General features: G+C 40.7%; 1 protein-coding gene and 1 long non-coding RNA gene across 2 annotated transcripts; one reads left to right on the top strand and one right to left on the bottom strand.

Moving 5' to 3' along the window:
- The first annotated feature begins 14,492 nt into the window (after window positions 1-14,492).
- LOC130455630 (uncharacterized) lies at window positions 14,493-33,112 on the top strand. The gene is made up of 2 exons (XR_008913715.1): window positions 14,493-27,281; window positions 32,165-33,112. It is a non-coding gene; the product is annotated as an uncharacterized LOC130455630 (long non-coding RNA).
- Window positions 33,036-61,634, bottom strand: LOC130455629 (G-protein coupled receptor family C group 5 member B-like). Its single transcript, XM_056806565.1, has 4 exons — window positions 61,165-61,634; window positions 43,645-44,658; window positions 38,070-38,182; window positions 33,036-36,523 (listed from the first exon to the last, which is right to left on the bottom strand). Exons 2-4 carry the CDS (start codon window positions 44,648-44,650, stop codon window positions 36,479-36,481), a joined length of 1,164 nt encoding a protein of 387 aa, XP_056662543.1. The 5' UTR covers window positions 44,651-44,658; window positions 61,165-61,634; the 3' UTR covers window positions 33,036-36,478.
- Between the last annotated feature and the right edge of the window lie 10,372 nt (window positions 61,635-72,006).

Here is a 72,006-nt window from a genome sequence, read left to right as displayed (position 1 = left end):
TAATTGCATTGATCAGAGTTCTTAAGTCTTTCAAAGTTGTTTGTCTTTACAATGTTGTTATACCACAAATTGTTCTCCTGGTTCACCCCTTTGATCCATTTATATTGGTGATACCATAACTTAGACTAAAGGTTTAAACTTCATTCCATTACTCAAAGAAAAATCCACCCTAAATATTACTCTTCACCAGAAATGCAGAGATCATTTGTAAAAGAGCAATTGCCCCATTCTTGATGCAACTGATATTACATGGAGTTTCCATATTATTAAGTTACTTATAAATGTTTTGTAGATAAGCCCAATCAGGACTGGATCTTAGTCTGCCAAAAAGAATTGAGATTATTGTATGCATTGTCTGGCGTGTTCACCAATACCTAATCTTCTTAGAATGGTGGTAGAATTTTTAAAGTCAGAAGGGGTTTTCCCACAGTGAGATTGGGGGCGGGGGGTTAGGGTTAGGGAAGGGAAATCACGTGTTTCTTTAAGTCTTTCCATTTGAAGAAGCCATTCCATTTAATTGGCATGTGTTCTGCCCATGAGCACTAAGCCAACATTGCTGCTCCATTAAATTCACCACCCCGATCTATATTTAGAGCATGAGTTCCCTGTGCTTTCTGCCAGTTTTCAAATTTGACTCTTTCTAGACTAGAAATGGAGAGACAGAAAACTAGTGCTTTAAAACTGAGCAGCTTTAATTTGGGTTTGCTGGAAGGACATTTTCAAGGCCCTTTCCCCAAAGTTTGTGGAGGCTGAAATGTCTTATTGGGTTTTTCATTGCTTCCATTTTCAAAGAAATTATTTTTATTTTCTTCCCTGGGTGATAAGGAATCCTCAGATCTCTAGGGCAGCTTGTGTATGTTAACCTCTCTGAGGTGGGCAGTTAGGTGGAATGCTACTTCTCGCCTGTGGAATTATTGCTTATTTTGATTTATCTGATTTTGACTTGAAGAACGAAAGGTTTAATCAGCTCTCTGTTGAGTGTTTACTTTGGGAGAGTTTTTCAATTCCTAATTTTAATGATATCAAAAATGTTTTTTATAGATCAAAAACGTATCAACCTTTACCCCTGATCTGGTGGTTATCTAATTAAAACCCTGATATTGTCACCCTGGAGTATCCCATTAGTCACCAAGTGAAGCTAAAATTAGTAACCTTATGTTAAGCTCCAATGGGCAGCAGTTAAGGGAAAAGTACAGGGATAGAAGTTAATCGAAATGTGCTATACAGACATTCAGTGTCTTCCCAATAACCCCAAAATTAGAATTAGAAATATTCTAGTATGGTTGTTCTTCATATTGTTAAACATTCAGTTTATTTATCTTTTGATTAAGCCTGACTTGTTTGGTGATCTTCTTATAAATGATGGGTCAGATAATGCTTTAAGTATGTCATCCATTTTTCATTCTTATTTGCTGTCACATGGATGCTTAAGGAGAAATGTCAGAATGAATAGGTTATTTGGATAAGATTAGGTAAAGTGAAGAAATCCATGCAGACAAAACTTCAGGTAATAAAGTGTCCCTGATCCAAATCTGTGTATAGAACTATAAGTAGATATTAATTTTGCTGTAATGGAACCATCACTCGAATCAAAATCTTGAGTGTAAACTCCTGAATGTGATATGCGACACCATAACTACCCAACCTGAGTCTTTCAAGACTTATCTCATGAAACCTCTCCTGAAGTTCTCACCATTGCCTGAATAACATACTTTGCAAACTCTGGGCCTTTTTTCATTCTATTCTACGTATAAAGCTCTTTACCTCCAACTTTGCTCCTGACATCCTGTCTGTTCTTTAAGACCTGACTTAAATGACACTTCTCACATGAAGCCAGAAGTCATTCTCTCTCCATCTGAAAATTTTTCCCTTAAACCCTCACCTTTTGTCTTGGAATTGACTCTAGGGATCAGTTCCAAGGCAAAAAGAGTGGTAAGGGCAATCTGACTTATGTGACTTGGCCAGGGTCCCACAGCTATGGTGTGTCTGTGGCTAAATTTGAACTTGGAACCTCTTGTTTCCAGGACTGACTCTCTATCCACTGAGCCACCTGGCTGCCCCTTCTCTATCTGAATTTTAAAAGTATTTTGTCTGTGTTTTTTGTATACACTCAGGTGTTTTTTTATATTTTATATATACATATAGTTTCTTTATAGTTAATTTTTTTTCACATCTTGTCTACTACTAAATTGTAAGCTCCTTTAGGCCAGGAAACCTAGTTCTAGTCATGCCCACAGTCTTGCCCACAGTCACACAACTAGTACCAGAGATAGGATTTGAACTTACATTTTTTGTAACTAAGTTCATTAATCTCTCCACCACACTTTGTTGATATAGTAGGTGATCACTAAGTATTTGTTGAACCATTTAAGATGTAAGTGTGAGAATACAACATCTTTTTAATAAATAACTAGGTGTAAGTTATTTATGATAGTTACTACAAATATGCTTTTAGAAAACATTTGCTTTTTAGATCTTTCAACTAATTTAAGATGATTCATGTCAGAGGTGGGTTAAGTATGGGTATCACTAATGTGATCATAGGCTACATGGATCAAGAACTAATCCCAAACTAAGGATTAAAATTTTTTTTATTCAAAGATATTTTATTTTCTCAATTACATGTAATAATAATTTTCAATGCACATTTTCCAAAATTATGAGATCCAAACTCTCTCTCTCTCTTTCCTCCCCCTCCTCCACTTGGAGATGGTAAGCAATTTGATCTGGTCTCTACATGTATTATCATGCAAAACACAATTCCAAATTGGTCATTATTGTAAGAACACACTTGTACGAAACCAAAATCCCAAAATAAAACTGTAAATACACTGATGTGAAAGATAGTATGGTTTGATCTGCTGCATCCATCAGACTCCAACAGTTCTTCCTTTGGAGGTAGATAGCATTCCCGGTCATAAGTCTTTCAGGATTGTCCCAGATCATTGCATTGCTGAGTAACTAAGTTTTCACATTTGGTCATTGTACAATATTGCTGTTACTGTGCACAGTGTTCTCCTGGTTTTGCTTATTTAGCTCTGCATCAGTTCACATAGATCTTTCCAACTTTCTCTAAAATCATTTTGCTTATTATTTCATATAGCACAATAGTGTTCCATCACCAAAATATACTACAATATGTTCAGCCATTCCCCAATTGATGGACGACCCTGCATCAATTTCCAATTCTTTGCCACCAAAAAAAGGGTGCCATAAATATTTTTGTACAAGTAGGTCCAAACTGAGGATTTTTGCTATTGGTACAAACATTTATTCTGAGACTTTCCTTAATTTTGTATGGCACATATTTGTATCTGAAATGATTTTGCCCTGATTTCTTCTGATTAACACATTTGATGGCAGGATATTGATAAGATGGATGGCATCTATAGAGGACAACCTCAAAATCATGCAACATGCAGATTAGTTGAAAGAATTGGGGAGGTTTGGCATAGAAAATAGGAGACTTTAACAGATAGAAATATCTCCAGATCTCTAACAGAATATATTATAGAATGAAAGAGAGAAAGGGAGGAAGGAAGACAGAAAGAAAGGGAAGAAAGAAAAGAAGGAAGGAAGAAAAAAAGAAGATAGATGATGGAAAAAAAAGGAAGAGCATTTATTAAACTCTTCCTATGTGCAGATGCTATGTTAAGCAGTGAGGATACCAAAGCAGAAGTGAGACAGACCCTACCTCCAAGGAGCTTATATTCTAAAAGAAGGAGACAATAGATATAGGGAATGGGTGAGTGAAGTTGATCGATATGGTCTTTCCAATAGCAAAGGTAATACTGATTTAATTATAATTCCCAGAGCAAGTGATAAAGGGTGGTGGTGGTACGAATATATTAGAACCCATTTGGGATTCTAAAACCTTAAATTTGATTTCTATAGAGATCTGAGTTTATACAGGTTTTAATAACTATAATACTAAGAGTCATAACTAGAATAAAACAATGAGAGCTTTACTTTGTAAAGGGTGGAATTATGGCTGAGACTAAATGTATAATTCATTTAGGTCGCCATGGGTTTTATTTATAAAAATCCTAATAAAAGCCTAAATAATAAAATACCCAAGTCAGCTGCCAAATTTTATGGTGACTTAATTGATATAGTAGAGAAGATTAAGAAGAAGAAAGAAGGAGTAGGTTTTTTCTCTCCCTCTCCCTCCTCCCCTCCCCCCCCCATCAGGCAGGGAGATCAGGAGATAAGGGAGTAAGAATTTGGAGTATGAAGGAGGAAGGAATCAGCCTTACTTCCAAAGGGGCTCAGCTAAGATGCCCGAACCTGAAATCAGCTCCAGGGCAAAACTCACCACCAACACTCCAAGATGTCAGAACACTTAGCACGCTGCCAGCCACAGTCGTCTCTCCGGGGAAAGAGAAAGAGGCAGGAAGTGATGTGCCTATATGGATGTTTTTACATTACTTTTCTGCGTCTCATCTGTACCAATGAGGACTTAGCTTGATTTAGGACAGCCCAGAAGTTTGTCCTTTTTTTGGCACATGTCTGTTGAAGGCCATCTCCTCAGATAATTAAATCTTGAGTTTGATGTAGACCTTCAAAATCTTGTTAAACTGAGTAGGGTGGAGAATGTAGAGTTTCCAAGACCTGATTCTGTTATTCCAAGTATCTCCATTATTACTGATCAGGAAATAGCTAAATCACATCTTCTAAAGAATGGTCTGATTAGGGTGGAATAGTTTTAAAATTCACAACTTCAGGGTACTGAAATTTGTAAAGTATAGATAATAATTTATGCTAGCACATAGAAACAACCTAATAGGTCAGGAAAGTAGTCAATAGCCAAGGGAATGCTTTCTTTTCCCCTTCTAGCAGGGTCTTGGGCCTATGGCCTTGGTGCCTCAACATCATCAGTGGGGACATGGTATCTTTGTATAAAGTTAAGCAGTGTGTCATAGTAGATATAAGCTGACCTCAAAACCAGGAAGACCTATGTTCAAGTCTTTCCTTTAATACATACTGGCTGAATGACCGTGGGCACGTCACTTAACAGTGCTCTACTAAGTTATTGATGTAGAGCAAGGTGCCTAGTTGCATTGGTAGAGGGAGTTTCCTCACTTGAGAAATTCCTTATACTAAATTAGTAATAGGTCTAGTCCCTGTTCCTATATCAAGTTTTAATGGGTGGTTTTGAGGTTTCCAGAAGAAAACTATGGTAAGGACTTAATGCTGACCATGACAGCAGAAGAGGCTCCTCTGAAAATGTTATTTTTTCCCCCTTTAGTTTCTGTGTCAGTCTACAGTATCTCAATTCACCTGAGGTAGTTCTGATTGAGACAGGTTTAAAATGTGTCATAGGAACTGCTAATTGAAAGTAACTCTGTGGCTGAATCCTCTGGAATTTGAATAGCACAACAACCCCCCCCCCAATTTAACCCCAATTATAAATCTGTGATTTTCATAAATTGAAGCTTCTCTCTACTGTTTTGATTCAGTAATTTTAGTGACCACTCAATGATGCATCAATTTTTAAGTGCATATTTTAAAATGATTTTTAAATATTTATTAAAGTCAAAAGAAGCAATCTAAAAAAACCCAGAATGTTTCGTTTTAACTGTGTATTGTAAGGGCTAGGTAATGGAAGTTAAGTGACTTGCCTAGGTCACACTGCTGAGAAATATCTAAGGCCAGATTTGAATCCAGGACCTCCCTTTTCTAGGCCTGACTTTCCATACACTTGAGCCACTTAGCTGTCTCCAATTTTTATTTTCCTTAAAGTCAACATTTAAATACAACTATGTGTGGACCTCGGAGGATTAGGACTAGAGATAGATGGGGAAATGACTTTTTTGTCTTTGCAGATTATAGCTTTGAATAGACAAGCAAAAGGTGATTAACTTACTCATCTCTAATATTTGGAGTATTGATATTTCTACTACTTACTGTATATTTGTGAGTAAAAAGGTTTATAAACTATATAGTGGCATGAAAGTATTAGCTATCACAATTGAAAACATGTATAGATGACAGGTTGAACTCAGTCTTAAAGATATTTAAGTATATAATTAGGGATATAGACTCTAAGCGATGATCACCCTAGTGCAAATATTAATAGTATGGAAATAGGTCTTGATCAATGACACCTGTTAAATCCAGTGGAACTATGCGTCAGATACAGGGGTAGGGAGGGAGAGGAGGGAAGGGAAAGAGCATGAGTCCATGATTACAAAATCATGGGAAAATATTTTAAATCATCTAATTAAATAAAATTTTCAAAAAAATAAAGTCAACAGCCCCAATCATAAAAAAGACATTTTAAATTTAATTTCATTAATTTCATCAATTTTTAAAATTATTCCAACTGAAGAGTTTTAGAACTATTTCTAAGTTTTTCTTTTTTCTAAGCAGAGAGGAAAGAGGAATTAGTTTTCTACTGTGCCTGCCCCATTTCCCAATCTTTTTGCCTTCAGACGTCATGTCTTTTTTCTTAATGGTAATAATGGCATAATTACCAGAATTATAGAAAATTTAGCTGGTTTATGCACTCGTGTGTCCTGTTTTCATCTTACAGCTTTATCTAGTGCAGATTGCAGTCTTGGATAAATATTAAAGTCACAGCACTATAATCTTCTAAATCCTTTCAAAGGGAACAGTCTCTTGAGTAAATACAAGATAATATAGTACAAACTAAAACTGAGAAAACACAAAGTGGAGGGGACAAGTCAGAGTGGATTGATACTAGTCAGGCTTTTTACAAAATGAGATACCTCTATACTGGTAAGCAGATTGTTTTTTTGTAACAGAACAAACTGAACTCCAACAGTGAATGAGGGCTAGAGTTTGTGAATTATTGTGGCATTTAACAAATTCAAATTGAGTAAACATTTATCAAATATCTACTGTCTGCCAAGAACAGTGGTGGGCACTGGCAGAGATTTAGCCTTTAATTGTTGGCCCCTAGCTTTCTGGAACTTTTAGCCTAGTAGAGGAATATTATTTATAGGGATGATTAAAAACAATATGTGATAACAAAACAAAGTACAAAATGGGTTCTAAAGAGGGAAAATTGGGGAAAACTAGGTGGTTCAGTAGATTGAGAACCAGGCTCAGATATGGGAAGTCCTGGGTTCAAATGTGGCCTCAGGCTCTTCCTAGCTGTGTGACCCTGGGCAAGTCCCTTAATCCCCACTCCCTAGGCCTTACTGCTCTTCAGCCTAGGACCCAATAAACAATATTGATTTCAAGACAAAAGGTAAGGATTGTTTAAAAAAAAAAGAATAAAGAGGGAAAGATGATTATTAACTAAGGAGTTCAGAAAGATTTTTTGAAAGAGATGACATTTGAGTTAGGCTTTAAGGATGGGTAATTATTTGTCAGATTGGAGACTTGGATTGGATAAACATGCCTGATATAGGGATCAGCATGAGGAGAGTCATAGACATGGTAAAGGATGATGTAGTAAGAGGGAAAAGAATAGTTTAATTTAGCAGGAAGGCATGAAAGGGAGTGAGTAATAATGATAACATTATTGGAGAAATCTTGGTTTTGAGGATCTCCTCTTTAGCAAAGTTTGTTAGAAGAACTGAAAATCAGGCAAAAATTGCATTTATGGCATACTCATACAGATCTCTGATATCATTAGTTTGGGAGTTTCCTTCACTGACATAGATAACAACTCGATGCCTATTCATCCTGGATCATCTTTGACCTTGTTCTCCCAAAAGTTCATCCATTGTGACTGAAGCCTTTTTTTCTTTCCCCCTCTATACTAGACTCCCAGTGTCACACTCTATCTACCTGCCATCATGTCCTCTCAAAAATAACAATGACCAAAAAAACCAAACCAATATGTGACTAGTTGTGTGATCCTGGGCAAGTCACATCACCCCATTTGTCTAGTCCTCCCCCTTCTGTCTTAGAGTTTTAACTAGGACAGAAAATACGAGTTTGGGAAAAAAAAATACAAAGCCATTGCCAATCAGAATTGGATGTGAACTGTTTACTTCCAGCGAATTCAAAATGCTTCGGCTGTTTTGAGGGTTTAATCTTGGCAGCACAACAGCTGAGAATGTAGTGATGAATAAAAGTCATAAGACACTCGAGATGTGATTCTGCGGGATTCATTCACACCCATGACTCACAGGTCTTTTGAAGGCATGGAACTTTTAAATGTTGCCAATGACTGGCACACATCCTATGGGATTGTTTAACACAGGTGTGAATCCTCAGTCTTGATACTGCTCGTAATCGGGCTGTGAGGTTAATCAAGTGAATGGATCCCTCCTAATAGTATGGAATGCCTTCCAAAGCCCGGATGGGAAGACCCAGGTTCAGAGACCCAGCTCAGGAGCTCGCTAATCTCATGACCTTGGGCAAGTGGTGGCCTCTGCGACTCCCAGTTTGTGTTTAGAATGAAAAGGTTGTAGTCAATGCTAAGATCCTTTCTCAGGGTTCCATTATTCTAGGACTCTTGTGACTCTTCCAGCAATGTTTCCAGCACTGGTTTCTATCTATAATGTGGCCTAAAGGGATGTTTCTTGATGAGTTTACTTTAGTAACAGTGTCTGGAAATGGATAAAACATGGCAACTGTTACTAAATAGTCAGGACAAAAATTTCCCCAGGAGCTAAGTAAGGCTTTTAATATGGAGGCATGGTTGAATTGACTAAGAGATAGAAGTCTTGGTGTGTTTTATTATTTCACTGAAGTATATATTAATTTCTTTTTTTATTTTAATTTTTCAAGTTAATTAATTATTTTGCTTTTAAACATTAGTTTATTTGGTCAGTTTCAAACATTATTCATTGGAAACAGAGATCATTTTCATTTCCTCCCCCGTTCCCGCCACCCCTCCCATAGCCAACGCTCGATTCCACATGTGCCCTTGCTCTGAATCCATTTCCATGTTGTTGGTATTTGCATTAGGGTGCTCATTTAGCGTCTCTCCTCAATCATATACCATCCACCCCTGTAGTCAAGCAGTTGCCTTTCCTCGGTGTTTTTACTCCCACAGTTTGTCCTCTGCTTGAGGATGGTGTTTTTTCTCCTAGATCCCTGTAGATTGTTCAGGGACATTGCATTGCCACTAATGGGGAAGTCCATTACGTTCAATTATACCACAGTGTCTCAGTCTCTGTGTACAATGTTCTCCTGGCTCTGCTCCTTTCACTCTGCATCACTTCCTGGAGGTTGTTCCAGTCTCCATAGAATTCCTCCACTTTATTATTCCTTTTAGCACAATAGTATTCCATCACCAACATATACCACAATTTGTTCAGCCATTCCCCAATTGAAGGGCATTTTCCATTTTTTTGCCACCACAAAGAGCACAGCTATGAATATTCTTGCACAAGTCTTTTTCCTTATTATTTCTTTGGGGTACAAACCCAGCAGTGCTATGGCTGGATCAAAGGGCAGACAGTCTTTTATCGCCCTTTGGGCATATTTCCAAATTGCCCTCCAGAATGGTTGGATCAATTCACAACTCCACCATCAATGAATTAATGTCCCAACTTTGCCACATCCACTCCAGCATTCATTACTTTCCTTTGCTGTCATGTTAGCCAATCTGCTAGGTGTGAGGTCATACCTCAGAGTTGTTTTGATTTACATCTCTCTGATTATAAGAGATTTAGAACACTTTTTCATGTGCTTATTAATAGTTTTGATTTCTTTAACTGAAAACTGCCTATTCATGTCCCTTGCCCATTTTTCAATTGGAGAATGGCTTGATTTTTTGTACAACTGGTTTAGTTCTTTATAAATTTGAGTAATTAGACCTTTGTCAGAGTTTTTGTTATGAAGATTGTTTCCCAATTTGTTGCTTCCCTTCTAATTTTAGTTACATTGGTTTTGTTTGTACAAACCCTTTTTAATTTGATGTAATCAAAATTATTGATTTTACATTTTGTGACTCTTTGTAAGTCTTGCTTGGTTTTAAAATCTTTCCCTTCCCAAAGGTCTGACATGTATACTATTCTGTGTTCACCTAATTTACTTATAGTTTCCTTCTTTATATTCAAGTCATTCACCCATTCTGAGTTTATCTTGGTGTAGGGTGTGAGGTGTTGATCCAAACCTAATCTCTCCCACACTGTCTTCCAATTTTCCCAGCAGTTTTTAACAAATAGTGGATTTTTGTCCCCAAAACTAGAATCTTTGGGCTTATCATAGACTGCCTTGCTGAGGTCATTTACCCCAAGTCTATTCCACTGATCCTCCTTTCTGTCTCTTAGCCAGTACCAAATTGTTTTGATGACCACTGCTTTGTAATATAGTTTGAGATCTGGGACTGCAAGGCCACCTTCCTTTGCATTTTTTTTTCATTATTTCCCTGGATATCCTTGATCCTTTGTTCTTCCAAATGAACTTTGTTATGGTTTTTCTAATTCAATAAAAAAAGTTTTTTGGAAGTTCATTGGGTATGGCACTAAATAGATAGATAAGTTTGGGTAGGATGGTCATTTTTATTATGTTAGCTTGTTCCACCCATGAGCAATCAATATTTTTCCAATTGTTTAGATCTAGTTTTATTTGTGTGGAGAGTGTTTTGTAGTTGTGTTCATATAGTTCCTGTGTTTGTCTCAGCAGATAGATTCCTAAGTATTTTATATTGTCTAGGGTAACTTTAAATGGAATTTCTCTTTCTAATTATTGCTGCTGAAATGGGTTGGAGATATATAGAAATACTAATAACTTATGCAGGTTTATTTTGTATCCTGCAACTTTGCTAAAGTCGTTGATTATTTCCACTAGCTTTTTGGTTGATTCCCTAGGATTCTTTAAGTAAATCATCATATCATCTGCAAAGAGTGACAACTTATTCTCCTCACTTCCAATTTTAATACCTTCAATTTCTTTTTCTTCTTTAATTGCTACTGCTAGTGTTTCTAGTACAATGTTAAATAATAAAGGTGATAATGGGCATCATTGTTTCACTCTTGATCTTATTCGGAATGCATCTAGTTTATCCTCATTGCAGATGATGTTTGCTGATGGTTTTAGATATATACTGTTTATTATTTTTAGGAAAGGTCCTTCTATTCCTATACTTTCTAGTGTTTTCAATAGGAATGGGTGTTGCATTTTATCAAAGGCTTTTTCTGCATCTATTGAGATAATCATGTGATTTTTGTCGGTTTGCTTGTTAATATGGTCAATTATGTGGATGGTTTTCCTAATATTGAACCATACTTGCATTCCTGGTATGAATCCTAGCTGGTCATAGTGGATAACCCTTGTGATAACTTGCTGGAGTCTTTTTGCTAGTATCCTATTTAAAATTTTTGCATCTATATTCATTAAGTAGATTGGTCTATAGTTTTCTTTCTCTGTTTTTGACCTGACTGGCTTTGGAATCAGTAATATATTTGTGTTGTAAAATGAATTTGGTAGAACTCCTTCTTTGCTTATTCTGTCAAATAGTTTGTATAGTATTGGGATTAATTGTTCTTTGAATGTTTGATAGAATTCATTTGTGAATCCATCTGGACCTGGGGATTTTTTCTTAGGGAGTTTTTTGATGGATTGTTCAATTTCTTTTTCTGATATGGGGTTGTTTAGGTAATCTATTTCGTCCTCTGTTAGTCTAAGCAATTTACATTTTTGTAAGTATTCATCCATATCACTTAGATTGCCATATTTTTTGCCATATAATTGGGCATAGTAGTTTTTAATGATTGCCTTGATTTCCTCTTCATTAGAGGTGAGGTCTCCCTTTTCATCTTGGATACTGTCAATTTGGTTTTCTTCTTTCCTTTTTTTTTAAAAAATTAGACTGACTAGTACTTTGTCTATATTATTTGTTTTTTCAAATTACCAGCTTCTAGTCTTATTTATTAAATCAATAGTTCTTTAACTTTCAATTTTATTGATTTCTCCTTTGATTTTTAGGATCTCTAATTTAGTCTTCATCTGAGGATTTTTAATTTATTCACTTTCTAGTTTTTTAATTTGCATGCCCAATTCATTGACCTCTGCCCTTCTTACTTTGTTTATATATGAACTCAAGGATATAAATTTCCCCCTGAGTACTACTTTGGCTGCGTCCCATAGGTTTTGAAAGTATGTCTCATCATTGTCATTTTCTTCAATGAAGTTACTAATTATTTCTACGATTTGTTCTTTAACTTGCCAGTTTTGGAGAATTGTATTTTTTAATTTCCAATTAATTTTTCATTTATCTCTCCATGTACCCTTACTAATTATTATTTTCATTGCATTGTGGTCTGAGAAGGTTACATTTATTATTTCTGCTCTTTTGCACTTGTTTGCAAGGTTTTTATGCCCTAATACATGATCAATTTTTGTGAATGTACCATGTGCTGCTGAAAAGAAGGTATATTCCTTTTATATATTAATTTCTGAAAAAAATACTGAGGCTTTCTTTGTAAAATAATACTACAGGAAGACCTCATTGATCAAGTATCAAGAAATAGGATGTTTCATAAGATTATTCACTTACAAAAATGAATAATTTAGAAAAATGCTTTGTGTGATAATTCCTGTATAACCCAGATTGCCAGGTCCGGAATGGGGGAGGGAAGAAAGGAGGGAGATGATCTGGATCATATAACTTCAGAAAACTTAATGTTGAAATTTGTTATTACATGTAATTGGTAAAAAAAAATTAAAAATTAATCAAATAAAAAGAAATAGAGTATTCTGCATAAGTGAATTTGTGGGTCTGGCTGGTAGCTTAGTGCATAAAAAGCCAGGCTTGGATAGGGGAGGTTCTGGATTCAAATGTGGCTTCAGATACTTCCTATCTGAATGACCCTGAGTAGGTCACTTAATCTCAATTGTTTAGGCTTGACATCTCTTCTGCCTTGGATTGAGATTTAGTATCAATTCTGAGACAGAAAGTAAGCATTTTTAAAAAATGAATTTGATATTAACTTCCAATTTCCTTGATAAGTACCAAAAGATAGAATAGAGACTGGACTTGTGTTTTCACTGGGAAAGAGAATTCCCAGGTGAGAAAGCTTCTGCTACCAATGGAGCTGGGCAAGCTCTCTGTGATTTATATTATAAGAGAATTGCCTAGAGGAGAGGTATCAAATTTGGGTGCCCACTGCTCCAATGGACCAACAAAACTCTGACCCATATTAAAATGTAATTGGGGGGAAACTGGGTGGGTCAGTAGACTGAGAGCCAGACTTAGAGATAGGAGGTCCTGGGTTCAAATCTGATCTCAGACACTTCCTAGCTAGGTAACTCAGGGCAAGTCACTTCACCCCACTGCCTAGCCCTCACTGCTCTTCTGCCTTGGAACCAATACATAGTATTGAATCTAAGACTGAAGGTAGGGGTTTTTAAAAAATATAATAGTGAAATGCTTAACAAACTAAATAAAAATACAGTACAGCATAAATAATGTTAATTTGTGGTTTTCCAAGTCAGGTTTAAGCCAAGGACATATTTATATTTGAGATTTACATCCCTGGCCTAGAGGGGAGAGAAAGAGACAGACAGACAGACAGACAAATACAGACACACACAATGACTTGCTCACGGTCACACAGCCGGTATGTGTCAGGGGTAGAATTCTGGTCTTCCAAGCTCCAAGGCCAATTCTCATTTTACTATGCCATGTTGTTTTTCAGTTGTTTTAGTTCTATCTGACTCTTCCTGCCCCAATTTGTGCTTTTCTTGGCAAAGATACTGGAGTCATTTGTGCCATTTCCTTCTCCAGTTCATTTTACACATGAAGAAACTGAAGCAAATGGGGTTAAGTGATTTTCCCAGGATTGCACAGCTGGGAAGAGTCCAACGTAAGATTTGAACCCAGAACTTCTCTCTCCAGACCTATTCCTCTATCCATTGAGCCACATAGGCTCTCCTCTTGGGATTTAAGAGAAAACTGGTTTTAATTATAAGTCAAAAGAGCTTGCCTGTGAAAATAGTTTATTAACTTTTGTGCACAGGCATTTTGACATCTATTTATTAACTTTATTTGCTTATTCTTTGGCAGCATTTGGGACTAAAGAGAGGAAAGGCAATTACTTACTATGCTACAACACAGGGGACCAGGGAGGTTTGGGGCAGGGAAGTATTGATTTAATGAAAAATACTTTTTCTCATTGACCTTTTCACATTTGAAGTTCCAAATTCTTTTCCTTTAGCCTCTCTCTCCCTTGTCCATTGAGAAGCCAAGCAATATCATATCAATGTGAAGTCATGCAAAACATATTTTCATATTAGACTTTTTTTTAAAGCAAGAAAAATAAAGTGAAAAAAGTATGCTTCAATCTGTACTCAGAGTTCATCAGTTCTCTCTCTGGAGGTAGATAGCATTTTTCATCTTGGATCCTTTGTTATTATCTTGGATCGTTGTATTAATTAGAATGTCTAAGTCTCTCATAATTTATCTTTGTTACAATATTGCTGTAACCATTCACACAGTTCTCCTGATTCTGTTCACTTCATTTTGCATCAGTTCATGTCTTCCCAGTTTTTTCTGAAAACATTCTGCTTATCTTTATTTTTGTGTTTTTAATATATTTTTATTTATTTTGTTAAATATTTCCCAATTACATGTAATTTTTTTCATTTTTTAAATTTTGCATGTCTTTTTAAAAATAATAATTGATTAATTTACCTTTTAAAATACTTTCCTATGTTTCCATGATTCATTTTTTTTCCCTCCCTTCTTTTCTACTCCCTCCCAGAGCCAACAAACAATTCCACTGGGCTGTATAAATGTTGTCATTTGATACCTATTTCCATATTATTCATTTGTGCTATAGAGTGGTTTTTAAAAATCTCTGCCTATGAATAATTCTTCTATCTACTATGATAGTGAAAACAATTTTTAAGAGCTACAGATACTATTTTTCCATATAAGAATATAATCAATTTGACCTCACTGAAGCCCTTAAAAATTTTCCCCCTCTTTCTTATTTACCTTTTTACAGTTCTTTTGAATTTTGTATTTGGAAATAAAATTTTCCATTTAGTTCTGATCTTTTCTTTAGGAATGCTTGGAAATCTTCAATTTTGTTAAATGGCCAAACTTTTCCCCGAAAGTATATAGTCAGTTTTGATGGGTAGGTGATTTTTGGTTGTAGACCCAGTTCCTTAGCCTTCCAGAATATCATATTCCAAGCCTTCTGATCCTTCAATGTCAAAGCTGCCAGATTCTGTGTAATCCTGTAATCCTGATATCTGAATTGTTTGTTTCTGAATGCTTTGCAGTGTTTTCTCTTTGGCCTGGAAGCTCTTGAACTTGGCTATAACATTGCTGGTAGTTTTCATTTGGGGATTTAATGCAGGAGGTGATCTGTGGATTCTTTCAATATCTATTGTGCCCTCTTGTTCAAGAATATCAGGGCAGTTTTGTTGGATAATTTCTTATAATATGTTGTCAAGACTTTTGTTCCAGGCTTTCAGGTAGACCCAATTATTCTCAAATTGTCTCTCTTGGATCTGTTTTCCAAGTCAGTTGTCTTTTCAATGAAATATTTCATTTTTTAATTTTGCTTTATTAATTCTTGCTGTCTTGTGATATCATTAGCTTCTACTTGCCCAAATCTAGTCTTTAAAGACAGATTTTCAGCTATGATCTTTTGATGTTCCTTTTTGGCTTGATCTATCCTGCATTTTTCATGGATATCAGCAGGTCAATTCTGGTCTCCAATTTGCTTATTACTTAATTTATTTCTGTACCTCTTTTTCCATATGGATAATTTTGTCTTTTAAGCTGTTATTTCTTTTTGTATTACTTTAATTTCTTTTTCCCACTTTTCTTTCCATTTTTCTTAAGATCTTTCTTACTTGGTTCTTGAACTCCTTTTTGAGTTCCTCAAGAGTTTGTGACCAATTTCCATTTTTTTTGGAAAGTTTGGATGTATTTGCTTGTCTGTCACTCTCTGCTATTTTGTATCTGTATTTTGCTCTTTTTCTCCATAGAAATTATCCAGGATCAAGAACACATGTGATACCCAGAGGAATCACGCATCTCCAATGGGAGGGGTGGTGGGAGGGGGAGGGGAGGAAAAGAAAATGATCTTTGTTTCTAATGAATAATGTTTGAAAATGACCAAATAAAATAATGTTTAAAAGGAAAAAAAATAAATGAATGCTACATATTGTTATGAGGAAAAAAAAAGAAATTATCCAAGGTCAAGAGCTTTTTTTTTTTGCTGCCACTTATTCCTTTTACCACTAGTAGATTGGGGTTCCTGTATGTTGATTGTTTCTTAGCTTCTGTCTCACAGGGCTTTGCCTTGTGACTATCTTCATTGCTCAGTCAGAAGCCTGAGTGAGGGCAAGTAAATCTGTGATGTTTTGTGTAGCATGCTTTAAAGCATTTTGCTCTGAGGCTACCTTTCCAGTCCTTGCTGCCTTGTCTGTGGCCAGCCTTGTTTCTGCCCAAGCTCTGTGCTCTGCTGCCCAGGCTCCATGCTCTTCAGCTTCAAGACTTAAGTCGGGCTGCTAAGGCCTTGCACTGCCTTCAGGGGTTAGTCTACGGTGCTTTCAGCCACCCTCAAGAATTTAGATTGCTTGGCCTTTGCTCTGACTCTGGTGTGGGACAGGGGTGATAAGCTTGCACTTTGATAAGTGCAGTTTCACCTCCTTATAGCAGTGGGAATTCCAAAACACTGTCTACCTCCAAGGCTGAGTCCAGTGGGGAACCCCTTTACTCCATATGATTTTGATTTCTGTCCTTTTGAAATACTTTGTAATAATCAGTTGGAAGAAGATTCAGAAGGCTCTTGCTACTATGCTGCCATCTTAGCTCTGTCTTTCTGTAAAATATTTTTAAGCATTCATTTTTTTTTTAAACCCTTACCTTCCATCTTGGAGTCAATACCGTGTATTGGCTCCAAGGCAGAAGAGTGGTAAGGGCTAGGCAATGGGGGTCAAATGACTTGCCCAGGGTCACACAGCTGGGAAGTGTCTGAGGCCAGATTTGAACCTAGGACCTCCCGTCTCTAGGACTGGCTCTCAATCCACTGAGCTACCCAGTTGCCCCCTAAGCATTCATTTTTTACACATTTGAGTCCCAAATTCTCTCCTTCCCTCTTGCTCTTCCTTCACTTTTTGAGGAGGCAAGCAATAGTATATTGATTATATATATGAAGTCGTGTAAAACATTTTCATGTTAGCCATGTTGCAAAAGAAAACTTACATACAACACAATACACACATACACACAAATAAAAAAAGAAAAATAAAGTAAAAAAAATATAGTATTGTTCAACAAATACTCAGAGTTCTCCAGTTCTCCCTCTGGGGAAGGATAGGACTTTTCATCTTGGGTCCCTTGAAACTGTCATGGATCCTCTTCTTGGTCAGAGTAGCTCAGCCTTTTATAGCTATTGTTGTTTGGTCATTTCATTAGTGTTCAACTCTTTGTGATATCATTTGGGTATCTTGGCAAAGATACTAGAATAGTTTGCCATTTCCTTTTCCAGTTCATTTGACAGAGGAGGTAGACTTAAATGACTTGCTTAGGGTCACAGAGCTAATAAGTGTCTGAGACCATATTTGAACTTAGAAAGATGAGTCTTCCTGTCTACTGAGCCAGCTAACTGCCAAAATTGACCATCCTTAAATATTGCCATTACTGAGTACAGTGTTCTTCTGGTTCTGCTTACTTTACTTTGCATCAGTTCATACAAGACTTCCCACATTTTCTGAAACCATTCTGTTTATCATTTTTTATAGTACAGTAGTTTTCCTTCACAATTAGATACTATAAATTGTTCAGCCATTCTCCAATTGATGGGCATCCCCTCAATTTCCAAGACTTTTCCTCACAAAAAGCTGCTTTTAAACCTTTTGGTATAAATAGGTCCTTTTTTCCTTTTGTAAGAATTTATTTTTCATATACTGTTAATTCCTATATATTCAAGAAAATTACCATGTATTCTTCTGTTTGGAATCTGAGTCAGAGATATAATTTAGTCTGTTACTTTTTGCTTTTCCTTTGTCCTTGGAAATCCCAAAGAATGTCTTCCTTTTAAACAGAATTTTGTTAATAAATTAAGGTGAAAAGGGTTCTTTTCTGGTGGACATAACCTGTCTGCTTATGGACATGGAAAGGGGTGCATAGTCTGATGGACCACCCCTTAATTATCTATCACTAATTAAAAATGTCTTGGGATGTTCAAGGGACGGGCTCAATAATGAGCTAAAAATTTAGTCATCTTGGAATAAGAGAGCCATAGAGACCTATATGACTTTATTGGTTTTGATGCTGGCCTAACCAATAAACTTTATATAATCAATAAACTTATATTCTTACTCAAAAGTCAGTCTCTTGAGATAACTTTAATCATAACACACTTCTTTGATCTTTTTGGAACACACACCTAGCACTGGTATTGCTAGATCAAGGGCTATATATACATATATTTATAGCATTTGAGGCATGGTTCCAAATTGTTCCCTAGAATTGTTGGACTAGTTCTTCACCAACTTCACCAACACTGCATTAGGGTTCTGATTTTTTCCATATCCTCTCCAGCATTTGTCATGAGTTGTGAGGTTTCTGGTGTCCTCCCAATATAAGCATGCATCTCCCTTTTACAGATAAGCCTCAGGCCTTGTTCTTACCCAGTCAGAAGGTGAGGTTAAATAGCAAATAGGGGTTCAGAATAGTACATTTTCACAATGTAAGATGAGCTATGGCTAAAGTTGAGCAATTTTTGTCAAATGATGAGTACTTAACCCGAAAGCTTGAATCTTTGAGTTTATCAAATACTAAATTCCTATGATCTTTTTTTTTTAACTAGTACTAATCAGTTTTCTGACAATACATAATTAATCAAAATTTACTAGCATTTAAGCCATGTTGGGAGGAAAGGCACACCATCACCCACAACAACACATTTAATAGTCTGCATTGCTGAAGTCTTTTTGTATCCACTTTCAATATTTCAAATCCAATGTAATCTTGTTCCAGATTTCTGCTGGATGTGAGATTTCTTTTTTTTTTTTTAAACCCTTACCTTTCATCTTGGAATCAACACTATGTATTGGTTCCAAGGCAGAAGAGTGGTAAGGGCTAGGCAATGGGGGTTAAGTGACTTGCCCAGAGTCACACAGCTGGGAAGTGTCTGAGGTCAGATTTGAACCTAGGACCTCCCATCTCTTGGCCTGGCTCTCAATCCACTGAGCTACCCAGCTGCCCCCCAGATGTGAGATTTCTATCTTGGATCAGCAGCTCAAACCTCCAGGAACCAGGAGGAAAGAATCTAATCCCTATGGTCTTTTGATAGTATATATTGTGATCCACCACTCTATTTCTTAGCCAATACCAGGTTGTTTTGATGATTATGGCATTGTAATACAGTTTGAAATCTGGTACTGCTAGACTGATTTCCTTCACCTTTTTTTTTTCATTGTATCCCTTAATATTCTTGACTTTTTGTTCTTCTGGATGAATTTTGTTATATTTTCTAGCTCTATAAAATACTTCTTTGGTAGTTTGGCATGACAGCAAATAATCTAAATAGAATTATAAATTTTAATGTACTGACTTGACCTACCTATAAGCAATTACTATTTTTTTCTCCAGTTGTTCAGACCTGTCTTTATATTTGTATGAAAAGGGTTTTGTAATTGGGTTCTTTTACTCCCTAGATTTTTTCTTGGCAAATAAACTCCCAAGTATTTCAGAATGTGAGCAGTTATTTTAAGTGGAATTTCTCTTATCTTGTTTTGGTGGGTTTTGTTGGCAATATATAGAAATGCTAATGATTTATGTGAGTTTCTTATATATCTTGAAACTTTGCCAAAGTTGTTGATTATTTCAAGTACTTTTTTAGTTGATTCTCTGGGTTCTCCAGGTATACCATTTTATCATCGGCAGAGTTTTGTTTCCTTGTTATCTATTCTAATTCCTTCAATTTCTTTTTCTTGTCATTGCTATTGCTAGCATTTCTAATACTGTAGCGAATAATAGTGGTCATACTAGACATTCTTGCTTCACTCCTGATCTTATGGGAAAGGCTTTTAATAAAGTATTCCCATTACAAATAATGCTTGCTTTTGGTTTTGGATAGATACTCCTTATCATTTTTTAAAAGGCTGTATATATTCTCATGATTTCTAGTGTGTTTTTTTTTTAATAGGAAGGGGTGTTGTATTTTGTCAGATCGTTTCTGCATCTATTGATATCATATAGTTTTTATTTTTGTTATTTACATGGTCATTTATGCTTATAGTTTTCCTAATATTAAACTAATACTGCCTTCCTGATGTTAATACCACTTAGTCACAGTGTATGATCTTTGCACAAATTGCTATAATCTCCTTATTAATATTTAATAAACATTTTTACATCAGTATTCATTAGGGAAATTTGTATATAATTTTATTTTTGTTTTTGTTCTCCCTGGTTTAGGTATTGAAACCTTATTTGTATCAAAAAATCAATTTTGTAGAACTCCTTCTTTAATAGTTTGTCTATTACTGAAATTAATTGTTCCTTAAATGCTTGATAGAATTCACTTGTAAATCCATTTTATCTTGGGGATTTTTTCCTTAAGGAGCTTATTTGTGACTTTCAATTCCTTTTTTGAAGATAAAGATACTTAAATATCTATTTGCTCTTCGGTTAATCTGGGCAATTTATATTTTTGTAAATATTCACCTATTTTGCTTAGATTGTTTTTTACCAGCATATATTTGGGCAAAATTGCTCCTGGTAATTGTTTTAATTTCATCTTCATTGGTGATGCATTCAAGTCTTTTCAGTTTCAACACTGGTAGTTTGGTTTTTCTTTTTTCCTTTTTTATAAAAAATCAAATTAAACAATGGTTTATCTATTTTATTTGTATATTTTCTTTGTATTTATTTTTGAAGTAGCTTTATTCGATATTTGCTCGTCTCAGCCAAGGTCCCAGCCATAAGTGTATCTTGGGGGTGGGTTATTTAGCATAAAACCAACTCTTAGTTTTATTTATGAGTTCAGTAGGGTTTTTTTTTTACTTTGAATTTTATTAATAATCTCTCCTTTGATTTTCATGATTTCTGTTTTGCTGTCTATTTTTTAATTTGTTCTTTTTCTAGTTTTTTAATGGTATGTACATCATTGATTTACTATTTTTCTCTTCTATTGATGTATGTGTTTAGGAAAGGTTTTTTTTAAATGATTTTATAAATGCACAAATATAATGTCAGGAAACTCCAGTCTCTGCGACATATCAATATTTATTTTGTGATAGGTTTGAACTTGTTAAAGGGCACAAAGATTTTAGAAAATAGAGTGATTGGTGAGTTCAACCAATCAGACCAAAGGAGTCCCTTGATGGATGATGGAGAGTCCCTTGATGGGTGGTGGTTATAGCTGTAAAATTAAAGTCCTATTGGTCCCCCCCCCCAAAAAAAAAACTGTGGGAAAAAGAACACTGGAATTGAAGTCAGTGGAACTGGAGTCAAATCCCAGCTTTGTGCCTATGTATTATTATGGCAAGTTAGTTCATATATTGAGGACTCTGTTGCTCTAATTCTAACACAAAGGGGTTGTACAAGATGATCTTCCAATGCCTCTCCAAAACTAAATTTCTCTAAGTTCTATGTGTTACAATGAAAGGTTATAACTCCTAATAAAGGGGGATAATTTTTAAATGCTGCCTACTTGGCATAAAACTTCGGTCTTTCCTCTGCTCCCTTGTTGGCCAGTCATATTCTACATTCTTGAGTTTACAGGATAAATATCCTTTGGGTGAGATGTAACTGTTTTGAAAGATGTATTGTTGCCATCTTTGGTAGCCAAAGGCTTTACTCCCTGCAATAGGATTTGATCTGCTTCTGGGTTTCTGTCCTAAGTCCCTCATGCAGATGGTGAACCTCTTTCCCTGGCAATGAAGGCCTGGCAGCCATGCCACCTGAGGTGCTAACATGTCCAGGTAGGGAAGAAGCAGGTCACACCTCATGTGCCAGTCAGCTGTGGGGTCAGGTCTTTAGAGGCTACTGCACCTCCAGCCTGAGCAAATAGGGAATCTCAAAAACAAAACAAAACAAAACCCATACATTGACTATTATATTAGCTTAAAGGCTAAGTAGACTAAAATTACTACAGATCACATTTCCAATTACTTGACCATCTTGTTAGGGCCAATACATTATTGTTCTAGGTGTTTATCCATCAAAACATTTTACTAATAGTGTTGTATAAAAATCTGATTACTAATATTCAAATCTGTTTGCTTTCACTTTTCAGGTGGATCTACTTACAGGCTCTCCTAACCTTTATAAGACAGATTTGATAGTTTTGAGATAATTAACTCCCTCCCTCCCCACCTGACTGCACACTGCACCAGGATCATTTTAACTACTTTTTAATTTGTTTTTAGTATTTCCCCTTTGGTCTCTAGCTGGACAGCAGTGCATTTCTTTTGGAGCCGTCCAGAGGTCTCCCTGAGGGTGAGGGTTCACTCCATCTAGATGTGACAATCTCATCAAGTAATGGAGATGAGAAGCACTGTGTGCTCCAGCCCACATGCATAGGCATCACACAGGGTTCTGCCATAGCACAGAGATTTGTTTATTATATAGGTTGGTGATTACATACTTCTTTGGCATACAATCAATTTTCTATATATATGCTTCTATGATAATAAGACACATAGCCTAAGGAGATGATAGTCAATGAAACATTGTTGCTATAGATGAATGACATAAACAGGGTGATCTAGAGGTTAGTTCTCCCATTGTTACTTTTGGTCAGCTTTCACAATCAATCACAATTACTTAGGAGATGGGTAACAAAACATTTCATAGCTAGGTACAAGGTTAGAGGGCAATTTAATGACAGACCAGATTTGGGGTTTTCCTCAATTTACAAGTTCTATTTTTCTTGTGTTACTTTAAAGCACCTGGCAATGTTGCCTGGTTTCTATCTATAAACAGAATTCAGTGGAGTCTGTCTTGAAGGTGATTGATGTTCTTGGCTTGCCTGGCTTGTAATGGGAGTGAATGTGGCTCTGTGAAGAAGGAAGGGAGGGGGGCAATAGGTAGTGATCTCTAGGTTTTAATTCTGTGAATGTAATCTTTTAGGGTAATTGTCTGGGAGGAATTAAGGTGGGATATATGTGTATTGATAAGTATTTGCTCTCATATTATTTCTCCTGTATTGGGGAGAGAATAATAATCATAACAAGTCCATTAGTAAGGGAAATTAGAGAGAAAGAAGTCACAGAGGAGGATCAGTGAGGGCCTCATTCTCTGGGGGGTTGCCTTGCAGACCCCATTTCCCCAGACTGTGACCTTGTCAGTCAGCCAGGGTATGATGGCCTCCAGCAGAATTTGTTTATTTTAATATTTTTTTCTTTTAAATGTCAAAAATAATTTTCATTAGGACCTATTGATTTTATAAAAGTTGCTCCTGGATATCTCTCTCCTTCATCTTCCTTTCCTTTCACCTGACTCTCTATCAACTCTCACTTTTAAAAAAAATTAAGAAAATAATCCTTGCCTTTTGTCTTAGAAGCCATTTGAGAGCAGAAGAGTGATAAGGGCAAGGGAAAGGGTTAAGCAATTTGTCCAGGGTCATACAGATAGGAGGTGTCTAAGGCCAGATTAGAACCCAAGTCCTCCTAGATCTGGTGCTCTATCACTGTGTTACCTAGCTGTACTAACTTACCCTTTTATTTATTTGTTTGTTTATTTATTCATATCTTATTTTATTTCTTAATAAAAAATTTCCACATAAGTTTTTTCCAAAGTTATATGATCCAAATTGTCTCCCTCCCTCCTTTTCCAAACCCCTCCTAGAGTTGGCAAGCAATTCAATCTGGGTTATGCATGTATTATCATGGAAAAGGTATTTCCATATTGTTCATTTTTGTAGGTGAATAATCTTCTAAAACCAAAACCCCAAAATATATGCACAAATAAACAAATGAAAAATTGTAGGCTTTTATCTGCATTCTTATTCCAACAATTCTTTCTCAGATCAACTCATTCTTTTAAAGAAATAAGGAAAAATAATCATGACAATGACTGCAACTGACAAAATATGCAACATGTTGCTTCCAAGTTCCTCACCATAAGGTAAATGAGATGAACTCATCCATAAAACGGAAGCAGAGAGAAGAATGGATTAAAAGCCAGAATCCTGCCATATGTTGTTTACAAGAAACACACATGAGACAGAAAGACACAAGAGTAAAGGGTAAGGGGATGGAGCAGAATCTACTGGGCTTCAACTGAGACCAAAAAAAAAAAAAAGCAGGAGTAGTAATCATGATCTCAGATAAAGCTAAAGCAAAAATAGATCTGATTAAAAGAGATAAGGGAGATAATTATATCTTGATAAAAGGCATTATAGACAATGAAGAAATATCAGTACTTGACATATATGCACCAAATGATATAGCATCCAGATTCTTAAAGGAGAAACTAAAGGAGCTTAAGGAGGAAATAGATAACAAAATCCTACTAGTGGGGGGACTCAACCTTCCCCTATCAGAACTAGATAAATCTAATTTTAAAAAATATGAAAGGAGTAAAAAAAGGGAATGAAATTTTAGAAAAATTGGGTTTAAAAGATAGCTGGAGAAAACTGAACCAGGATAAAAAAGAATATATCATGCTATCCACATTAAGAGAAAGAACTATGGGAGTAGAAATACAAAAGCAAAACATATGGCATCACTTATTACATATATGTGTGTGTGTGTGTGTGCGCGTGCGATTTGGGGTTTAGACTTTAAAAAATTACTATATAACAACAATGAATCATCTGGAAATGGGTACCAAGTGATAACATTTGTATAACCCAGTGGAATTGCTTGTCACCTCTGGGAGCAGGGAGGAAAGAAAGGAGGGAAAGAAAATGAATCATGTAAGTATGGAAAAATATTATTAAAAAGGATATATCTTCTTTTCAACAGCACATGCTATATATACAAAAATTGACCATGTACTAGGGCATAAAATGAAATCACAACCAAATGCAGAAAGGCAAAAATTATAAATGCAACTTTTCCAGATCATAATGCAACAAAAATTATAATCGATAAGGGTTCATGGAAAAGCCAAGTTCCTCACCTTTTAGAGGAAAAGAGGGAAGTACATTTCATTCTCTTTTCTATGGGACCATTATTGGTTTCTTTTCTATTTAGACAGCTCTATTTATATGTGTACACAGCATTTTTATTTAGGTTGGATCTTAACTGCTATGTCAGGCTTGTCTCTCCACTTCGAAACAATTCATGTCTTGGCTTTTGAACCCTCTCCATTTGAATTTCAGCTCTGATTATTAGGTTGAAGTAGCCTCTATTTATGCTTTGGTGCTTTTTTTTTCTTTCTGGTGGTTAATGGAAATGTTCATCCCAGGTCACAGACTGAGCTCAGAGGAAATAATGGCTGTAATCATTTAGGTATTGTTATCATCTTATTACTATGCAGAGTTGTAGTAGTCCCCACCTCACCACCCTCTCAGCTGTTCATCTGGCTCAGTATTTCTCTGAGCTTTTCTCTCCTTACACCCCATCTTGAGTTGGCTTTGTTATTGCCCACAGAGGGGCATGGAGACATGCAATAAGCAAAATGTGGCAACTGTCTTTCTGCCAAAAACTAAATGTGAAGTTACCGTTTTTTTTTATTTTTTTCCTTCGAAACATCCCACAGAAGCCCACAGTAGAACAAAGAGATATAGGGGGGACTACATACTGCAGACTATTAGCCAAAATGATTTTTAACCTCCTGTGTAAAACTGGATGAATCAAAAAATGTAAACAGCTTACAGAGTGGGAGGAATCACCTGGAAAATGGAAGAAAAATGTTTTTACCTATCCATAGTTATTAATGTGGGCATGCCTTGGTTAGGGCCTTCATGGCAGTTATGAACCAGGGAAAGAAAACAGCTTCATTCTGAGGGCAAAAAGTTTTTCAACTGGGAGGCAACAAACAATTCGTAGAAATGATTTGTAGTTTTATCCCAGAATCCATCAGTTAATTTCGGGGGGTGTTGAACTTGAATAGGGGAAAAAATTATATCTTTCTTTTCTTTTTTTTTAAACCCTTACCTTATGTCTTATAATCAAATATTGGTTCCAAGGTAGAAGAGTGATTAGGCTAGGCAGTGGAGGTTAAGTGACTTGCCCAAGGTCACACAGCTAGGAAGTGTCTGAGGCTAGAACTGAACCAAGGACCTCCCATTTCTGGGCCTGGCTCTCAATCCACTGAGCTATCTACCTTACCCCTATTTTCACTCATTTTTTATTTCCTTTGTAATTTCATGTATTTAATTTTATACATTTAAAAAAATTCAGGGGCAACTGGGTAGTTCAGTTTGTTTGAGAGTCAGGCCTAGAGATGGGAGGCCTTGGATTCAAAGCTGGCCTCAGACACTTCCTGGCTGTGTGACCTTGGGCAAATCACTTAACCCCCATTGCCTAGTCCTTCCTGTTCTTATGCCTTGGAACCAATACATAGTATTGAGTCTAAGAAAGTAAAGGTTTAAAAAAAAAACCATTATTCAAAGAAAAGGTCCCTAGGCTTCACCCAAATGCCAAAGTGGGGTGATCCATGACACAAAAATAGTTAAGAACATGATTTTCCAGACCCTCTTTTCTAACTGTATAGAAAACTAGGGGAGCAGCAAAAGCAGTCCCTTCCTATTCATCACTTCTAAAGCTATAACTAGGAATTTCATCTTGAAGCAAATTTATTTGGGGAAGGGACCTCTGATGAAGGTTAAAGTAGTTGGAAGATAGGCGTCATGGGAATTGAAGAGATTGAGGACCTGGAAGTCTAGGGTGTTTGAAGAGGGTAGGAATCAGGGTCAGTTAATTATTCATTTGTTGGAGAGGGGGATCTGGTCAGTCAAGCAGTCAATAAACACTTATTAAAACCTACTATGGATAAGTGCTGGGGACACAAGAAGTCAGAATACAATCTTTGCCCTTAAGGAACTGGGATACAACATGCAAACAAGAGATAGACAGAATCAGTTGGCAATAATTAACAGAGAAGGTACTAGAATTAAGCCTTCCTTAACTGAGATTTTAGCTGGGACTTGAAGGAAGCCAGGAGGTACCCCCAGAGAGGGAGAGGATTCCTGGGGAGACAGCCAGTCTAAATGCCCAAAGGCGTGAGATGGAGTGTCTAGGGTAAGGAGTCACTGCTCTTCTCTACTCCCAAGGGGAGAAGGTTGAGTGTCCCAGGGCTCAGCTTTATGGTGAATGAAAATTAAAGGGGAGGTAGCTGCTGAATGATGGTAGCAGACTCTGAAAGTAGAGGTACTGGTAGGGGCAAGAGCCTGCCCATTCCTGTATCTGTCCCCTGCATGTGAATTGAAGAATGAGAGAAGATGCCATCAACCTTCTTCAGGGGAAATACTAGGAGAAAGGAATGGGTGAGTGGAGAATGAAGGAGAATCTGATGATAACCAAGGAGGGTTCCAGGAGTCACAAGGGTTAAGAGCCACCAGCATATTGCCTTCATTGCCGATTCCCCTCCCCTCCTGCACCCCCAATCGGTACTGCTCCGTGCTCTCCTGCTTCTTCAGGCCAAGTGAAACAGGCCTAGGCAACCTGGGGAGATGTGATTTTTTAGGGTGGGACAGGACAGTACTAAGGCTGTGTGAGGGATCAAGCCAGTTTGGCAACTGGAATGGATGGGATGAAAGAAGGAGGCACCCCACTCCCCAGAGGTTGGCATCTGCAGGTCAGCTTACTCAGTGTTAGCTCTGATCTGCTCATCTGCGATGAGATATTAACACATGCTTGTGATAAAGAAGCATTGCTGGACCTTTTTGAACTTCATCAGAGCAAGGAGTTTGTCTTACTAAACTGTGTCTCCCCTAATGCATAGCACAGTCCTCTGCATACAGCAGTTATTTGTTTAATTAGTCCCACTCTCCATGATTCCATGCACAAGGGCATGCCAATAGTATCCATGGGGTTTTCTTGACCAAGGTATCATCTTGTCTTCCTGATTTCAGGCCCAGCTTCTATCCACCGAGTCTTCTAGACATTTGATCACTAACATTTAACAATAATAATAATAACAAATAAGAACAACATTTAGCTCATCCTCAAATTTTTGGGGGTGTAAAAGACCCATGTAGTGTTAGCATTACCCTATTAATAGAACAGCAGAATGAAAGGAGGCCTGTCCATGGTGTAGTGGAAGGAGATCTGGGCCTAGTCTAGATCAGTCCTTCATGTTAAGTAAATGAGGCCTAGTTAAAGTCAAATGATTTGTCAGAGGTCACACCATAATAAATTAGCAGTTAGAACTTGGAAGCCTTCTGAATCAAATCCAGGACTTTTCCTGCTCTACTCAACTGCTTTTCTGATGTGTTTCTTCTTCACTTTTCTGGCTTCTCATCCTCCTGTTTCTTAAAAGTGCTGGTCCTCAATATTCTGTTCTTTAGTTTCTTCTCTGCTGGAGATCTTGTTGGGAATCAGGGCAGCTGATAAATGCTTGGCTTGCATTAATAATAATTTCCTTTGTCAAAGGCAGAGAAGGGAATTGCTCTGCTGGACCTGGTTCTGCTCAATACCAAGAACATGATTACCAAAGTAGAAAGGACAGGAACATTGGGAGGAAGTGACTATTTCAGATTATATTACAAACAAAGGAGAAAGCAGTCAGTTTGCTGCATTGCTCTAGATGTAGGGAAAACAGATTTCAAAGGGTCAAAGAAAAGATAAGTAGCAACTCAAAACCTCGAATTCTAGAGGCAAAGTTGGCCCAAGAAGTTTGGGATGTTTTTGAGATGAATATTCTGACAACATAAATGATTCCAGTGTGGAAGGGAAAACTTCATAAAGAGACCAACATAAATGAACAGAGAACTCACAGATCAAATGACAGTTGATTTTTTTTAACCCTAACTTCTTAGAATTGATATTGATACTAAATATCAGTTCTATGGCAAAAGAGTGGTAAGGGCTAGGCAGTTGGGGTTTACTGACTTGCCCAAGGTCACCCAGCTAGGAAGTGTCTAAGACTAGATTTGAACCCACAACCTCTTCACTCCAAGTCTGGGTCTTTATCCACTGAGCCACCTAACTGCCCCTCATAGTTGATTTTTATTTGTTTTAGGTGATGTAGTCAGTTTCCATGTCCCAAGGTAGAAGGTATGATAAAAGTAGACTAGCTAAGGAATACCAAGAACCCTAAAACTTAAAAAACCTATCTAAATTTGGCATGTCTCACTCATAACCACAAAAAGAGTAAAAGTTGCTTCTTCTAGAGCGAGAGGAGCAGAGCCAGGAGAACATTGTACACAGAGACTAATACACTGTGGTATCATCGAACGTAATGGACTTCTCCATTAGTGGCAGTGTAATGTCCCTGAACAACTTGCAGGGATCCAGGAGAAAAAAACACCATTCATAAGCAAAGGATAAACTATGGGAGTGGAAACACTGAGAAAAAGCAACTGCCTGAACACAGAGGTTGAGGGGACATGACAGAGGATAGACTCTAAATGAACACTCTAATGCAAATACTATCAACAAAGCAATGGGTTCAAATCAAGAAAACATCTAATGCCCAGTGGACTTACGCGTCGGCTATGGGGGGTGGGGAGGAGGAAAAGAAAATGATCTATGTCTTTAACGAATAATGCTTGGAAATGATCAAATAAAATATATTAAAAAAAAAGAAAAAGAAAAAAAAGTTGCTTCTTCTGGAGATCCTACATTTTTTGACATTAGAAGTCTCTAAGTGGAAGCTGGATGATCACTTGAAGGAGGCATTGTAAAATGAGATTCATGTATCAGGTGGGACTAGATCTGTGATAGCAAACTCAAACAGAAATAAGGTCTATAGGACTAAGAATCCCCGTGGGCCACATACTGACTTAATTTTAAAATGTAATATTATCTATGTTTTATTATGTTTTTATTTATTTTGTTAAACATTTCCAAATTACATTTAATCCAGTCTGGGGTTTATTCAGGAGTGTTCAGACCTTACATTTGACACCTCTAGACTAAATGATCTCTAAAATCCATTCCGGTTCTGATTTTGCAATACAGCAGGGGGTCCTTATCTGCAGTTTAGGTTTGTTGTTTCAGTTATCCATTGTCTACCTGAAGTATTGGAGGTTGGCCTGCAGTAGCAGTTTCTTCTGGTTCATATGTGTATATTACATATGTCTATATTTTGTGGGGAGGTGGAAGGCCCTGGAGCAAGGGGGCAGGATGGGGAAAGAGAGAGCACATACATATTGTGGGGTGTGAGAAATCAGAGGGGGTCATATCCATGACTTCACCCATCAAATGTATCATCTGAGGATGTGGGGCCCTATTGTGTTCAAATTCACACATTCATAGTATGAGGAAGTAGAGGTGTCCACATTGCCACACCACTGGGAAATTCCTTGTAACAATATGCTTCTAATCTTTCTCTGAAGAGATTTTCTTTTTGACCGTGACTTAAAAATTGGTTGTGATTCTTTGTATCTCTTAAATGCAAAAAAAAAAATTAGATGTAATCTTAATTTGCCATTCATTATCCTTCTCCATTTAAAAATTCCCCATTGCTCTGAAGCCAAGTTCCAATTCTGTAGCTTGGCAATGGCTTGAAAATAAATTTCTTTTAAATAAAGTGCAAGTCCAAGTATGCTATTTTTGCCTATATTTTTGTATATAAGAAGAAAAAACTGGGGCTTGGTTAGACAGATGTGGAAATGCTGGCTGGATCCATGGTGTTGCTTTGGTGGATTAAGCTTCAATTTGAGGGGGAAATCCCTAGTTTTTATAAGCTTATAAAGACGACTGACCAGAAACTGAGAACCAATCTTTACACCACATCTGGAGGATTAGTGTTTGTGTTAGACTACTTTAACTACATGATGGATAACAATGTTTAAGATGTCCAAGAAAATGTGGTAATTCCATTAACTTAAACTCACAGAAAAGAGCTGGGTAGGAACTTAGTGGTGGGTCTCACAATAACTTCAAGAGACTCCATCAAAAATGCAGGGAAATGAAGACCCGTAAATCACAGTGGCCTGGGCCAACTCATTCTTTTCCCAGCTTGTCCTCTCCGTGTAGTGATTCCCAAAGGCAAAGGCACCTTCAGCATCTCAGAGTTAAGGTCAAGGTTAAGTTGTTCTGGTCAGTTAGCTCAGTGGGCTTGCCTGTGCTATTATTAACGCTAATGTCAAGGCTCTGAACTCCATATAGGGCCAGGGCATTTGGACAGGTTAGAGAGCAGCACCACTGACCTATGCCTCATAGCCATGGTCCATGCCCATGACAAACCCAAGACAGGTTCACCTTGCATTCTGCAGGGGTACCAGACAGTGCTGGGTAAAGGTAACTAAAGCATAATTCCTTCTTACAATGGGAAAATAAATACTCTGTCTTTATAAGCAGTGTCCTCATCTGCAAAGAAGGGCATACAGAAAGTTTTCTGTATTAACAACAATGAGCAGGCAAAATGCTATCAGAAATAGACTAAGTTAATTTTTAGCTGGGCTTCATTTCCTCAGACGGTTTCTTTCTTTTTATTTGGGAGGGGGTATCTATTTGGGATTGGTTACTCTCACAAACAACCCAATGCTCTGTCTTTAGCTGTCTTTCCTGTTTGGCAGACCAGGGGAAATCACCTGGATCACATTCTTGCCCAGACGGTGACATCCAAGAAATGAATCTCCATTGACCTTGTTGTTGTCCATAGCGATACCCTGATTTTGACTCTTTGCCAGTAAAGGAAATGTGTTGAGTTGTGAAACTGAAATCTGCCATAATATTTCAGTAAAACTTTCCCAAAGCTTCACGACCTGAAAACAACACTTTTGACCTTTACTTGAATTGAATCTGGGAAACCAACTCAGTTTGGGGTTTTTGGATGTGATGATTAAAAAACAAAAACAAAAACCAAAAAACCAATGACAACAAAACAAAAACAAACAAACAAACAAAAAACCCTTTACCTTCCATCTTAGAATCAATACTGTGTATTGATTCTAAGGTAGAAGAGCATTAAGGGTTAAGCAATGGAGGTTAAGTGACTTCCACAGGGTCACAAAGGTAGAGGGTATCTGAGGTCACATTTGAACCCAGGACCTCCCATCTCTAGACATGGCTCTCAATCCACTGAGCCACCAAGCTGTCCCCACTGTAAGGATGTTTTAAACTTTTGATGTAAACAGTCAATAAAATTCCCAATCCCAAAGCATGAGTCTACCTTAAGAATCATCTCTTATATTTTTAGTGTTCTTGTTAGAGTGCTTTCCCAGAGCATCTTTTTAAATGAGTCTACTTTCTGTTACAGTGAAATGCAAGTTAGAGGATGAAGAGGAGCCTCCCTATCCATCACCTGAGGCAAACACCACTACCCAGAGCAAATAAATGGCATCTGTCTCTTGTATTCTTAAGTCTTGGATGTAAAAGTCATTTGGATGCTGGCAAAATGAAAACAACTCTCTATGCAAGTGTAGTTGATTCTGGTCAAACTTACTTTGATTATTCTCTGGAGCTTTCCTGGGTAATCTACTCTACCTGCGAGAAAAACCCCAGTCTGGAGTTCTTGCAAACAAGGCATTTCCCTTTCAGTCATTGGTGGGGATGATCCTCTCCCTGGTCACAAAACTGCTTCTGAAACGCACGTTGACACGGGAGCTCTAGAGGCCCATTCCCTAATCCCAAAGGATTTTGTAATTCAGTATTATCAGTGCACTATTTTCTGGTTCTCTCTAAGCATTCCAATCAGTTTTCCCACCTTTGGGGAAAGACTTAGCTGATTTTTAAACTGAAACCTGGGATTTTGGTTTTTCTCTACCTTAAGCCACAGATAGTCTTTTGCAAGCATTTGTCCATTTTAAATTCCTTCACTACTCCAGTAGTTCATTTCAAAGGAGAATCGTTTTTTGGGGGGGTCATGACAATCCTTAACAATTGATCAGAACCTACAGTAGTGCAAATGCAAGTAACCAAAGGAGGAGGTCAGAGTGAGTTTCCAGCTCAAACCACCAGGCCCAGGAATATCCCGGAGTGATGTTAAAATGCGTACCAAGTCTACAGGCAGTCTCAGATTCGTAGTATCTGAGGTCCCTGCTTCTGAAGGACTTGAGAGGAGCCATAGGGCCAGATTAGGGAGGAAAATGTTGTTGTTAGGCCGTGTTAACAAGTTACAACAAACAGTGTATGTAAATAGTAAAGCCTTTATTTTTTGTTAAGAACAGCATTTTGAAAATAAAACATATCTGCCCATGCTTTACAACCTTCTTAATTTGTATTCTTATATACAGCCATTTATGGTACACACTGATTGTCTCGAAAATTCTTTAAAGGTGTTCTTTGTAAGTATGCAACGGTCAGCAGCGGGGAAGGACAAGGGAGGGAGGGAGAACATACATTATAAAACACACATTAATATATTTAATAAATATATATTATCTATCAAAAGTGAGCTTCTGCTCTTATCAGTTAATAAAAAGCACCTGCTGGGTAATCTTGTAAGCTGGTATAATAATAGTTGAATCTTTTGAGTATAAAAGCTACAATGTTCCCTTTTTGCACAGCTTTTTGGTTAGGCCTGAGGCACCTAACTCAGCTATCACCCACCAAGAAGAGCTGGCCTGGTTCATTCTGAGTGAAAAAAGATCACCCCCCTGGACAATACAGCGGTACCTTTTTCCAGAATCAAGGGGGTGCACGGAAGCCACAGCTCTATCCAATTTCTCTTAAACCAGGGAACAGCCATGTGTGAAATACTGCAACATTTCATCCCCAAGTTTGAGGGTGCCATGGGGTTTTGGAATTGCTATTTGCTGCCCCAACCCACTCCCCATCTGCGGAGCGGTGAAAACTGGGGTGACTCCAGCTTTGCACCAAAAAGGGACATGGTGGCTTTTATGGCCCCAGAGTGCCTTCTGCTAACTTCACGCTGAGAGATTAGAATTTGTGCTTATAGTTACTGTGTGTTTTAATCATGGACGTGCTACTTGTAGGCCATTTTACCCAAAGTTAAAAAGCAAACACGTCTTGTTTACACAAATAATAAATGGAGGTGCCATAATAAACAGAGATGCTTTGTCACACTTTGCTTTCTGGGGCAGTTGCTATCACAGACCACGGCCAGCAAAGATCTTTGTATGAGTCATGTGAGGTTATTAGGAAAACAATGATCCTCTCTTTTCTGGGATTACTCCTCCACCCCAAATGACAATTTATTAGCTCATTCTCCATCTTCAAACCCTGCCAAAAACAGAACCTTAAAAACACATCTGATAACTGGCTGAAATAAAATTGTCCGTGGACTATAAACACTTTCATTTTTATTGTAGCGAATGTTACTTTCCAGCAGTAGCATTTACAAAGAGAAACCACTCCTGCCATCTAGGCCATAGTCACCTTAGACATTTTGATAACAGCTTAGAGGAAAGTTACATCGTTAATGGTTCCTTTTGGAAAGTGAGACTTTTTTTGCAGGCAAATGTCACTGATGGCATTCTACAACTCCAAATGACTTCATAGAGCTGGGATAAGTAACCATTTCCTGGCACAAGAATGTGTAACACTTGTTTTTAATTGGATTAGACTGAGGCATTAGGAGATTTCATTTTTATTCTTTTTTAGAATAATGGGTTCTGCATGCAACATCCCACCCCCCTTTTCCTAACGTCCCCCCTCCCCCAAATATATAAAATTTCCAAGCCATCTAATAATCACCGTCCCAAACACACACCAAGGGCTAAAGTCAGGTGTCTGGTTGTCTAAAAGCAAGCGCATGCTCCCAGGGCTTATATTGGAGATGAGATATGATGGGGGCAGGCACTCTCATGCCATGCTTTCTTTTCACATGCATGGCACAAAGGGAAATGAATTTGCAGAGAGGGGGGAAATAAAATAACTTGCAAGATGGATCACGGCAAGAATGGCAATATCGATCGATCTCATTTCCCCCAGCGCTGTGCAGAGACAGGGTGGAGGGTTTGTAGGGCACAGCCAAAGATCAAGTGTAGAAAGAATCAGAGGTTTGGTTATAATTATTCAGCATAGATTTATTCAATTTATAGAAGTCAGTGACTGTTTTTTCCCCAACCATTGACCTTTTCCATGTTCTTTGTGGCTTACCTTTTTTCTTTCTTTTTTTTTTTAAAGGCTAGAAAATAGAATAGATTTCTTATAGTTTATGCAAAAGAACCCATCATCTTGTATATATCCAATACTGTCAGGTTAAAATCTTGCTTTAGGTATTTAAGAAAGCTGTGGATCATGTTGGCTAAACAATGAGGAGACCATGATGCTTTTAATGTTGGATATGTACTAAATAAATGTTAAATCATAACGGGATGATTTGCTCAAGACAGATGGAAACTATGGCAGAAGTAATGGGTTTTGAAATAACCATTTTCAGAGAACTTGCAGTTAACCAAGATTAAAACATCTAACAGACTTCTCTTCTCTACTCCAAAGCCCAAAGAACAAACAAAAAAATCCACAAACAAAAATGTTCCTCATCTCGGAGATCCTACTAGCTTGATATAAAGAACAGAGAAGTTCCTTGCACTACTAAGCAGTAGGACTTCTTGATACACCATCTTATGGGACTCTGGGAAAGCCACATCACACAGGTCAGCAGCAAACCTGCTATGGCCCATTCCTCTGGCTTTCTGAGCTGGTGGCCCCGTCGGCACATTTGGAAACAAAATACAGATAAATCAGAAAAAATGCTTATACACCAGTTTCTCAGGTCGGCTTCTGGGGATGTGGGATGGGAAGGCTTGATAACACTGAGAACTTCAGGCAGATTCCACACGACACAGGTCATGTCTACCCCAGGCTCCATTGTGGGGCCCTTCTCTTCCCATATTTGCAATATCACAGGCATGGGGCATATACAACAAACACTAGTCCAACTCTGTGCTAAATGGGATCCATGAACTAACAACCAGATACTGTGCACTTCTTCAGAATGGGAGGTGGGGGAGCCTTCACTAATGGTGTTTCTAGCATTTTCACAGGGAGTGCAATGCTTCTCTCAACATTAACCAGGGCCTCCCACCCTCAGTAAAATGCCCCATAATCCAAGTATGTCTGCAGATACACACTCACGAAACTGATCGCCAAATGACTCTCTCCCTCTCTGACCCCCTGAAACACAGAAACCAACTGGCAAACCAAGTGGCAACGCTCCTCTGTACCCTTTAGAAATACAGCGCCAACCTCAAGAGGAAGGCAGCCTGGATCTAATACTTGCCACTGGGAGAGGTCTACAAGGAAACCTGGACTCAAAACAAACTGGGCCCGCTCAGCAGTCACTGGGACTTTGGTTCTTGGACACTTGGAGGATGCCGTCTTTCCCCAGTTGCATTTTAAGAGTGAGCCTAAGTCTACACGAAATTAGCTTTGCTTTAGTCTGCAAAATTGTTGGTTGGTTTGGTATTGTGTGGGTGGTTATTAGCTTATCAGTTCGCCAGTGTTCACATTTACACGAAACCCCATTATCTGGGATTCTGAAAGCTCCAGGATGAGCGGTGACTTTGTTCCGCTCCTTGTTATTGATTTCTCCCCAAGAAAGACTCAGCCAGGGAATAATATCTGTAATAGAGATTCTTATTCTCTGGAACTTTGTAAAAGCCTTTCACCAGAGGTGTCTTCCAGTGTAACTTGGCGGAGCAGTTGGGATCTGGAAATAAGGATAACAAACCCATAACTATGAACTCGATGCTTTCCCAAAGTCAACATATGCAATGTTAGCAACTAAGTCATTAGGAGAATGAAATGATTCAGGAAACAGTTGTTTTCGAATTGGCCAAACAAAGCATAGCTCACGGCATAAATGTAAGCACAGTGCAAAGGGCTTATTCAGTGAGGCTTCTTGGTTGAAAAAACTTTAGCCCTTGATAATAAAGCATTTCCTTACCACCCCGCCAGGAAAATGATCTAAATGACTCTTCATTCTACATCCTCAAACCCTTCCCCCCCTATTCTGAACTCCTGCATATTTATCTACACAGGATAGGACCAGGTGATGGGTTTAAACAGTCATTAACCAACCAAGGTATCGTAGGCCTCCCTGATTCAAAATCCCATTTACTGATAGCATGGAAACCAAACACTCGTGACATAGATCAGTTTGGAAGAGAGCCATAAGCTTGGTCCTGTCCATCCTGGGGCAGAGGAAGAGGGTGCCCACACCTCATAAAAGCTAATCTGCAATCCTGTTTACTTTTGACCTCCTGCCCAACTAATCTATGACATCCCACTCGAAGGTAAAAAGAAGAGAAAACCATCTAAATAAAATCTAGGGTCTCCTGTTTGGATCAATACCACGCCCAAGGTATATTTACCAAAGAACCCAGACCATCGGCTCATGTTACTGGTGACCTATCGTGATCAGGCTGAATTATGGAATTGGTATATGATATATAAAGGATGGAAATGTACTTGACATGTGTAAACAGGCTCATGAATGTATTTGTTTAAAAAAGAAGCACATAGCCATGTTTGGAAATTAAATGTGGAGATGAGAATTCCTCTCTGGATTGCTACAGAAAAAGAATGCCATTCCAGGAAAGGAAAATGGCCATGACCATTCTCTTGAAAGATTGTTTGGCATCAGCTAACTAACCCATTCTTGCCATGAGAACAGAGCAGGGCTTTAAACCTAATGACAAGGTCAAACCATGTCTGAGGGGAGGAAATGGTGGCCTTGATGTGAGCAAGCTCTCCAGGGTGTTCCCTGCGCTGACCCTGGGGAGCACAGGTGGACAGAGTGGAAGGGGGAAATCTGAGCCAGGCTGAGCATCCACAAAATCTGGAAGAGATTGTTATTTTAAATTGGCTGGCCTTTCTCAAAAGGGGAATCAGCAGACATGGCTGAGGGTAAAAGGAGAAATTCTGGGGAGTTGCCTAGATAGGTTCACGTATACTAACAGCAGGGACCATCGGTGATCTGGAATAGTCCCAAGAGAACAGGATTCTCAGACTAAACTACAAACTGACTAAATTCAGGTGACTTTTATTATTTTAACTAGATGGATGAGGTTGGGTGGGGGAAGAGAAAAATGTAAGCATTGCATGCAAACTAGCTGCAAGTGATGTCAATTTTAGCTTTTGTCTTTTTAAAAAGAGCAAGCAGCTTAAACGGTGCCATTTATCCCCAATGAAGCTGTTCCCTGGGACTGTACACATGTAAGCTTTCTGCCATAGCATCACATTTTGATACTTACAGTCCCACCATTTAGCACAACTGCCATCTCAGTGGGCTGATAAACATTGCTTCTAAATGGAGCACTGGGTCGGTTTGCCAGACTACCATTTCGAAATCCTGCAGTTCGGAGAGCTGAGAGAGAGGGGGAGAGAAAAGAAAGGGAGATATGATTTTTTGGGGGTGGTTGTTTTCCTCCTGATGCATCAACACCCTGCTCCTGCCCCCACGCCGCACCCTCCCCTCATCACATGCCAGGCTAAAAACAAAAGTCACAAAGGAGCTTTGTTCCCAGCTAATCAGGCATTTGTGGGGTTTGGAAAGTTTGTCCCGAAGTTAGTAAACTGCCTGGCATTTGTAGGAGGGGAGGTTGAACTCCCAGTCCTTGCTACTTGCTGACAAGTTTGCTCAGGGATGGTTCTTCCATGCCAAGATGATAATAGGTCTCTTCCAGAATGACAAAAGACACTGTGTCTATTCAAGAGGCATTTTAGTGCCTACTATATGCTAGCCACTATCTTAGAAGCTGCAGATGAAAAGATCGAAGAACCCTAAAGTCTCTGTCTTGAAGGAACTTACAATCTCTTACACTCTGCAGTTGTTGCCATCACCCTGGTATCATTGACTGAATGCTGGGCTTGGAGTCAGGAAGACCTGTGGTCAGTACAGAACTTAAGTTCTTGGAGAGGACTGGTTTGGTCCTTGTACCCTGCACCCTGGGTGCTCTTGTACACAATTGGCACTAGTTTTTTTTTTTAAATCCTTACCTTTCTGCAGTAGAATCACTACAGTGTATTGGTTCCAAGACTGAAGGGTTAGGCAATGGAGGTTGTGTCTTGCTAGGAAGTATCTGAGGCCAAATTTGAACCCATAACTCCCCATCTCTAGACCTGGGTGTAATAGGCACTAATTTAATGCCTGCTGGATTAGATAGGATTTAAATCCTTACAGATACTACCTATGTGATCTTGAGCCAAATCACTGAGCCTTTGAATCTCAGTTTCTTCATCTGTAAAATATAGAAACAGCAGTGATTTCCAACATTATCCTCATTTAGTAGTTGTATTGCTAAGGCAATGATCACTTAAAGAGGGGGACCTACATGACAGCCAGAGAGCCCAAGAGCAAGCTCAGGGTCATAATGAATTATGTGCAGTTATTCCTACCAGCACTTAAATCATTCCTAGAAACAACATGAACCGCAAAGAGAAAAGACTTCTGTTTGGACCAAGAGCTGCGACTAGCCCAAGAAAGGCTGGGTGAAACCAACCTCTCCTAAGCATGTGCTGAAAACCTACTTATGGAGGCAGCAATAATAATACCTCTGGAGGTCGGGAACCAGACTAGGGGGTATCACTCAAGCCAGAGAAAGTCGGAAATGTCATTTTCAATGCTCTTCCCATGGAAAATCTTATCATTCTCATTTCATCCATGATAACCTGGGTCTCGTGCTTGAGTGAGAGTAAGAAGGCCAAATGCCTTCCTAAACCAGCGAATTGGGGCAACCGATTATTTAGGGAACCAGAACTTCAGAATTACTCCCACTTATCTTAAAAACAAAAAACCAACCCTTACCTTTGGTCTTAGAATCAATTCTAAGTGTCAGTTCCAAGGCTGAAGAGCAGTAAAGGCTAGCCAATGGGGGTTAAATGACTTGTCCTGGGTCACACAGCTGGGAAGTGTCTGGGCCAGATTTGAACCCAGGAACTCTGGTCTCCAGGCCTGACCTGCTATCCCTTGAGCAACGTAGCTGTCCTCTCCATTTATCTTAGTCAGAAAAGAAACCCAGATCTTTGCTCTGTTTACTGATTGATTGATCAGAGAAGTGGCTCCAGCAGGCCCCCAAACTAGGAAGACCTAGTCAAGTCACCAACCCTCTAAGTGTTCAAGGCCATGTAAGATGAATGCCCTCACTTGAAAACTTCCTACCCGCGGGAAGCAGGGCAGGAAGTCCCCCAAATTGTTGAAATCACAGTCCCTGTGATATCCCTGTCCCCGGAGCCTAGCACAATAGTTTTCATTTAGTAAATTCTTCAAGAACGGAATTGAAATTGTTCCCAGGGTCTTGGTGCACCTGCTACTACCGTCCAGGTGGCTCCAAAAGGCCAACCCTTCCAGAACTGGAATGCCCAGTGCTGAAGCCCAGCTGGATTGCTTTGCCTAAAATAATAACAAAGTGAAGCCTTTTGCTCCAGATGCATCTAAAGAACAAGGCCCAGAGTTTGTTTCCAACTTGCTGAGTAACCAAAGCTCCAAGGAATGAATTAACCAAGGGACTAAGTAGCAGAGAGGAGCCAAACCCTTGGCTTCCTCCACAGTGAGAGATATGAATAATGGTACTGCAGACATGGAAGGTCGTTAAGACCGAACCTTTCACTACAGAGAAGAAAAGTGAAGCCCACAAAGGCGACCGGATGCTGAGGAGCCCTGCAGAACTCCCAAGTGAAGCCTGAACCAGATTCAAATGTTACTGGTAAATATTTAACAAAAGAAATAAAAATAGGACATAGATCATGTGAATTCTATGGTTTTCTAAGTCAATGGGGCCTGTGGAGGAATCTGTTTTTGTTGACAGTCTGTTGACAACACTCATGTATATTACATCCATGACAGAAGGATGCAGTCCTTGATAGCAACTGTCAGATTTCTGGGCATTCTCTATGGGAATTCACTGAGGTAGCAGGGACTAATGATAAAAAAAAAAGCTAGCATTTACATAGCGCTTTACATGTTATCTTACTTGATCCTTATAACAACTGTGAGGGGGAGGTATTATTCTCATTTTACAGATGAGGAAACTGAGGCAAAAAGGTTAAATGACTTACCCAGGGTCAATAACTAACAAATTCCTGAGCAGGACATGAATCTGGGGGTCTTCCTGACTTCCACATCCCATTTATCTACCATACTACCTGGCTCCTTAGTGTAAACAATTTTTTTTTAATAGAAGAGATGTAAGGGGTAGGCAATTGGTGTTAATGATCTATGGCCCAGTGAGATCTTCATATCTTAATCCCCAAATCTCCCTAGCCTCTGGTCAACTGACATTCATGGAACTTAATGTTTGAGCCACACACTAAAGTTGTTATTATCCTCATTTTACAGATGAGGAAACCGAGGTCTAGAGCGGTAAATTGACTCACCTAGAGTCCGACAGCTGGTCAGTATTAGGAGGGATTTTAACCCAGGATTTCTTCACTCCAAGGACAATACTCTATCCACTATGCTCCCTTAAAAAAACATTACTCTCTTGAAAAAGCACTCCGTCTAGTTCCTCTGAAAGGTGAATGTTTAACACATCTCTAAGGCTTTCCAAGTTGTGATTCTAGGTGCTAGATTTTTCAACGCATTTTAATTTCTTATCACTTCTGTCATGCTGGCACTGATATTAATAAGCAGAAGGCTGAGCAAGGTCTCTCTTTCAGGGAAAAAGGAAGGAGACCGAGGAGTTCTGTCCCCAGAGCCTAGCCAAGGGGTTAGGATTTACTCAGGAATACACTCTTTGCCCCAGGAACCTCCCCACCACAATATTTAAGTGTCATTCGAAGAGGGAAGGTGATGAGGGAGGGCAAGTAGTCCTCTATTACTTGCATCATTTCACTGAAAAACAAGAAGAATGAAACAATCCTCACAGAGTCTAGCAGTCATTGTGGTAGGAAGGGTCCACACTCGAGAGGTCTTGGGCCCTGGCTCCCTGAAATTCAAGACTCCTGGGGTATATGCCAAGAATTCCAACAGCTGGCTTCATTTGTGGCTAGAGGACAAGTGCCGAGGACCCTGGCCCAGGCCAGATTAGGTTTCTGTTTCCTGGATTTATTATGCTTTGCAGGGGGAGTCTGCTCTGCTACAGAGGTCAACATACAGCTTTGGGCAACCTTTTGAGTCCCCCCATCCCCTAAGCAACTCAACTTTGCTCACAGCCAACTGGTAGTCATTGGTACTAATACAGAAGATTCAGGGAGTATGGGTTGTTGTTGTTGTTGTTTTTTAAACACAGGATATATTAAAAATCCAATCCTGTTAGAGACATTAGAGACATTCCCTCCATCATTGCCTAGTCTGTCTTGATTGGCTTGGCCCCAGAGGCTATGGATCCTGAAGGAGAATGGGCTACACACGTACATTGGAATCATAGGCTTCTGGCATAGCCACTTGAGGATACATTTTAGACATCATGTCGGTTTTTTACAGTGGAAATCTAAGACTCAGACTTGACTGCTCCAGGAGACATAATGAGGGAGTTAGAAGCAGATTGGGTCTCCCATGGCCCTGAGAGCACGAAGGCACCGAATCTGGAGTATCAGGACTCGAGCAGCAAGAGCAGGATGAGCAATGCAGAACTGGATCTACGCCTTAGCTCTCAGAGTACATAAAAGAGAGTAAAGACGTTTTCTCAATGTGACTGTCTCAATCACCGGCTGGGGTTCTTCAGCTCTTTCTATTCAGCTTTAACTAATAACACACCAATGCCATGTCAGCTAGTAGTCTTGGAGAGCTCACACTAAGAGGTTGGCTAAGTGACTTGCCAACTGTGGGTAAGGCAGGATTCAAACCCAGGTCTTCCTGACTCCTGATCTAGTACTCTGTCCTGAATACAAGCTGCCTCTCATGTAGCAATGGCAGGTCCCATTTAGGGAATGCTTTTAGGTTTGCAGAGCAACTTACCTTCTATACATTCTTTCATTGGACTCTCCCAACAACCCTGAGAAACAGGGGCGGGCTATTTAGTACCTAGTGACACAGCAGATAGAGTGCTGGGTCTAGAGTTGGGAAGACCCCAGTTCAAATCTGGGCACAGATGCTTCCTAGCTTTGTGGCCCTTGGCAAATCACGTAACCCTGTTCCCCTCAGCTTTTAAGGAAACGGCCAACCACTCCAGTGTCTTTGCTAAGAAGACCTGCAATGGGGCCATGAAGAGTTGAACATGATGGAAACGACTGAACAACAACACATGGAGTACCTTTCATTTGCCAGTGAAAAAGGTGGAATTCAGGCAGGTTAAATGATTTTCACGAGGCCCCCAAAATGAATTTCTGAGTCAAGAAGGAATTTGTCTTCACTTGCCTTAATAACTTATCCCATTTTCCAGACTCCAAGCCTAGTGCAAGAGATGCTCTATCTGTCGACTATGCCGCCCTGAGCTCCGGGATCCCAGGGAACACATTTAACAATGTGCTAGACCGTGAGGAATGATGGAGGGACCCTGCTCTCTCCTACAAATCTAGTCCCATATCTGACTACCGCTCCCGGTGTGGGCTCTGCCATGGGGAAGAACGGATGATCCCTGAGGGGTTGGCTCAGCATTGCTCCCGCAACTTGTAGCACAGGATTATTCCCAGGAAGCAATTCCCAGTTAATATACATGGACGATCAAGCCAGTAAGGATTCAAGGCCTATCAGCAGTTTGGACTTACAGGTTGGGGACTTCTGTTTATGGGGTTCAGACAACTAGAAAAATGCACTTTTACTTAACTCAGGGACTTGGAACCACTTCATAGTGGTCCACTATGGGGTATGAAGGGAGCAGCATGCCTAGCTCGTCACTGTCCGGTTGGCGGGTGCCTAGGAAGCTTTAGACAAAGTTTGGGTCGGGTTACCTGCGTTGTGTTCATCCATCGAGAAAGCTTTGTTTTCCATGTAGCTCCGGGGAAGCTGAACATCCTCTTCAAACGCCGTCTCTCGCATCCTGGGCTGCGTCGTGTCAAAGTAGTTGGGCGTATTCTCTTGTTGTGAGGGGAGGATGGAGCAGTGTACTTCGGGAATAGCGTGGAAGATGACAAATACCCAGCCACTGGATACCAAGGCGATAGCCAGGGTGGGATCACTCCACACATCACCTCGCCTTAGTTCTGCATTGCCAAAAAGGTACATGGTCATCCAGGCCACCCAGATCAGGATGGAGAGGAAGGTGGTGAGGATGAGGCACACGCCGTTCTTCTTCCACTTCTTAAACTTCCCACACAGGGTGAAGAGGGACAACCCCAGGGTCACCACCAGCAGAACCATGTCATAAATTAAGGCCAATGCAAAATCCATGGGTTCATAGCTGCAAGCGAGCTTCTTATCGCGCACCACGTTTAAGACTAGCCACTCTGTGGCAATAATGACCTGGACCAGCATCAGGCACACGGCCATCCCAGTGAGGTGCCAGCCTGAGGGGCTCTTCCCATGGCGGACCAGCCTCCGGACCCGCCATGCTTGGCTGAGCAAGCATGAGAAACACAAGGCAAAGAGCACCCCCCACAGGAACCTACGCGCTGAGCAGATAGTCTCATCCTCTCGGATGATGAAAGCAAAAGTCAGTCCAAACAAGCCTAGGGTCCCCAGGAGGAACAGGAAGTTCAGGCCCAGAGGCCCCTTCTTCTCTTTGTCCTTGATGAATGGCAATCTCACCAGGAGGATCAGGATCAACAGCAGTGTGATCAGGGCCCCGGCCCCCGCCACTGCCTCCACCACGATTCCCCAAATGGCATCCAGGTCGCACAGGGACACGTACTGAGGGAGGAGATCCAGCCCGCAGCCTCGAGAGGTGCTGGCGTTCTCGGAGGAGCCATAGCCGATCACAAAGAAGAGGAGAAATGAGAGGGCCAGCTGGGTTCTCATTTTTCTCTCTGAAATGGCATAAAAACAACACCACACACACGTACACAATTAAAGACCGCATCGTATGAATGCACAAGCTCTTTTTTAAATAGTGTGACATTTAAACTCCTTTAAAGGAGAGAGGGCTTTCTACTTATTTCAAGAGGGAGGCCTCCCGCAAGGAGCCCTGTAGCTCTGCGAGAGCTTAAAGCTTATGTTATTAAACATCACTTTCAAATGCTCTCCACAGCGAACTTAGGGAAGCTCTGATTTGCCAGGCCATAGTTGTATCGAGCCGCCTACCACAGCTGCTCCAATCCTTGCCTGTCCTCCAGCTACCCACATAGCGCCAGTCCCAGGAGCTTCCATAAGTAAATGCAGTATTGACCACGTTCTTTGTCTCTAAAGTCCCTGAGCCATCTCCCGACCAATGAGAGGCACCTCGGAGGGGCCTAAAGGGTCTGTGAATTATTTATGCTGTCTAGATAAGAGGCATTGACCTCTAGGTGGGTTCCCCCCAGTCCCCAGTGGGACTGGAAAAGAGAGTACAGTGTGGGCATGACGGTAACAGCTGATAAACAACCCTCAGCTCTATCCGCTGGATTATAAACCACTGCAGAAAATGGGACCATAAAGAGGAGCTGGCTACAGGGCTGGCGTTGGGAGCCAAGAAGGAGGTTCAAGATCTGCCTTGGATACAAACTGTGCTAGCTGTGCGACCTCAAGTAATTTGTTTAACTTCTCAGCGCCCCTGGACATCTCATTAAACCCTAATGGAATTGCACTGGTGTAAGGAGTTTCCAAATAAGGTGCTTGCTCCAAAGATGAAATCACAGATTCAGCAAGAAGCAAACTGGCCTCCAAGGTCCCTCCCTCTCACACTTGAGTTCCCCACTGTTAATGTTTGGGATTCATAGGAGGTTAAGAAGTGCAAAATATCCCAAGAGCTGTGTAGTCCTTACCCTGAAGGGGGCAGGGTGGTTCAAGGAAGAATCAAGGGATTTGGATTCAAATCCCACCTCTGTGATGCTTACCGGCCTTGAGCAAGTACTCAATAATACCCTGGCCTCAGTTTCCCCCTGTATAAAATGAGGGAGTTGGGCTACATGGTTCTGGGGTTCCCCTCCAGCTCTAGGTATGCTTCCTTGATCTTTTCCCAGGTCTTCCTCTATCTAAGGTGAAAGAAGGAATGTGCCTGAGGAAATCCTGTGAGAATTTTCAATTGGTTCTCAAAAGTCACCAGACACATATTTGATCATTCTTATTACCTCTATGTCACAGTGCCAGGCATATTGCAAACGACTTGTCGATTCTGCTACGGAGTTTATAAACAGAAAAGGACCAGGAACTTTTGGGGGGATGCTCACTCAAGAAGGACTGGGGGACGCAATCATGCAGGGAAGGGAGTGAAGAGAGTGAGGTATATCAGCCCTTGGAGCACAAGCTCTTCTGGATGGAAAGAGTGAATTCCCTGCTCGCCCCATTTGGTGATGCACTGGGAGATGAGTTTCAGGAACTTGCCCAAGATGGTGCAAAAAGGATCAGAAATGAGATATAAACCCAGGTTTTTCCTGTCAGAGAGGTAGCTAGGTGACAAAGTAGCCAGAACACCAACTTTCATTCAAATACATTGAGCTGTTGGCCCTGGGAAAGTCGCTTATCTTGTTTGCCTCAGTTTCCTCATCTGTAAAATGAGGATAATACTAGCACCTATTGCCCAGGGTTGTTGAAAAGCTCAAATAAGGTAACTGTAAAGTGCTTAGCACATTTACTGTGTGACCATGAACAAGGTCACTTTCCCAATCTAGGTCCATAAAAAGATGAGATGATCTCTAAGGTCCCTCTCGGCTCTAACATTTCCCAAATCTGCAGGAGGACCATAAGTGCACGTGGAAATCATTGCTCTTAGTTGGCTTTTCAAAACCAGTCACCCTTTTTGCTTACCTTGAAATTGTTGACTTTATGCTTCTATCTCTGTTCCTGCCCATCTACCCTCACCAACTTTGAGTTTCTTCACTGGCAAAAACCTCCAAGGAGGATCCACCATATTTACAAACCTGGTTTTTGTTCAAGGAATACCAGTTCAACCTAGTGGAAGTCTGGAAGTTTCACAGGCCAAACTCCATTACACAGAAATACTCTTGACAAAACTAATCCTGTAGCCTTGCTGGATGAGCCATTCTGGAGGAGTAGAAGCAACACTGATGTAGAACCAAAATATCTGAGTTCCTAATTCTGCCACTTATTCCCTAGTTAGGTCAGTTGTATCTTACTCTTAAGGGATCCTTTTGGGGGTTTTCTGGGTAAAGATACAACAGTGGTTTGCCATTTCCTTCTCCAGCTCATTTTACAGATGAGGAAACTGAGGCAAATAGGATTAGGTGACTTGCCTAAGGTCACATAGCTAGTTGGTATCTGAGGCTGGATTTGAACTCAAATCTTCTTGACTTTAGGCCTGATGCTCCATCAACTGCACCATCTAGTCACTCCTGTAAGACCCTGGCCAAAACACTTAATTTCTATGGATCCCAGGTGACCTAGATGAGCTGAAATTGCCTTCCAGCTGCAGCCAGCTATATGATTCTTGAATAAAATACTTTTGCTCCAGTTACATCAAATTTTGATCTGATCTGATATACAATTTTATTAAACAAATACTTTCTTTGGGGATAATTTCTCTGACAGTCATTTTTTTTTTTAAAAAAAGAGCTCCGGAGTTCACTGTTTGTACTATGGGAAGGAATTGTGACTCAGTCATTCACATTTATTTTGCCCAGCTCTCAAATACTAATCTCCTTTCAACTCTCCCTCTTCACTGCAAACATTCTACCTCCCAAACAAGCCATTCAAAGCCATCCACTCCCAGTCCAAGAAAACCCTGTACCCGAAAGATCCAGGAGATGGGAGGAAAGGAGGAGGTAAAGGCTAGCCGTGCTTGACCTTACTGATTACCTTAACTGGGTTCCCCTCTTTATGCCTGAACAGGGTGGATGTTAACTGTAGGTCCAACTAATATGAGAATTTCATTTTAAATAATGGATTCATTTTGACAAAATTTTGTCATATCGAATCAATACAGTTATGCTTCTGCCCCTTAGAAAGGTGTCCCAAAAGACCTAGTGGAGTGTTCTGAGTTATTAAAACTTAACAAGATCATTAAAAAGCAAACGAGTTACTTAAAAGCAAGGAGCTAAAGAGCTTAACAACTAAAGTTAAATGTAATTCAAAAACATGTAGCCCAAACTGCTCAGAAAAGTTGGAAAGGAGGGCAGCTGGGTAGCTCTTTGGATTGAGAGCCAGATCTAGAGATGGGAGATCCTAGGTTCAAATCTGGCCCCAGACACTTCTCAGCTGTGTGACCCTGGGCAAGTCATTTAACCTCCATTGCCTAGCCCTTACTGATCTTCTGCCTTGGAGCCAATACATAGTATTGACTCCAAAACAGAAGGTATGGGTTTAAAAAAAAAAAAGTTGGAAAGTCTAGATAAGTAGATGGTGTATACAGACTATGGTTTTTGTTGTGGTTCACTCATGCCCAATGCTTTATGATCCACTTTGGGGTTTTATGAGCAGAGATACTGGAGTGGTTTGTCATTGTCTTCTTCAGTTCAAATTATAGGTGAAGAACTGAGGCCAAAAGGGTTAAGTGACTTGCTCAGGGTCACCTAGCTAATAAGTGTCTGAGGCCAGATTTGCATTCAGGAATATGTTTCCCTGACTTCAAGATCTGGGGCTCTGTGTCATTTAGCTGCCCCATATATAAATATTAGCTACTATTATTATTACCTTTTTACAGATGAGGGAACTGAGGCTCAGAGGCATAAAGTCATGCTTCCCCTTTCCTGAAGCTGACCGATATATCTTTCATCATTTCTTCTTTGATTCTGTGGGCTCCTGTAGTCGAACTCAGGGGCAATATAAATCCTGACCTTGGGCTGACCCAAGCACCTAAGCAACTCCAAAGTGCCAGCCAGCTTCATGGGAAGAGACCAAGAATCAGAAATATGGGTGTATGCAGTATTCCCCAACCATGGCAATCAGCAAACATTCCTCCCACTCACTTTCTTACAACGAAGTCAAGGCTGGTTTGAGGGAAGTATGTATACAACAGTCACTTTCCCCAGAAGTCTGGCTTGAAAAACTACTGTGAAATTGTGGGTAGGACCAGTCACCGCCAGATTCAGCTGCTTCCGGAAGCTTCTGTGTGTTTCCCATACAGGGCATAGCTGCTCTACTTGGGACAGTGACTCATCCTCCTCAAAAAAATAAGTTTCTCTTTCTCCACCCCCACCCCCAAAACTCTTACCTTCAGTCTTGGAAACATACCAAGTCTTGGTTTCAAGGCAGAAGAATGAGATGGACTAGGCAGTGGGGATTAAGTGACTTGCCCAGGGTCACACAGCTTGGACGTATCTGAGACCAGATCTGAACTAAAGATCTCCTGTTTCTATACCTGGCTCTCTAACCACTGAGAAACCTTGTTGCCCTGGCAGTATCACTTTTCCATAGAGGTGGTGTGGCACAGTAGGCGGAGATTTGGTGTCAGAACCACAAAGAAGCAGGTGCTGCCTCTGACATGGGCTGATGGTACCCCAACCCCAGAAAAAGTTTCTTTATTTCTTAGCGTGCTAGGTATTTAAGTTTATAAATTGCAGAGCACACACTGAGCTACTATGGTATAGTAACTGGAAGAGGGAGTTTGCTCACTAGGATTTTGTATACCAATGAAATCACAGGCCTGGAAGAGTCCAGATGAGGAGTTGGAGTGATGACCATCTCCTTACATGCTAGAGAGGGCAGCTATTTGGCATAGTGGATAGTGCTGGACCTGGAGGCAGGAAGACCCGAGTTCAAGTTCAAATCTGTCCTCAGATACATTGGGTGAGTCATTTAAGCTTGCCTACCTCAGTTTCCTCATCTAGAAAATGAAATAAGAATAGCAGCAACCACCACTCCTTCAGGGTTGTTGGGTGGATAAAAATGAGATCCTATACTATGATTCTGGGCTAAGATGTGCTGGAGAAATCCCCCCCAGCTGCTGGGACTCAGAGCATTTGGCACCTGTTGGTCCACATTCTCCCCTCCTCTGGTTTCAAAGCTCACCCTCTCTTCTGGCATTCCAGTCAGCCACTGAGCTAAATGAACATCTCTATCAGACCTCTCAGGTTATTTGGAGACAGGAGTGTCCTGCCAAGTGGCTTTGCTCTCTGCCTGCCTCACACCGAGCACAGAAACTTCCTCTTTTCTGGAACTTTCCTAAATAGGGTCCAAAACTATATTTATCGTGCCCCTAGGGCTTCCCTCTTCCACCAAGATCCCTCAAGTCCAGCCAAGAATAGCCCATAACAAAGGCCATTTGAGGCAGGCTGGAGGGAAAAGGTATTGAGTAAATCCATTTGCTAAGCATGGTTGGAAAGGCCAAACAAAGGACCCAGGCCAAGAAAGGTTAAGGAGCTCACTCTACATACCTAGAAAATAGGTGGGCACAGATGGAGCTTTAATATCTAAGACCCAAAGATCCATCCACAATCAGGAGATAAGGCTGGGGGGAGAAAGAGACCCCTGAGGTGAAGGGGGTTGCTGCAGCTCCCCCAGGCTTTGCACCATCCCTAACCAAGCTATCCTAAGTGATGGACTCATAGGTATACAAGAGGTGAAGTTAAAAGGGAGATCTAGAGGGATTATCTAATGCAAGACCCTCATTTTATTTTGTTTTTTGGAAATTTTTATTTAATTAGTTAATTTAGAATATTTTCCCATGGTTACAAGATTCATGTTCTTTCCCTAAGACCCTCATTTTATTTTATTTATTTTAAAACCCTTACTTTCTGTCTTAGAATCAATACTGTGTATTGGCTCCAACGCAGAATAGGCTGGGCAATGGGGGTTAAGTGACTTGCTCAGGGTCACACAGCTGGGAAGTGTCTGAGGCCAGACTTGCACCTAGGACCTTCTGTCTCTAGGTCTGGCTCTCTATCCACTGAGCAACCCAGCTGCCCCCTAAGATCCTCATTTTAAAGAGGAAACGAAATTTTAAAAAGGCAGCTAGATGACTTAGAGGACAGAACATTGTGGGGCCTGGAGTCAAGAAGACCTGAGTTTAAACCTGGCCCCAGACACTTACTAGCTGTGGGACCCTAGGCAAAGTCACTTAAATCTGTTTGCCTCAGTTTCCTCATTTGTAAAATGGATTGGAGAAGTACCTCTGCCAAGAAAACTCCAAATGGGGCTATGAAGAGTGGGACAAGAAAGGAACAATAAGTTTAAGAAGGATTAAAGTGGCTTGCCTGAAGCTACACAAAGTAGTTGAATAAGTCAGTTAATAAACATTTATTAGGCACCTATCATATACTAGTTCTGTGTTAAAAACTAGAGCTAGAAAGGCTTAAGACTCTCCTTGAAAAGGAGGTCACAATAGAAACGAGGAGACAATGTCCACACAACTATGTAGAAACAAACTATACACATAGGCTAAATTAGGTATAATCCATCAAGAGGAAAGCAGTACCATTAAGGGGTTCCTGTACCCAAGTCCTGTTTTCACAGCACCACAATGCCACCAGGGGCAGTCAATTCTCTGGACTGCTGCTCCTAAGAGAAATGCCCAGTGCCCACTCTGAGGCACTCAGCAGCCAAGTGGCAGAGGCCAGACTTAGAAGCTAGGAGACAGGAGTTCAAATGTTGCCTTAGTTCCTTACTAATTGCATGACTAAGTCACTTAACCTGTTTGCCTCCGTTTCCTCAACTGTAAAAAGGGGATAACAATAGCTTCTACTTCCTGGGGGTTGCTGTAAGGATCAAATGAGGTCATTATTCTAATAACTGCCCAGTGCCTGGCACAAAGTAAGCGCTAGCTCTGATGATTGATGAAGATGATGATGAAGATGAATGGTGGACCTGCTGCCGCCACAGATACAATGTACCTCCCAAGCTCACTCTTAGCCCCAGGAAATACATTTAATCAAAGTAAGCAAAACGCACAATGCCCATATAGACAAAATGCTACAAAGTAAACCTGTCATTTACCTTGTATTCTTTCCCTATCGTTCTGGCAAAAGTAAAAAGAACAAGATAAAAGTCTGTTAATACACTGTTATTCGCTACAACCATAAGTATAAAAGTTGGATGAGGTAGGAAGTTGCAACTACTGATTATTTTTGAAAAGTTATCTGTTGTTTTGGTTTATCCATAATAACACTTATATGGGTACAGTTGGGGACAGTACAAATGGGGACAGTACAAATCACTGTCACCTACATCATCTTGTTGGATCGATCCTCACTAAAAATGTACATTAGGCAGGATGCTTTCCCCATTTCAGACATGAAGAAAGTGAAGTTCAGGAGGTCAGAAGCCTAGGAGGTATTGGAGCCCAAAACACGGAATAGGTTATAAAGAACAGTGACTTGAGTCAGAGAACCTAGGCCATTCTGAACCTCAGGTGACTTCTCGGTAAAATAAGGACCACTGGGTCATAGATGGAGATGGAAGGGATCTTTGAGACCATCTAGTATCAACCTTTCATTTTACAGATGGGGAAACTGAGACCCAGAAGTGAAGGTATTTGCTCAAGGTCACATAATGACTAAAAAGGAGTTTTGAATCCTGGGGCTAGGTGGCCCAATGGATAGAACGCTAGCCCTCAAGTCAGGAAGACTCAACTTCATGAGTTTAAATTTAGCTTCAGAAACACACTAGCTGTGTGACCTTGGACAAGACACTTAACCCTGTCTCAGTTTCCTCATCTGTCAAATGAGCTGAAGAAGGAAAAGTCAAACTTCTTCAGTATGGCTGCCAAGGAAACTCCAAATGGGGTCATGGAGTGTTAGACAATGAAAAATGACTTAATGTACAGATTTGAATCCAGGTTCTCTTATTTCAATTCTTTTTTTATTATACCTTGCTGCTTTGGTTCTGAGTCAGAGGATCTGGTTTCAAATCTTATCTCTGTTGCTCACTATCTGTGTGATAGTCACTTCCCTTCCCTTAGACTCACTTTCCTCATCTATAACATGAGAAATTTCCACCAAATCATCTCTAAAGTCCTTTCCAGCTCTAAGTCTACAGTACTATATCTTGCGACCCTGAGTCTCATGCTCTTTCCACTACATTAAGAAGTTCACATTTTTGTTGTCCCCATGAGCAGAGGACTGAACTGAGTTGCAGAGCTGCTCCAAGTCAGAAAGGTCCAATTCTGTAAAGATGTCTTATGTTTAAATCTTTTTTAAAACCCCTACCATTTGTCCTATAATCAGTACTGTGTATTGGATTCCAAGGCAGAAGAGAGGTAAGTACCTGAGGTCAGATTTGAATCCACCACCTCGCGTCTCTCATCCTGGCTCTCGATCCACTGAGCCACCTAACTAGAATTAAACCCCGAGGTTTAATTCTGGACCTCATACTAACCAATAAGGGAGGGCTGGTGACATGCTTCCCACTTTGCAGATGAAGAAACTGTGGCCCAGAGAGGAAGTGACTTGTTCCAGGTGCCAGAGCCAGTATCATTGGCAGAACCAGTACAAGAATCTAAGTAGTGGACTAATGGATTTGGGAGACCCCAAAGATCTAAGTTCTGCCCCTGCCTTTGACATGTAATTGCTCTGTGCTGTTGGGCAAATCATCTCTGAGAGCCTCAGTGTCTTCATCCATAAAATAGGGATAGTAACAGGGTTGTCTGTGAGGCTTAAATGAGATAACAATGTATGTGAAACATTTCGCACATTTTAAAGTGCTCTACAAATGATAGTTATTATTATTGTTTGAACAACCAAATTCTATAGTATCATTACTAATAATCAGAACAGCCACCCACCCATGAAAGAGTCTTGAAGATCAAGGGTTGGAAAATCAAGTCAGGAGACAGTGTAAATTATAGCCTCCTTCGGTAGAAGGCCCGTCCTGAAATGAGGGAAAGAGACAAGGGTCCCTCCCCCACTCCCCCCATCCCCAGCTCTTCTAAATCCCCACATTCATGGGCCGAGCAGGGGTTTGGAGTTAGCCCAATGGCAGCCCATTGTAGGGGGTGATGGAAAAAACTACAAAGCAATAAAACCGAGTATTCCGATACAGCTTCAAGAAGTGTAATCCATTAATATGGAAAATCAGGCTAATATATTCATTACCTTTGGTATGACCTAAACTCCTAGACACTGGAACTGAGCTGAGGCTGTTTCAAGCATCCTGATTTAACCACACACACTGGAAAGGAAGGTCCACAATTAAGCGATAGGTCACGCACGAGAGAACTCAATTTTCTTGTGAGCTGTGGTTCAGTGAGCTTGAAAGAAATGCAGTAAACAATCCTTCAGAAGAGGGCTCCTTTAACTGCCCTGTGGAGACACCCAAATGATGCCTCTGAGCACGATGGATGGCTTCAGGACAACAACCTTTGTTGCCTGCTGGCTCTGCAAATGCTACCAGTTTGGAGGTTCTGTCATTTCCATTTTCTCCACCCCCACCCTTCCATACACACATAGTATATTTCATTCATGTCATGTAACCCTCATGTGACTGAGCTCTTCTAGACCGGCCAGTTACCATGGTGATGGTGTTACATGGATAACCCATTGGGCTGTCAGTCCATCTCTTGTTTCCAATCCTTCGTCTTATTATGAAGCAAAAGAGGAATCACCAATAAAAATAGAAGATCCCTTTAAAGCGAGGGGTTCTTAACCTGGGAATTGTCAACTACAAAACCAAATGTGTTTTTAGCTCTATTTCAATATCACTGGCTTTCTTTGTAATCCCGTGTGTTTTGTGAATTTAAAAACCACTCTTCTAAGAAGGGCTCTATGGGCTTTACCAGGCTGCCAGAGGGGGTCGAGGACACAAAAAGATGAACACCCCCAGATTTAGGAGAACTAGAGTGACTAATACAGTCTCAGCAGAAGGTTGGAAATAAGATGATCTTCCATTTGGGGCATCTTAGAACACTGAAAATAAGGATAGGTAGGCAATGATGAGGTACCTTCGCCTTTGCTGAAGTATCAACATTGGTGATGGTGATGGGAGCCCCTCGAGGAGGGTGAGGAATATTTATTAAGTACCTATGTGCCAGGGACTGTGCTCAGCCCAGATTAACTAAAGTTCCATAGCATTTCGAGGGATAACAATCCTATAAGGCACAGATATTATTTTATCCCCATTTTGCAGAGGGCAAAATTGAAACTAATACTGAGTAAACTGCCCAAGGTTCCTAAACGAGTGTGGACACACCAGGATTCAAACTCAGCTTCTCTAACTCTAACTCCAATGTTCTTTTAAGGTGCACGATGAAAAGAGCTCGGATCTGGAGTCAGAGGACCTAAGTTCAAATACCATCTCCAATGCTTACTACCTGTTTGAACCTGTTTGAACTAGGTTTGAACCCTTGGAACATGGCATAATTTCCCAAGGTTTTAATTTTCCTCCTTCTAAAATAAGAACTGTAGAGGGAGCTGTGGTTCAGTGGTTAAGAACACTGAGCCTGGAGTCAGGAAGATCCGAGTTAAAATCCAGCTACATATGTCTTAGCTGTGTGACCTTGGGCAAGTCACTTAACTCCTATCTGCAGAGGCAGCTGGATGGCTTAGTGGATAGAATGCTAGCTTGGAGTCAGGAAGACCTGAGTTCAAATCCAGCCTTAGAAACTAGCTGTGTGATCCTGGGCAAGTCATTTAACCTGACTGCCTGACAAAAGGAACCACTGGAGAAGGAAATGGCAAACCACTTTAGCATCCTTGTCAAGAAAACCATGGATAGTTTTGGGGCATGGGATCACAAAAAGTTGGAAATGACTGACCGATACCAACAAGATAAGAACAAGATGGTCTTTGAATCTTTTTTCCAGCTTGGGCTTTATAAACTTAATACACTGATGACTTCAAAGCTCTCTTCACACTGAAGACACAGTTATGTCTATATCCATATAGATATATAGCATGCTAGGATAACCCGTGGCATCACCTCTAGCACAGGGGTTCTTAACCAGTGGTTCATGAAAGGTTCATTGCTAGATTTTTTTGGGGGTCCATGAATTTGGACAGGGAAAAAATGACATCTTTACTTTCCATAACCTCTAACTGAAAGTGTGCATTTCTTTCAATATTTAACAATGTTATTCTAACAAAGGGTCCTGTGTGCTTTACCGACTGCCAAAAGGGTCTATGTCACAAAACAAGGCTAAGAACCCTTGATCTAGATCAAACCACCTAGAATAACAGTAGCAGAAATCAGAACCTGGCTTTCTCTTAAGAAACAAGTAGTAGAGGCAGATTAAATGTCTATATACCAGGCTCCCTTTTCTCTCAGTAGTGAAATTGGCTCAAGCTAATGAAGTGCTGTCTACAGAGAGGCTCCCCCCAGGAGGCTGATGATGAATTCTTCACTTGGAGCAAAACAGCTACAGTTCCCAGTTCACCCATGTGTCCTTCTGGGACCAGGAATTTCTGTTCTAATTTAGAAAAAGACCCATTTTTTAAGAGGTGAGAAACCACAATTTTAACAATGGAAAAGTGAGCTTCTAGGCCCTTTGTTAAGCTTCAACACGTTTAACAATAAGAGATAACAATTCTCTAAATCTCTAGAGTGCTTAAAAGGTTTCAGAGTCCTCCCATTTTGATCAGTCAGGAAGGGAAGGCTGGTATCTTTAGAGGGTAAGCTTCTTGAAATCAGGGACTGTCTTTTGCTTCTTTTTTGTATCCAGGGTGTCCATACCTGACATGTTTACTTAATAAATATTTCTTGATTACTGATTGCTAGGAAACTGAAGGTAAAAGACTACTGGTCTCCCAGCTAGTCAATGAATGAATGCAAATGCTAAAATCCAAGTCTGTGGTAAGTATAATACAATTCAGACTAGACAGGCTCAGTCTCATTCAAAAAGGGAATATTTTAGGCCTAGAGGAAGCTAGGTGGCTAAGTGGATAGAGTACTGGGCCTAGATTTAGGAAGACCTAAATTCAATTCCAGCCTCAGGCACTTATTAGCTGTGCAACTCTGGGCAAGTCCCTTAATCTCTGTTTGCCTTAATCCACAGGAGAAGGAAATGGCAAATCACATCAATATTCCCAACAAGAACCCCCCCCCCCCATGGAATACTATTGTGCTCAAAGGAATAATAAAGTGGAGGAATTCCATGGAGACTGGAACAACCTCCAGGAAGTGATGCAGAGTGAAAGGAGCAGAACCAGGAGAACATTGTACACAGAGACTGATACACTGTGGTATAATCGAACGTAATGGACTTCTCCATTAGTATCAATGCAATTTCCCTGAACAATCTGCAGGGATCTAAAAATATATATATATATATATATATATATATATATATATATAATACTACCCACAAGCAGAGGATAAACTGTGGGAGTAAAAACACCGATGAAAAACAACTGCTTGACTACAGGGTTGGAGGAGAAAAGACTGAGGAGAGACTCTAAATGAACACTATAATGCAAATTCCAACAACAGGGAAATGGGTTCGAGTCAAGAACACATGTGATAACCAGTGGAATCATGCGTCAGCTATGGGAGAGGGGGGGGGGGGCGGGGGGGAGGGGAGGAAAAGAAAACGATCTTGGTTTGCAATGAATAATGTATGAAAACGACCAAATAAAATAATGTTTAAAAAAAAAAAGAAAGAAAACCCCCCGGTTTTCTTGTATGGGTATGCTACTGGAGTCACAGAGTTGGACATCACTAAACAACAAACAACAAAAATCTTTCATTCAGTATTTGTTAAGGGTTTCCTTTATGTCTGGCACTGTTCTTGGAGTCAGTGGAGTCTGGACTCCTATCTAAAACACTAGCTGCATGACCTTGGGCAAGTCACTTAAATTCTCTCAGTTCAGTTTCCCCATATATAAAATGCTCTCCAAGGTCCTTCCAGCTCCACATCTATAATCGTGCTGGAGATACAAGGAAGTCAAAAACCCAAGAAAGACAAAAACAAAAACAAGACTCCAGTTTTGTTTCAGGTAGGGTCCTGCCTTCTGTAAGAAGTCTTTCCTGGATCCCCTTTGGTGCTAGTGCCTTCCCTCTGAGGTCATCTCCATTTTATCCTCTACAGTAGGTAGCAAGTGTGCTGCCTGAACTCCAGGAGAGCAGAGGCTGTCTTTGGCCTTCTCTGGATCCCCAGCACTTAGCCCAGTTCCCGGCATATTAATGGGTGTTTAATAAATGCCTGTTGACTTGACTTGGCTGAACTCTTTAGAGGAATGGTGAGCTTCCCAACCCCCCAGCCCCAAGCCCCAGCTATCCAGATAGAACAAAGAGTTAAGATGGAGCTCTCCTCGAGTGCCCAGTGTTTTCATTTATCACATCAGTCCTGTGGTTTTAGCCTTTACTTGTCAGTGTTGATAACAGTCAGCAAAAGACTTCAGGGCACAAATAGCTGAGCTGAATCATCGGGAGAATTAGTTACACCCTTTCCTACCATTCATTTCTTAGCTTCCTCACAACCAATTTATCTCCAACCTCGGCGAAGCCTAACCTACACAAACTGCTAGATTTAGCACCCAAGAAATCCCTTTCGGTATGTAAATACAGTTGTGAGAGTGTACCATGAATATGCAAAACAGCCTCAAGCCTGTAAATAAAAGCAATCATTTAAATGCAAATGATATTCCAGAACCCTCCATTCCGGGCTGGCTGGCTTGCCTAGGTTGGGATGGAGAAAATTCTCACCAATTTTGAACTGCAGTTCTGAAATCAGAGAGTGCAGGGAGGAGACACTCATTTGTTCCAAAGAACAAGCGGGGGTCCGGCCATCTCTACTACTCAAGGGGCACGCTTTGGGAGGGCGAGAGTCTGAAGTTCTCAAAGCACTGGGGCTTCATCATCGGCCATCAGTGCCTACCGAGCACCTCCTCAGATGACGGACGTTAAGCCCATCCAGACCCCAGAGCCATTGGCAGGATTGATGAGGAGCCAGTACATACCCAGTATCCACCTCTCTCACTTCCTTGATGGGAAGTAAATTAGAGCCCCTGATTTGAAGTAAATCGGACTCTCCGGGAGCTTAGCAGAGGGAGGAACATGGGACAACGTGCAGAAAATACATCCTCCTTTTATGTAATAATAGCCTGCCAAGGGATGGAAAATTCCTCGCAATCTCTAGCATGTCGTTTTTGAAACACTTTTGAACATCTGTGCCTCAAAGTGCTGATATTTCTTTCTCCGCCCTCCCCCTCCCCCTCCCCCTCCCCTTCCCTCTGACTTCCCCTGTCAGTGCGGTCCTACTCTTCCGCCTGGGCATCCAGCGTTCCATCTGGCCCCAGCACACAGGATCTTCCCTTCTGATTTAAGCCCCAAGGCAAAGAATAGAGAGGAAGAACAATTCGCACAGCGGTTCCAATACAAAATTGGTCAAGGATTGTTGACTCAATAATAAGACTCAAATTTGTGTCACTCAGCATACTAGTTGACTACCTCCAGTTAAATACAGAGAATCCCCCTCCCTAGTTCTCTAACACATCCCCACCATTTTTTAAAATTCCCTTCAGACTCCTTACTGTCTCCCCTCCCCTCATGGGTCAAGTTCAGTTGCCTATGGACCAGAAAGGTTAAGTGTTTTGCCCAGGATCACACAGCCAGTGTCTTAGGAAGCTCTTTTTTTTAGCTCTATCCACTATTCCTCATAGTCTACCTAATAAATATTTATTGAAGGGAAGGTCTTCTTAGGTAGGGAGCTGATTAGAACTCACATGTATGGTTGTTTTCTCATTTCTGTGCCCCTCTCTAGATAATCCAAGGCCTGAGTGAGACTACCTTGCCTCTTCCATCCCAAAGCACACTTAGTGAACTAACTCATTTAGTATTATGAAAATAGAATGGAATTTAGAGTCCCAGGGCCATGGAATCAAACCCTGGCTCAGCTACTCCGTATCCCGGTGACCTTGGGCATCATTAAACTTCTCAAGAGCCTCAGGGCTTCTAAACGATGGGGTTGGACTGACTAAGGTATGATCTCGAAGATCTCAAATAGAAAAACCAGCTCTTTAAACCTGATACTTTGCTCTGGTCTAAAGATAGTTGGAATTTTGTGCTCTGTGGCTGGGAGGCAAATTTCCTCTAGGTTTCAGAGATATCATTTCTAGGGATTCTCCCAGACCTCCAGTCCAGGTCAAAGCCTGGATGCAAAATGTAAGCAGACAATATTGGTTGGTCAATTCTGGGTTTATTCTTCTCAGAGGAGCCAGCTCCCCAAAGAGATGGTAAGGAAGGAGATGGCGACATGGAGGACTCAAAGGACCTCACGGGTCCATCCAAAGAGAATCTCTGCTATCCTGACAGGTTTGGTTAAGAGGCAGTTAAGGGAACTTTAAGGAGCTGGAGTGGGGAGGAGGGAAGTTACATTGGACTCTGGCCCACATATCTTCCCCCAACCCAAGCCTGGGGAGCTGAACAAGGACACAGAGTTGACTTGGCAGGGGTTGGTGGGGGTCCCTAAGGTCAACAATCCAACAAAAGAGCAGGGTTTTTTGAGGAGCTCAGAGGTAGACTAGAACTGCCCCCCTCCCCCATAAAGGTCCTGACCTTTCTTCATGGCAGGCAAACATTTCCCAGCCACAGTATTCTTCAACCAGATGTACTATTGTATTCAATGACCTCCACTCAGCTCTGGCTCTTTCTCTCACTCTCTCCCTACTCTCCCCCCACCTCCCTCTTTCAACTAAACATTCTCTTCTTTAGGTTATCAGGAGAGGGGGAAGGAAAAAAAAAAGCTGAGAAGCCAACCCCACGTATCTGGTTCTCTCCATTTCGAACCCCAAGAATTGCCGGGCTCTGGCAACCTGCCACTAACACCCCCCCCCCCCAGGGCCTAGGGTTGTAGGCTGCAGTCTCATTATAAGCGCCTCAGTACTCTCCTAGATACATCCCCCAAGGTGCTCTTTTAATCAAGACAGTCCCGAAAGCCTCCAGTTCCGCTTCTCCCCCCTTTCTACTCCAATTCTGCATTAGTCCGTTCCAGTCCCGATTTCTAGCTGTTCTATGGCCTCAGTCGCTCCACTTGTCTCCAGTCCGCAGTGCCTCCCTCCCGGACAGTGCGGAGCACGTCCCGCAACAACCTTCCTTCTGCAGGTGCGGGCCAAGCACTGGTTTCCAGTGAGGATCAGGGCTGCCTCTCCTTTTGAGGGCCAAGGAGAAGCTACCCGATTGTCTTCCTAGACCTTCAAAAAACTGAACCCTGCTCTAATTCCTCTACGGGAGCACCCTTACCCTTTACGCCCAGACCCTCCCCCGCCTTTCCAAATATGATCACCCCCCAAATCTGGCCCCGCTCCGCCCTCTGCGGCTCCTCTCCGGACACTACTGCACTGGGGCCTTCTCCCTGCTCCCCAATAATTACGCTCGCACCCCAGCTTTGCTCACTCAGTCCCTGCGGCGGGCTATGGACCGCACAGGGATATGAACACCCTTCAGCATGGGAGACGCTGCATAGAGCTCTTCCCGCTGGTTAAAAGTTTGTCTGGGGCCTGGAGAGTCCCCCTCCCCCCGAACCCCTCTCTTCCCGCCTGGGCTGAGCCCCTTCTAGGTAGCCGCGAGGCACTCACCCGCACCGGCGGCCCCACAGCCGGACGGACTCTCCCGCTTCTTTCGCAGCTGCCACCGAAGTCACATTTCTGCAGAGCGGTCCCCCGTTCCCCTCCCCTCCCCCCACCCCCTAGTCCCGGCTCCTGCTCCCCTAGATGCTCTCACTGCATTGCCGCGCACGGCCCCCCTGCGCCCTGTTGCCGCTTCTGCCGCCCGGACCGGCTCTGGGTCTGGCTCTGGCTCCGGCTCCGGCTCCGGCTCTGACTACAGTTCCAGCGGCGGTCCCGGATTTCGCCGTCAGCTCTGTCCCCTCCCTGCACCCAGCCTAGCCCCCACTCCTCGGTCCTCCCTCCCAGCTCAGTCCCGCGGGCCCCGAGCCCAGCTCGCTCACTGGCTCTCGCACAGCCCCAGCTCCACCCCCACGGCCGCCCCTTCCCCCTCCCGCCCGTTCTCCTCTCCAGTGCAATCCGCTGGTTCCCCGAAGCCTAATGAAGCTGCAAACTCCCTGACCCCCTCCCCCCACCGTGCTCCTGCCGCCCCTAGTGTGCACTCGGCACGTGAACCGCCATCCTCACAGGCACCGACACACACAAAGGGTGCTCATATAGGTCTCCCGGCGCACGGGCACACGCAGAGGACAACGACCCACAAATGCACTCTCCCCTCCAACCCCCTCCAACACGCTTGTGGGGGCACATAGTACACCTCTCCGTGTGTGAATACACTTAGCCATACGATTTATTGACTGAGAAAACAATCTGAATGAATTACACAAAGCACTGAACGCTCATAACTCAGATACGTGTCCACGGGACCTTAGATGTGCAATTTGGAGGAACCTTAGAGACCAGGACCGCTCGTACTCCACCTCCTCGGTCCCCCACCTCCCTTTTCACGAAGGAGGAATCTGTCTTGCCCAAGATCACACAGGTCTTGAGCGTCAGAAGAAGGACTTGAGACCAGGTCCCCTGAGACTTCACTGCTCTAATACCCATCCGCACCTCACCCTCGGTGACAGGAGCCCTAAGGGAAAGGAGATTGTTAGAGGGCTTTCCGGGTGCGATAGTTCCAACTTTCGTTCATCTGTTTGAAGGCAATGGGGATAGGTTGGATGATTTGTAATCCCTTGTAGCTACAGAAATCTAAGATTCTCTTGTCCTAAACGAATGCAGTACAACTGAGGAAAGCACTGATTGACCTGTGAGGAGAAAGCCAGGGGCCGCGAGATGTTTTTGCTCAGTGACCAAAAGGATGGGAGAGGGAGCCCCCAAAAGAGGGTGCGTATGGGTCCAGAGATAATAACCTTTTTTTCACATCAGAAACTGGCATCAAAGCTTTGTTCTGAGCCTCCTCCTGCTACCCACAAGGCAGATTTTTAGGGGTATAAAATGCATATTTGGGGGTTTCTTTTCCAGCTGTTTAAAGGTTTCGAATAACCTGTTGAATGAGGGGGAGATCCTCTTCTCCAATCAATCGACCAAAAAGCATTTATTAATGTGCTAAGTCTTACAGAACGAAAGGTAAAAGTAGCCCCTGCCCTCAGAGAACTTACATTCTATTGGGAAGACGATATGTAAATAACTAGATATTTAGTTAGTCTCAAAGAGAAAGGCATTAATACTTGCAGTGGGGAAGAGTCTGGGGTTAGCTTTTGTGGGAAAGTTGGGAAAGGTGAGGGCTTTCATTCCTCAGGAGATCTCAGTTCTTTCATTTATAAACAGAGGGGTTTTGACTAGGTAAGCTGCTAGTTCTCTCTCTTTTAAGTAGTTTTCTTTCCGTCACCTCCTGCCCTTTTACTTATTTTAAGTAGTGAGAAATATTTAGGATCATGTAGTTAGAGTTGTAAGAAACCTTAAGAGGTTATCAAATCCAACCCCCCAAACCGCCCTCCCCCCCCATTTTGCAAATAAAGAAATTGAAGCTGGGAAAGGGGTGACAGTTTAGGGTCAAAGAACTGGTTAAATAGTCTATCCCAGCATATGAAGCTTGTTCCTGAATAGGTGCAGTATATGCACAACACACACACACCTCTTCATCTACATATATACATTTACACTTACTACTTTTTTTTTTTTTAATAAGGAAAAAGATTCTTGGCAGAGTTTTCATTGAACAATTCCCTGAACTTGTCGGAATTGAATGGATAGACACCACCACCTCCTGGTGGACAAAGGGATTTGGTTCCTGAGATGGTTTCCAAAGATCCCTTTTACCAGTAAACCTGGATTGGATGATCAAATAGTGTCTAGAGAATGGAAACAAACAGACTTGGACCAGACCAACTTTTTCTAGCTCTGACTCCCCAAGTGGCAAAGTAACCAAGTTCTCAGCTATTGATAAAACTAAGCATGTATCTGAGCTGCACAGAGGCACTATGAGATAGTGGAAAACAGTGCCGGATTTGGGGTCAGGGAACATGGGTTTGAATCTCTAATGCTTCTGAAACTGCCTTTAACTTTGGGATAAATTACTTAATAATTGTGATCCTTAGTTTCTTCATCTGATAAAGGAAGGGTCTTGAATATTTAACCTCTAAGGGCCCTTCTAGGTCTAAAACTATATGTAACAGGTCACTATGAACGTGCCTACATACTGGGTTTAAATATTGCCTCTAATGCTTACTCCCTGTGTGACCTTGGAAAAATTGCCTAACTTGCCTATTTCTTCATCTGTAAAATGATCTGATTGGATTAATCACTTTTAAATTTTTTTTCTCTTTTATTAATCTGAACTTGATAAGCATTAACAGACATGAACATTTCCACATTCAAGGAACAGAAAAAAGACCACATATGAAATTTTGAATCTCTATTACACACAGCTTTTAAGACAAGTATATTCAAATTCATTTTATTTTCCTCCCTATTATATGTAAAAACAGTTTTTAACATTTCATTTTTTAAAAAACATTTAGTTCTAAATTCTCTCCTTTCTGCTAACCCTTCCTCAGGCCCTACCTCCCCACTCCCTGCAACAGCAAGCAATTTAATATAGATTTCACTTGTGTAATCATGCAAAACATTTTTCTATATTAGTCATTTTGTGTAAGCTTTCTCAAATGGAAAAACAAGAATATAGAAAATGAAATATGATATGAAAAACATTTATATTTCAAATTTAACATGGTACTTCCAACACTGCTTTGCTTGAATGGGTCCCATTCTGCATTTTCTTTTGTTCTCTTATTTGCATTTTAAATGATTAAAAATCATTTTTTAAAATATGATTTTCATCCTCTCTACTTCTTTTCAAAACCCTCCTATTCAACAAGAAAGTAATAAACTTATTTTTTTTTTTAAAGAATACTCTGCTAGTTCCAAATTTATGACCTGCACAGGTTTCTGGAGTGACCTGCAGATTTCCAAAAGCAAGGCCATTACTAGAGTGGGTTGAGAAGAAATAGAAGTCATCAAAGTAAAAGGGACTGTTATGGGGCAGGTGCATTTCCCAAGAGTTTTCTGGAAGCCCCAGGGCAATGAAATTATCCAAATGATTTGCCACAGTCTGAGATGCATGTAGAATAATTATACTCCCTCTCAATCCCTGAGATGAGCCAGTGGGGGAGACAGGGCTACTGCCCATCTCTCCTAGAAATCAGAGTTGCAGTGTTTATGTTCCTTGGGTTAATCTGAACTGGTGGCTTCAATAAAGAAACCCACCAGGAAAATATGAGGGTGATGTAAATCTGTGCCTTATTACCCACAGCTGGAGGTGGGAGGAGGCTTATTGAGGTGCCTGAAAATAACCGTGGCAGCCAGACAATAGCTTCAGCCAATAGTCTCAGCAATTGCATCAGATTAAGACTTGGGTTCTGATTGCCTCTTGCACAAGGGTTAATTTCTTTCTTGTTTTTATAGGTAACAGAATCTCATATGTGTGTCTCCTTTCACAGCTGGTCTTTAACAAAATCGAGAAGCAGGTGACATTTGCCTTGAGATAATTCCCACTTTCATGCCCTAGAATTCTATCTGCAAGTTCCTCTCCCCAAACCCTACACTCAAGCCCCTTCTTTGTCCCATCCTTCATAAAAATTCAGCTTTTCCCGGTTGTAATCCTACAGAGCTCTGCATTTTCTGTCTGGTCAATTATTTTTATAGAATTTCATCTGTGCAGGCAGGCCAACTTGAGGAACTTCTGCTAATACAGATCAGCGATTGCTCTGCATTTTAGAGTTTTAGAATTGCCCAGGACACTGAGAAATTAAGTGATTTGCTCCAGTTGTGTAAGAAAGATTCAAACTCAGGACTTTCTGACTCAGAAGCCAACTAACTATCCACTCTGCCTGGTAAACACATTTGCATTAGTAATTTATAAAGGATATTTATGAAGGGCTTTAAGTTTTGGGAAGTCGTTTCCTCATAGCACCTGATTTGGGGGATATAGCCTAAGTAGTGTTGTCCTTTTGTGGTCAAAAAACAGGCTCATGGTTACACAGAAAATATCAGGTCTTCTAACCTTGTTCCCCACCATATCTAGGTAATGCAGCAGATAGAGCACTGGAATTAGAGTAAGGAAGACTTGAAATCAAATCTGGTCTCATTTACTAGCTATGTGACAGTGGGCAAGTCACTTAACCTCTGCCTGCCTTCATTTCTTCATCTGAAAAATAGGTGTAATATAACACTTCCCAGGGTTGATATGAAGATAAATGAAATAATACTTGTAAAGTGCTTGGCAAACTTTAATTTGCCATATGAATACTAGTAGTTATTATTATAATTATAATACCACATTGCTGCATCTGCTAAATTTTAAAAGGATGCTAATGGATTTACATACTCCCTCCTGGTCAAGCTGCTCATCCTTAAATTTTTGCAGAATCATAAATCCAAAAGCTGGAAGGGATTTCAGAGGTCACTTAGTTCAGCTTGCACCTAATCAAGAACTTGCTTCTGTGATGATAATCCCATTAAATTATTGTTTACTTCTGTTTGAATCCCTCCAGTAAGGACAGTCTATTCACTCCCCCCAAGGGAAGCCATTTCATTTTTGAAGAGCTCTAGCTGTCAGGAGCTTTTCTTATACCTTGCTGAAATCTACCTCTCTGTAATTCCCACCCATTATTTTTTGTTCTGCTCTCTGGGCTTTCTGGACAGGGAGTCTTCACCTTAAAGAGAAGTGGCAATAATGGCAGAAATTCCAGGTCTTATAATAAGGGAGATATTTTGATTGGGTGGGCCTTTCAGAGTTCCTGAGATCACAGCAGGGAGATGATAACCAGTTTTATTTAGTTTAAGGAAGAAAGGGATAATGGATACTCAGAGTGGCAGCCTTGGGGCCAGGCAGATCTAGGTGCAGGTCTAGCCTTAGGTACTTAAGAATGTGTAGACAAGTCACTTTATCTCCCCTCTAGGCAATTCCCCAAGCTAGAGGTGACAGAGGAATTGCTGGTACTTATTTGTGAAGGGACTTTCCCCACACTGATGTGAACAGGTCTATACCAACTTCCCCTCTACCCAGCCAAATACAAAATCAGTAATAAAATGACCTCTTACTGTAGAGAAAGGTCTTTTGGATGTTTAACTCTAGAGCATGAACCTGTGATCTGTGGAAGCATCCCTGGCTCCTTAAGCTCCCCAGAAGCCCATGGAAAGATTTAAGGGCATCAGTGAACTTGGAGAGGGAAAAAGGTGACATCTTTATTTTCACTAACCTTTAACTGTAATCTAGCATTTTTGTCAAATATGAATTTTTTTATTTTTATTTTTTGTTTCTTTTTTCCATTTGAATATGTTTATTTAGTCAATTTAGAACAGTATTCCTTGGTTACAATAATCATATTATTTCCCTCCCTCCCCATCCACCCAATAATTATGAATTTTTAAAAAACATCATTATGAGGAGTACATAGGACCCTATGCCAAGAACCCCTGGACTAGAAGAAGTTATTTTTTGTTCATTTTAATAGTTTAATGATAATAATAGAGACTAGACCTGTGATTTCACTTGAATGGGCAAACTTCTATTTGGTTGGAACATTTTTGGCAATATATTGTTCTTCCTTCATTTCCAAGAGGACCAATGACATGGGGGGGCGGGGGGGAATGTACTGACTTGTTCATGAATTATATTTCAACGAGGATGCCTGTACAAAGTTGTGGGCTTCACTCTGTCTTTCAGAGTCATTGAGCCCGATGGCTACACAAAAGCATGATGGCCCAGTTTGAAGTGGACGCCTTGGCTTTTTCCATGTCTGACCAAACTCTAAGTGCTCCATTCAGTTGCCTTCATGGCCTTGGAACAAATTGTTCTTATTCTTCCATTCTGCTGAGGGAAGGAAGCCTTCGTATCTTTGGGGTAGAGCACTTCTTATCTCACCACCAAGTTTGAGGTCATTGGCAGTCACTGTCCCTGGGCCCAGATCCAATAGAACCTGGGTGGTGAGGATTGGTGGGCTTTGTGCTTGGTTGAGATGGAAGTGAATATGACTGGATCTCTGCAATGTATAGTCTTCGAATGTTGATCAGGACACTGAATGGTTGTGAGACCAGCTCAAGGTCACATAGTCAGTCTGAGGCAGAAGCAGGACTTAAATTCAGGTCCCACACCAGTCGCTCTTGCTATATTCTAAGAGTAGTTATCACTTACAGCATTTTCACAAATTTTCACAAGATGCTCTCACATCAACGATCTATCCTGCAGTTAGTTTTAATCCCGCCTGAGCATTCCATAACTCCAGAATTAGATATTATTGAATTAAGTCCTTCCCAAAGCCCACATTATGAGCCTTAGCCAAGAAAATGACTGTGTTTTGAGGACTCTGGGATGCTGCTTCTGGGATATAACTGACAATGTTTTTGAACCATTCTCTAAACAATGTAGCATAGTAGATTTAATGATGTTTTTGAAGTAGCAAGATCTTTATTTAACTCTCACCAATGTGATAGATAGCCTTAATGTTTCTAAGTCTCGGTTTTCTCATCTGTAAAACAGGGCTAATAATAATACTTGAAGTAATTTCATCACAGAATTGTTTTGAGTCCTATTCTGAGATAAGGTTTGTACAGTACTATTTCAACATGGACTATCATATTATTATTATTATTACAGTTATCTCTGGTTGAGGTATACACAGTGTTCAAGGAATACTCTGATTCCTCTGGTGTGAGGGCTGAACCCTTTTCAGGGCTACTTTCCTCATTTAGTGTCCAGCTCCAAGAAACTGTAGCATACACAACATAGCCCAGTAAACCGTCTCAGCAGGCAGGCTAAACTAGGTTAAGGGTAATTGACAGGTCTCAAACCTGTTGTCGAATTAGGGGGTGTCACCCCAGGCATGTGAAGACTCCCCTTGGTAGAATGGTCAGATGAGAACAGTTTGTTGTAGTGCCACGAATGTAGGTGGAAGCAGGGGCTGTGGAATGCTTAGAGCATGGCTAGATGTGGAAGAAGCTAAGGTCATTGACTACATCCTGGGCCAGCACCAATTGTCCTGACTTCTGCCTTGCTACTGGACTTGCATGACTTGGGAAGAGAGAGTAAGACCTATGACTTGGTGCAGCTCTGCCTCACTTAAATTCAATTAATGTGCAAGTCAGGAACACCCCATGATATCACCGGTCTTCTTGAAAAATGTACAACAAACAACAATGGTGCCTGCTTCTGAAAGGGGGGAGGAAAGATGGGAAAGACAGTTAGCTCATTGATGACTGGATGGATTGTGTGAGTTTCAAAATTCACTGGACAGAGTCTAGAGTTTTCTTCTGAGGGAAATCTCTGTGATTTTCATGATTCTCATGAACCAGAATGTTTCTCAGCTGCATTTTTCTTTAATTTTCTATGAAATGGAATGACACAAGTGTGCTTCTGATATATACTGGGCTGCAGGGAGCCTGTAAGAACCATTTTAGTTAGGAGCCTTTTCCTTGCAAGATGTGTGATAGAGGAGAGTGGGAAGAAAAGGAAGGGGGAAAAGAGACAATGAGAGGGGGGGGAAAAGAGAGAGGGCATAAATCTGGGTCTCCTAGGCTCCTGTGGCCACTGTCAGGGAGAGTATTATTACTAAATTAAGTCAGGTCAACAAGCATTTATTATGCAACTACTGTAGTCAGAAGGTGGTCCAATAGATAGAATGTTGGGCGTGGAGTCAAGTAGACTGGAGAAGACAATAGCAAACTCTTCAGTATCTTTGCCAAGAAAACCCCCAAGGGGTTTCAAAGAGTCAGACATGATTGAAAACTACTGAACAAATACAACCATTTGCTAAGTGCAGGGAATGAAAAAAAAAAGACAATAACAAAATTGAATTGAGCCCATCATTGAGAAGATCTTTCAGTTTCTGGTGGCAGAGAGCTGGCCCCAGGAGAAGGCTTCTTGGGCAGTATTTACTCCCATGTAGAGGGAGATCTGTAGATATCTCAAGGTAGGGGATTTTTTTTTGGTAATATTCTTAGTAATCATGACACCCAGAGCTTAATTCCATGTACTTTATGAAGTAGGTGCCAGATCCAGTGGGAATTAAAAGTTGAGCCCTGCTGCTGTGGCAATTTCTGGGTTAATTGCTACTTTAGGGCTGTAAACTTTTAGTCTTTTCAATCTGGGTGTTTTCCCAGGGTGGAGAAACAGAAGGAAGGAAAAGAGGACCATCTTTGCTTTGAACCTTTGTCTGAAACAAACCATCTTATTGACTTAGAGGATTCTCTTATAGAACTCCAGTGGGAGCAAAGAATGCTTCCAAAATAACCTAGTTTAAGTCTTTTGGGAGAGAAGAGTTTCACAAAGAGGAGGGGATGTAAGTATTGATTTCAGGGAAGACTAAAAGGCAGGCTGGGAAAATGTTGAAAGCTATTGATGTAACAATGGTAAAAATGAAAGACAGATAAAAAAGTATGATTTAACCACAGTCTTTGGTGTGCTGACAGGGACAGAGAGAGCTGGGGAGAGGGGAGGAGAAGAAGAGAAGGATAAAAATTTTCTGAGGCATTAACATGGTGAAATGAAATGAAAATGTTTCGGTGGCATGAATAGCTCTAAGCCAGAGACATCATTAAGACTGATTCAGAAAGGAAATTATAGATGATCAAGTTTGGGGACAAAAGACAAGTCAGCTGGTCCCTACACTTTCCCCTCTGCCTTTTTCTCAACAATGTTTGATGATGCAGAACAGGATTTTGGGGGACACAAAAGCATTTTTGAATTGGATAAAGAGAATCAGAGAAAAAAGAAAAAAGGGAGGGCAATTGAGGAAGTAAAAATTAACTGGCTCACCAGCTTTCCCATAAGACAGGAAAGAATCAGAATAAATGGGGGAAATATGCCTGCTTTCTCCTCTCTTTTAGCCTTGAAAGTAGTTTTTCTGGCCCTCGATGACAAGGTCAGAGGTGATCTGTTCAGCAGGCCAGCCTCATTCCTATATGCTAGGCCACTGGATGGAAGATCATATGAAATGGGATTTCTGGGACTCACTAGGCGTGGTTGCACTCTTCCTTATCTCCCATCTCCAAATCTTTTCCAGGCAGCACAGCCTGACCCTACCTGACAGTTGATGCCCTGGAAAGCATCAATAGTGTAATATAGCAGAAAGAGTTATAGAATTAAACAGAGACAGAAAGTGGCATGGGGAGAAGAAGGAAAAGCCCACAAAGCCAACAACTGAAGAAAGTCCCTCCCCCTTCCCATTTTTCCCTTACCCCAAGTGTTGTAGTGTTGGAAAATCTCTAGTTAAGGATGAGTACTAAACACAAGCCTTCAACAATGCAAATGAAAATTAAATAATTAAAATACAAATAATTTTGGGGAGAATAGCACATTCAATGTGTTGGCAAAATGAGCTATTTATCCAACAGCTTTTCTTTCCAAGCAGGAGAAACTAAGGTACGGTGAGGGTATTAGACCCCTGGGAGGGAAGGGCAGAGAGGCTATGACTAGGGAAGGAAAAAAAACACCAGGGAAGTCTTGAAGATAAGCTGCAATTACTTCACCGTTTTGCAGAGGGTCAACTTTTATGACAGGAAGGAAACGATTCATATCCATTTTGTAATGGAAATCATAAATTACATTTAGATATTGACTTAAATACTTCAAACCATTTAAAAAACTTCTGATTTGCTTTGAACTGACACCATATAAAGAAATTAATGTAATAACTTGTTATAGTCATTAATATAATATTTTCTGTAAAGCTATAATATAATTTTACAGATGAGGAAACTGGGGTTTGAAGATTCAATTACCTGCCCATGATCACACAGCAAGGGTCAGAGATGGGGATATAAGTCTAGATCTTTCCTATTGAAGAGATAGCTAGGTGGCACAGAGTATAGTGGGCATGGAGTCAGGAAGGTCAGAGCTCAATTCTTGACTCAGATATTTAATAGCTATATGACCCTGGGCAAGTCATTTAACCTCTCTGCCTCGGTTTCCTCAACTTTAACATAAGGATGATAATAACCCCTGCCTTCTAGGGTTATTGGAAAGATCAGACGAGAATATTTGTAAATCATTGACACAGAGCTAGGCACATAGTAGCTGCTTAATAAATTCATGTTCCCTTCCCTTCTCTTAGAATGAGCATTGGATTTGTAGTAAGAAAACCTGAGTTGAAATCTTGATTCTGCTACTTGTGTGACCTTGGGTAAGTCACTTAATTGTTCTGGGCTTCAGATTCCTCATCTATAAAATGTTATGGTGGAACTAGATCATTTCTGGTGTCCTTTATAGCTCTGGTTCTAAGATCTTATCCACAAGGTACTGCCCTAGAAGCTAGGGCATGAAAATAACAGAATGATTTTTTTCTTTTTCTTTTTTAAACCCATGCCTTCCATCTTAGAATCAATTGAGGCAGAAGAGTGGTAAGGGCAAGGCAATTCTGATTAAGTGACTTTTCCAGGGTCACTCAGCTAGGAAGCGTTTGAGGTCAGATT

The sequence above is a fragment of the Monodelphis domestica genome, chromosome 7 (genome assembly GCF_027887165.1).
Source record: "Monodelphis domestica isolate mMonDom1 chromosome 7, mMonDom1.pri, whole genome shotgun sequence".
Classification (NCBI taxonomy): domain Eukaryota; kingdom Metazoa; phylum Chordata; class Mammalia; order Didelphimorphia; family Didelphidae; genus Monodelphis; species Monodelphis domestica.
This window is presented reverse-complemented; position numbering and strand designations above follow the sequence as displayed.

Excerpts from the sequence above, each read along its gene's own strand:
- LOC130455629 (XM_056806565.1), bottom strand. The coding sequence starts at position 44,650 with ATGAGAACCCAGCTGGCCCTCTCATTTCTCCTCTTCTTTGTGATCGGC. Across the intron at positions 38,183-43,644 it reads GATGGATGAACACAACGCAG|CTCTCCGAACTGCAGGATTT; the intron begins GTAACCCGACCC and ends CCTCTCTCTCAG. Across the intron at positions 36,524-38,069 it reads TTGTGCTAAATGGTGGGACT|ATCCCAACTGCTCCGCCAAG; the intron begins GTAAGTATCAAA and ends CCTTATTTCCAG.